Source organism: Medicago truncatula, chromosome 2, assembly GCF_003473485.1.
Source record: "Medicago truncatula cultivar Jemalong A17 chromosome 2, MtrunA17r5.0-ANR, whole genome shotgun sequence".
In the NCBI taxonomy this organism is placed as follows: Eukaryota; Viridiplantae; Streptophyta; class Magnoliopsida; order Fabales; family Fabaceae; genus Medicago; species Medicago truncatula.
This window is the reverse complement of record NC_053043.1, coordinates 38,482,782-38,554,713: the sequence shown is the minus strand read 5'-3', so window position 1 is coordinate 38,554,713 and position 71,932 is coordinate 38,482,782. Positions and strand designations below refer to the sequence as shown.

Genomic DNA, 71,932 nt, shown 5'->3' with positions numbered 1-71,932 from the left:
TCATTTACCGTTAATTCATTCAATAGAATAAACTTTAATAAATATATGTTTTTGTAAGAGTGCAAAAGAAAAAAAAAGAAATATTACAATTATAGTTTGGTTTATTTTTGGTGGTGAATTATAGTTTGATTTTTTTTGTCGGAGTTTGAACCCTGGACCTTGCATATATTATGCATTGTTCTTATCAACTGAGTTAAGAAGAGGACAATTATAGTTTGTTTTCTTATAAGAGCCAAAGTTTTGGGGAAAAAATAATTAAAGATACCAAATTAGAGACAAATGGATCATATACATTGCGTTTTCGTATTTTTTTTTTTATGGTGATCAGAGTTTGAACTCCGGACCATACATATATTGTGCATTGTTCATACCAACTGAGTTAAGTTCACGAGACGCGTTCTCGTATTCTATTAAAGCAAACCACATAACTATTCTCTTCTTTTTTTATATAAAAAGAAAACTCAACTATTCTTTGGAAGGGACGTATATATAACTAGTTTATCTCTAACATTTTAAATTTGTAATGTATAAATTAAACGTTTAGCTCCCATTACAACAAACTACAAAACTGCCTTGGACATTGCATGTGGGAAAGCATCTTTTGTTAATTAACATTTATCTGGATCCCATAAGTGCTACTCCACTTAAAGAAAATTTCACTGCAGTGCAGTTCTCTTAGCCATTTAAGGCAATGAGGCTTCTCCCGCATGCCCAAACTCTGAAATGATTACTGACTTTCTTAATTTTCATATGCCTTTATTTCACTCATGTTCATAAATATAAATTTGTTCTTGAAAATAATTAGTAAGTACTAGATTGTCAACTTAGTGGTAAGATTGTAATTTGAACGGACACATATTTTAAATCTCACTCAATATAGTTGCAAAATGATCCTTAGTTGTTGGATCATGAGGGGAGTTTAAGGGATCAACCATATTGGGCAAAGAGCAACAAACTAACCGTGAGTTGGATTTCACATTTTAATCCAAAACCTTAATTCATTGAATTTGAATGTATGGTTCACTCACTTGTATCTTTCTCAATTTTCACTTTTCTAAAGTATTGTGGAAGATCTAACTCGCATTTATCACATCATTAGTATCACCTTTATTAATAATAATTTATATTTTAAGTTAATTGAATGATTGATGTATCTGGATTTATAAGAAAAATTTGACTTTTTAGATTCATTAAGTAATTGATGTATCTTGTCTAGAATATAGACTAAATACATCATTTATGCAATGAATCAAAAAAGTCAAATATTTCTTATAAATAGGACCATAGTAAATCAGATACATCAATTATTCAATAAATCTAAAAAGTGTTTTTTTCTACTTCCTATAACAGTGACCCGATGAAGTAGTATAGTATTCTATAGGCATTATAAAAATAACTCAAAATATTACACTTAATATATGATTAATATTATATATAAAAACACACACACACAACATACTAGAGTTCAGACGTGTGCCCCGTTTATTCGCTATTTTTTTTATTGGACTAATACATATAAATTACAAAAAATAGTTTTTATGAAATTTTAATTTTGATTCAAATTATTTTGATTTTGTTTAAAATTATATATTTTTCACTTTCATATTGTAACAAATTATACTTATCTTTTATTTTTATTAACACAAATAATATAAAATAAACTTTTATCTTTTTAAACGACACCAACAATGTAACATTCGTATAGGCATATTTGTTTTAGAGGATATCCTCTCTCTCCATATCTATTTGTTTTGTGCATGGAGAAATTAGGGTTGAGCATTCAAAGCAAGGTCCAACAAGGGATATGGCATCCAATACATTTATCTCATAGAGGTCCGGGTTTGTCTCACCTTCTTTTTGCTAATGATGTTATTCTCTTTTGTGAGGCCACTCCATATCAAGCTAAAGTAGTGATGGACACTTTAGATGAGTTTTGTATTGCTTCTAGTATGAAAGTGAATTTCCTAAAGTCTAAGGCTATGTGTTCTAAGAGAGTGCATGAGAGTGTTAAACAAAGTATTAAAGAAATCTCTTCTATTCGCTTCGTGGCCAATTTGGGGCACTACTTGGGATTTCCTTTGATACAAGGTCGAGCTACTACAAATACATATGGTTATATTTTAGAGAAAATGTACAAAAGGCTCTCGACTTGGAAATGCAATCTCCTTAATAAAGCGGGGAGAGTTTTCCCAACCAAATTGGTTACGACAGCAATACTTATTTATACTATGCAGTTTCATTATTTACCTACAAATATATGTGATAAGATTGATAGAATCACCAAGAGCTTCATTTGGAATGACACGGGTCATAATAGGAAGTGGAATAGAGTTAATTGTCTATGGTTACTTCCCCTAAGAAATTTGGAGGTCTTGCTATTAGGGAAGCTAGACTATCTAATATTGCTTTTCTAGGTAAGTTAGTTTGGAATCTTCTTTATGATCCTCATAAATTATGGGTGAGGATTTTATCTCACAAGTACATTAAAGGTGGCGACATTTGGAACATCAAAGCTAAATGAAACATTTCTCAAATTTGGAGAAGTGTTTTAAAGGCATTGGAAGCTTTGAGACAAGGCTTTCAATTCCGCATCAGTGACGGATCCTCCTCATTCTGGTATGATAACTGGATGGGGCTAGGAACACTTTGTCCCTTGGTTGATTTTGTCAACATTTCGGATACTCAACTTCAACTTAAGAATGTTAGTTTTATTGGATCATGGGATTGGATCAATGGTTCCGAACGGTCTTAAAACGATAGTTGATCGGTCCCCCCCTCCTTTGGCCTTTGATGATAATAGGATATATGGATTTGGGAAGCTGCTCAAACAGGAAGGTATTCTTGCTCTACAACATATAGTTGGCTTTTATCTCGTTGTAAAGAGTGGAATGATAATGAAAGTTGGGATTAGATTTGAAAATTGTCAATACCAGCTAAGGTGCAACATTTCCTTTGGCTTTGCATGCACAATGTGATCCCAACTAACAAGCTTCGACATCACTGCCACTTGGTAACTTCTCCTATCTGCCAAAGATGTGGAACCCACAATGAAGATGTGCTTCATTGCCTTAGAGATTGTGCTCCATCAAATAAAGTTTGGCAGCAAATTTCTAGTGTTAATCATACATATTTCTTTAGCTTCACAAACATGAAAAAATGATTACAAACTATATGTAAAGGACCTTTTGGTAACATGTTTGCAATAACTAATTGGTGGATATTGCGCTTCAGAAATAACCACATGCATGGTGACAAGCAATGGAAAACCCGAAATGTCATTCATTTTATAAACATCATGTGTACTGACCTAACTTCTGTTAATATTCACTCCTCTGAGCACCACATTAATCGTAACATTGTTAAGTGAACCCCGCCTCAAGATGGAAGTGTTAAGTTGAATATTGATGGAAGTTGTGGTGCCTTAGGGACATTGGTTATGGCGGTTTACTTCGTGACAACAAGGGCGATTGAATAGCTGGTTTCTCTTCTAATTAGGGGCAGGATTATGCACATTTTGCTGAGCTCTTTGGTATTTATCATGGTTTGGTGTTGGTAGTAAGAAACTCTATTCAACATGTTATTTACAAGATAGATTCTCTACAAGTCCTCCGCCTTCTTCAACATCTGGACCACTCGCATATGCATGCATACACTTCTTTGTTGGTGAAAATCTTTGGTTTAAAGGAGCATATTCCTAACATTTCTCTTTATATATAGTTGTATTTAATTTTCTAAACTTGTATAATCAAGTATTAAAAAGGGTAGAAAATGTTGTTTTTAATGTAGGAAAATGTTGTATTAAAAAGAGTATAACTTACTTCTTTTTTTTTTGTTAATTTCTTTAACTAGTGTTTTGGGATACTAGTTAGCATGACCCAAAAAACCTATATTATATTGATCGTGACATAAGTTGTTGTCAACATTTATTTTTGTCTATGCTCACTTTATTTTGACTTTCACCAACGAATTTGATTGACACTAAAAGCCAATTTTCTTTTAGTGAATTAATATTCTTATGGTCATGTTAGCATCTAACTTTCTTTTATACATTTGATTTTGTGAGTGCTTCGTGGGGTATTAGAGGCTTATGATTTTCTTATCAACTAAACCTTGGGAGATAAAGAATAGGGTTGAAGTTGTTTATTTAGTAAATTAATTGTCCTTTTACATTGATCTCCTATATAATTGGTGATCCGGATCATATTTCTAGCCAACTTGTAAAAGTCATCATTAATTCTTTCGAAGGTCAACATGTTTTTATATTCATTCTTTTTAGATGGGGGGTTAATTGGGCTATAGAAAACTAGTATAGTATATCACATTGAGAAAGGCAAACTTTTTCTTAATCCTTAATTCCTTATCCTTGTTTATTTTGATATTCATCTTTGATGTGCCACAACCTTTTAGAATAACAAACTATATGGGAGGTTGATAAGTTTAGGCAAGGATAATATTGATGATCAGTTACTAATATGGGTGCTTTAAACTTTATAGTTAATGGTTGTTTAAAATTAAGAAATATTTAACTAATAGTCGACACTACGTACCTAAATACTTAAAAATATTTAGGGTTCAGTACTAAATATGTTTTTATATTTTTAATTAATGTGCTATTTTACTTTTGAAAAACAAAAAAGTGCTGTTTTACTATTGCTTCTTTTGTGTTTTTTATTTCTCAATTCATATTTTAAAGTCTTGATTTATTGATGACAATGTGAGCTACTATTAATTTTAAGAGTTCAGATTATTTTGTAAAAGGATAAGTGGCACGGTTGTGGGTCGGTTATAACAAAACTTTCTGTTATAATGATGACCACGTGAATGGCACTTTTATGTAAGATTTATTGAAGGAATAAAACTCCTATAAAGAGTGTTCCAAATGAACGTTGCTCGGAGTACTATACCTTATTATAGAATGATAATGGTAATGAATCCCTACGAATATTACTTAGTTGGTAAGAAACATGGATTGTTATGTATAGAGGTCAAAGTTTAAACTTCGAATTTTATTGTGCTTAATTATCGCCTTAAAATTATATATCTCTTTATATATAATACTGATAATTCATTAAATTGGTAAAAATAAACTTGTTCTATTAAAAAAAATAGAGTAAAGAGTCATTTTTATCCTTCACAATTTTCGTGAGAGCCATATAATCCCCGGTAAAAATAAAGAAACCATTTGTGTACCATTGAAATATCAATATTATATAACATTGACCAATGAAGATGTGACACATAAGAATGTGTAAAGAGAAAAGAGATAAAATATGCATGTGAAGTGCTATGTAACACGTCTTCATTGACTAATATTATATAACATTGATATTTCAATGGTACACAACTGGTGTCTAAAAATAAATTTAAATAGCCACTTGACGTTTTCATATTGAGCACAACTTAGTCTCTATCTGTTATACTTTTATTGAAGAGTATCTGTGTGACTTTTTCTTTTTAACGTTGTTAAAGAGTGCTTAGGTGACCATTTTGAAGTTGAAGTGGCAAATCCAAATCAAAAAATTACATTTTATTATCTATTTTATACCTATATATAAAACGGATAACATGATTTTGTGGTGGATCTTTCACTAATAATCTTCATGAACTTAGTTCAGTTGGTAAGTGTAACATCCCGTTTTTCCAACATAAAAATTTCATAAAAATAATCAAAGTATTCATATAAACGGAATGTCACATTCTTTTCTTAAAATCATAAACTGAATAAATAACTATTTATCCTTTAAAATTCAATAACAAAATCTTTAATACTTCGCAGCGGAGTTTATTCAATAACTAAAACAGTCTTTGGCACGAAGGTCTCTTCATAAATGTCTCATAAAAATCCAATCTAAAACATAGTCATAAATCTTCAAAAACAATACGTAAGGAATAGAAAAGCAATAACAAAGTTCTCATCCCGTTACGTATCAGAGCACCTAAGACACACGAGAGAGAAAGCTCACACGACATCAACTATTCTTGGTTACCTGCAAGTTACTCATACGAAGAGCAACATTTCCAAGCAGAAGGGGTGAGATTTCACAAAACAATAATATTAAGCATATAACTCAACAATTATATTTAACAACCTAAAATCATCATAATATTCATCATAGACATTAATATATCATATATCACATCTTTAATAGTTCATATAAAGAATCACAGCTTCAACAACTTGGTAACTTAAGCATCTTTGACTCGACAAATGCGACTCCAACTTGACTATACAACTTAGACCTCTTGTATGCATGTGGTACCATTTAGGACATCAAGCCCCCATCGTATTGAGCGTAAATAGGCTCTCAGAGCATCAAACCCTCTACCATCGCATATTATGTATAAATATACATTACAGAGCATCAAGCTCTCTACCATCTCGTATTATGCGTATGCAATGGACTCAACTCCTTAACATTTTAGAACATCGACTTCTTAATACAAATCCAATAAATTGGAACATCATCATTTATCTTAGACCGACTCATGCAGCTTGGTTAAACATCAAACAGCAACATAGGCAGCATTCAAAAATAGCATGACATAACAATATCAATGCAAGCCAACAATCATCTCAATTATTCATTTAAACTTCAAGTAATGCGTATACATAATATCACATCATAAATCAACATTAACATCCCATAACAGCTTCACAAATTGTAATTAATATCATATTCAAGTCTTAATGCTACCCCAAGGTTCATCTCTCGACAACTCGTGCAACAAAGGTCGCAAAATCTAACAAGTCACTCTGTTTCTGGGTCACTCGCGAGGCGAGAGCCTCTGCTCGCCGTGGCGAGTTCAGGTCAGAATCCCACAAGTTTCATTCTACAATCTTTCCATGTTCAATCTCATCCTACATTCTCTCCTAATCATTATTAAACATGTTCAGGCACTCAAAAGCATCTAAGGATCAACTCAAAAGTCAAAATCACGAAATTTGGATAGCTCTCTGGTCATGCTCGCTATGGCGAGTTCATCTGCTTGCTATGGCGAGCTGCGACGTGCAACTCGCGAGGCGGGTAAGGTTGCTCGCGCGGCGAGTGATGAAGTTCATCATTCGCCGTGGCGAGGATCATAGCTCGGGAGGCGAGCGATGAATGTCGCTACGGGCAGAAGTGCAGTTTTTCACAAAAATCACTAATTCTCATGGTTTTAAGCCTAACCTTGATTCCAAAATTCATCATAATCATTATCTAAGGTCTAGGAACAATTTCTACATCAATCTAACAAGCTTCCACCGTTTAATCATTATTTCCTCAATTTTAACCTACTTTTTGATTTCTCTAAAACTCATCCTAATTCATGTTAAATGTAACCGTTGATTCACAGACTTAATAGAATTGCAAAGTTAGTCTCATCCTTACCTTAACAATGAAAATCGCAGCTCTCTAGGTGCTTCTCCATTCTCTTGGCTTTTTCTCCAAAATTGATCGTACGTTATGTTTTTTCTAAACTAGGTCTCTCCTATTTATAAAAATCCTTAACTTACTTATTTTTCTCTTATATCCAAATCTTAATATTCTATTCTAATATATATATATATATATATATATATATATATATATATAAAATTTCTATAACAAATAACAAATATATCTCTATAACATATATATATTTCCACACTAAATAACATATATTTCTACAACAAATCATATATATTTCTATAACAAATCATATATATTTCTACAACAAATCATATATATTTCTATAACAAATCATATATATTTCTACAACAAATAATATATATATTATACTAATAAATACCAATATATAACATAACAAAGTACCACTCTTCAAAATAAATCATATAATTGTCGAAAAAAAATAAATCATATAAATCATACAAATCATATAAGTATATTATAAACTTATTAAAATAATCAAATAATTAAAGAGGACGTTACAGTAAGGACAATATATAATATATGCAAGGTCAGGGGTTTGAATCTCATCCATTACAAAAAGACTCTTGAATAAGTTTGTTTATAAAAATGTTATATATATATATATATATATTGTTTTTCATTAAAAAAGATAAGAATTTATATTTCATTTGAAAATCATAAACATTTAAGCCTATATTTTTAATAAAAATTTCATAAAAAATATCATTCATAAATTAAACGCATTAGCACAATAAAAAAGTTCAGATAGATGAATACAATAAAAAAGTTCAATTGTTCTTAATATTTATCAATTTTTTATCTTCATCAAATTAAAAACTAGAAACTTCATTAGAAAACTATGAAAGAGATGACATGGATGAAAGAAGAAGATGAAACTCTAAAAATTGAAACCAAAAAATTTCGAAACTAGGAAATTGAAACCGATAAAATAAGTCCAAATATTTTTCCTTCTTAATAAAGTCAGAAATTGAGTCACTCTTAATCATAATATCATATTCCTCTTAACCACAATCTCACACCTCTGCTATTTCTTTAAATTCATGGCTAATCTTTAGTCTGTGGTAATAAAAAGGGTTAATAGATCTTTATCTTCTGTAATATAGGTCATTTCTGGTTTTTCTCCTGTAAATTCTTTTTTTTTATTTAGCCCCCGTCAAAAAAATTGTTTTGATTTACCCCCTAATAGGCCAAACAAAAACGAAAATTTCTTGAAAAATAAAATAAAATAAAATTTGTTTTTGTTTGAACTATTAAGGGGTAAATCAAAACATTTATTTTTTACAGGGGGTTAATTAAAAAAAATTACAGGGGAGAAAACCGGAAATGACCTATATTAAAGGGGGTAAAGACCTATTAACAAAATTTGATAAGAATGTTTAGAATATGATAAGAATTTCTTCCAATTTTTTTTTTTTTTGAATTGTTTAACAAAACATGAATTATATATGAATTTTTTTTTTTTGCGCTAAAAATTACATAAATTCTTGTTTTATTAAAAAAAAATTAGAAGGGGGTAAATAAAAAAAATATTTTACAGGGAAAAAACCAAAAATAACCTATATTACAGGAGATAAAGCACCATTAATCCTTGTTTTTTTCTATATTTCCCTCTTCCATCTTAATCCCAAACAAAGCCTTAAGGCATAGCCGAACAAAGAACATGTTAGTTGGAGTCATTTCTGGCGTGGCCATGTGATTTTCTTCTTTATTTACCAACTTAACTAAGTTGAGAAAAATATCATTAAACATGATGCAAGAAATACCCGACAAGATGGAAGTTAAACAAGATGGATAAGGATAGAATAATAACTGAATCAAAGAACATGTCAGTTTTCTTTTTAATTCACACGTCAAAAGATCCAAGAACAGGAATAATACAAGGAATAATCGTGTAACTGATTGTGATTGTTTTTGTTGAAAGCTGACGCATACCATTGTCCTCTTACTATCAAACTCAAGGCATCAATAGCCACGAACCAATAATAAGTAACATAAGATAAATAAATTATGGACTATGCTTTTATACATCAAATCATGCATTGATGTCTTAAATAAAGAAGACTATTTTATCCGTCTCAAAATCAGTTTATAAGTAAGCATTTGAAGTCGGCCTTAGTTTTTTTAGTGAGAGAAACTCTAACTTCTCTTTAAATTTTTCTTTTCTTTCACTCATCGAGGAGGGGTGGTTTTAGGTCATTATTTGACCTAAAATCACCCCTCTGCATCTTTTTCCCCTTTCTTTCGATCTAAATAAGTGATTTTCACCAATATCAAGCGTTTTATTTTGTGTTTTTTTGTGATTTCGTCGTCTAAGTGCGACCTTGTGTTGTTCGTCGTCTTGTGCGCCGTTGTTTGATTTGGCATCTTGTTGCGGTGTTCGTTGGTTCATATTGAAAGATCAGCTTCAGTCAATCACAGATTCAATCAATGATTTGGACGTCAACGTTGCAGATCCAGAAGCAAGAGTATTCTGGTGATTTAGATTATTATATCATATTATTTGTAGGCATTTTGCCGTTGTATGCTATTAACTTGGATGTTGTGAGTTTGTTCATAGATTCATCATTTATATTTTTAGTGATCTTGATTCTGATGTATTCTATCAATTTGAATGAATGAATATCATTTTGTTTTTGTCAAAAAAAAGTAAGCATTTGAAAAAATCACAGAATTGTGCATCTTTTAATGTATGATGATTTCTATTCATTTGTGCTGCTTAGTTTTAATTTATTTATTTTTTTACAATTTTTTCCTGCTTAGATGCTCTCACTTAAAAAAAAAAATAGTAATAATTTACTGACAAGCATGGAGAAATAAACGCTTTAGACAAAGGGTCAAACTATTTTTCTAGTAAATTTAGTTCATTTGGTAAAGACATTAAAAGTGAATTTATTGTCACTAAAAAGGGCAAACTATTAGGACTCCCATTTTTTAAAATATCTTCATAAAATTCATTCTCTTGATTGTTTCATTATGCTCTAATGTGTACTAATACAATGATGTTGTCTTAAGCTTCAAGTATTTTTAACTTGGACATCAAGTATCTTTGGCATCAAGTATATCTAACTTGTGCCTCAAATATCTCTAACTAATTAATATACAATATATTAATAATCTATACAATGAATATTTTATATTCTAATACTCCCCCGTAGTCGAAACGGGAGGTTGACGGATGTTGAGACTATCTCTGAAATCATCAAATAATTGCAGTGGAAGGCCCTTGGTGAAAATCTCAACTATTTGATAGCGAGATGAGACATGTAGAACACATACTTGACCTTTAGCAACCTTTTCGCGCACAAAATGGATATCCATTTCAATATGTTTTGTGTGTTGATGTTGGATAGGATTACCCGACAAGTAAACAACACTAACGTTATCACAGTAGACAAGAGTGGCTTTGATGATCAGACACTGGAGTTCTAATAATAAGTTTCGAAGCTAATAAGATTCAACAACAACATTAGCAACACCACGATACTCTGCTTCAGCACTAAAGCAGGACAACGTTGATTGTTGTTTTGCAGACCAAGAGATCAAATTATTTCCAAGGTAGACACAATATCCAGATGTAGATCTTCGTGTATCTAGGCACCCTCTTCAATCAGCATTTGTATAAGAGATGAGGGTATCAACTAGGGAAGGAGAGAGGTGTAGTCCATGGTGGAAGGTACCCTTAATGTACCTAATAATTCGCTTCAAGGCAGTCATATGTTGTGTGTGAGGATCATGCATAAATAGACACACTTATTGGACGACATATGCGATATCAGGTCGTGTGAAAGTTAAATATTGCAATTCACCTGCAAGAGTCTGATATTCGGATTGATTATGATAGGGGTTACCTGAGAGGCCACTGAGTTTTGCTTTAGTGTCTACGGGGGTAGAGATTGGTTTGCAAGATGACATGGAAGCTCTCTCAATTATTTCTTCGGCATATTTATGTTGAGAGAGAAAGAGACCACCTGAATGTCTAGTAACTGAGATACCCAGAAAATAACTGATAGGGCCTATGTGAGAGTGCTATGTCATTTCCATTGTGATAGATGAACAAATAATGGGCACATGTACTATGTAAGAAGCCATATGTCGCAACAAATTCAATGAACCGTTGGTACCATGCACGAGGGGCTTGTTTAAGGCCATATAGTTACTTCTTTAGTAGACAGACATAATCAGGATGGTGAGGATCACGAAAGCCGGGAGGTTGATGCATATAAACAGTTTCATTAATGTTACCATGTAAGAATGTATTTTTGACATCCATTTGATGTAAACACCATGATTTTGAAATAGCGATATTGAGGACTGTTCGTATAGTTGCTGGTTTTACCACCGGACTAAAAGTTTCTCCACAATCGACACCAGCTTGTTGATTAGAAGCATTCCCGACTAGGCGAACTTTGTATCTTTCAAAAGAACCATCTGATTTTTTTTCTTATGCCTGAAAATCCACAAACTACGAATGACATTAGCATTAGCTAGACGTGGTACTAAATCCCACGTCTTATTTTCAATAAGAGCATCATATTCGTCTTTCATAGCCATTTTCCAGTTATGATCTTGTAATGCATTGATAGGGTTAGTTGGCAAGGGAGAAATGATGGGTGAAGTAGAAGTGTGGAGATTAAAAAGTTGTCATGGTTTGAAAATGCCTTGTTGAGCTCGGGTGGTCGTTTGAGGAGACAATGAAGGATTGGCTAGAGACGAAGTAGATGTGGGGATAGTAGGAGGGGATGTGGTGTTAGAGATAGGGGTTGGTGGATGTTTTGTGTTTATGGTATTGTTTGGCGTTGAATATGATGGGGGTGAGGGAGGTAGGTGGAGGCCGAGGGGATGGGTGGTGGAGTAGTGTTGATTTGTAGTGTGTTAGGGGTAGGAATTGGTTGTATTGATTGATGGGTGGTCGAGGTAGGTAACATGTGATAAGAAAAATGAGCATTGCTTGTATCCAAAAATTCATAGCATGAGGAGGTGGGTGCATGTGAAGAAGAGAATGGAAAGACAGTTTCATCAAAATTAACATGTTTAGAAATGATTATTTTACGACTAGACAATTCAAGACACTTATATCCTCTATAATTTGAGGGGTAACCTAAGAAGACACATGGTTTTGAAAATGTATAAATTATTAATATATCTAATTTGTTTGAAAATGTATTTTTTTTTATGTTAACAGATTATCCATAAATGTAGCTGCAAATATTAATCTCTTTAATCAGGTAAGACTGAAATGGTTGAGTAAATTCTCCCTCAAACAATTTAACATTACTGTGTTTCTAAGACTTGAATTTGAATCCATTTTAAAAGTGTATTTCTAAACAAAAAATAATTTTTTTCAGAAAGTACTTTCAAAAAAATATTTTAATAAAATTTAGTTGTATGAGAAAAAAAAATGTATCAAAAAAGTTTCTCCCTAACAAATTATATAAGAACGATACTCTATTGTTCGTCGTCTTATACTGCGTTTTTTTAATTTCTGTTTGTTGTGGTATTTATTGATTCCTATTGAAAACCAATAATTCAATCAATGATTTAAGCGTCACAGTTGCAGATTCAGAGATATTGGTATTCATATCTCTTTAATTTTATCTTATTATTTGTAAGAGTTTTGCAGTTATATGTTATTAACTTGGATGTAGTGAGTTTGTTGGCATATTCATCATTTACGTTTTTAACAGTGTTAATGTACTCTACTTATTTGAATGAGTTAACATGTTTTGTAATAAATAAAATAATCTATAATAACGACATTTGGATTCCGGTAAGGAATATATAACCGAACAAACTGCACGTTAGTTGAAGCCAATTATAGTATGCCCATGTGAATTTCTTCTTTGTTTTCTTTTTGGAAATAGTTTTTTTTTTCCTTGACAAGATTGGAAATAGTTGCTGTCATGTGATTAGAACCCAAACACTTTCATCATGTTATGTAAATTGATGCAGATTTCAGATGGGGCTACTTTTTTTCTTTACTCTATCTGAATTCAAGGTCTATCGTGGAAAGGACAATTTCTGAATGGGTTTGGTCGGTATCAATTCATGTTTAATGAGAGCAAAAACCAACCAAAACTAGCTTATAATCCAATTATTTAAAACAATATGCATTTGTCATTTATACAAAACAAATTAAACACAATAGATAGAAAGAGGAATCCAAAACCAAAAGAGAGACAAGACATTAGACAACACTTGTCTGTATATATATAAAGAGGTTATCCTTGCTATTCTAAGCAACAAAGACACACAACATAGAGCATTTTAGTTATTTGTAATTTTCTAAGTTCATGGCCACTACAATGATGTCAAGAGCATTGATTCTTTTCTTAATTATTATTCCATTAGTTATGAGTTCTGAGGGTAGAACTTTTCCAAAATTCTCATCTATGAGTCCTAAAAAGGTTAGTAGTGAACTACTTTTACGTGACATGATCAAATCTATTGCAAGAAATAATAGTGAGCATATCCACAAGAGGTCAATGCTTGGTAACCAATTGGAGAGAGTGGCACCTTCTGGGCCAGATGCTCACCATCACTAGTGTTGTTAATCAGTATTGCTGGCTGACTGGAGGAAACTTTGATTGAAGTGATTGATCTTTACATTTTTTTTTTATCCTATATATTTTTGGGTTAAGATCCTCTCCATTTGACAAAATAAATAGAAGATACAATTTGGATGTATGATGATTATGGATCTAATTATTTTTTTACCTTTTTTAATATTTTATGTATCTTTATTTCAATGACAAAGTTTTGGCTATTGTATCTCGATATTTGCTTTAATATTTTTTTAAGGGTACAAACTCATGATGTTTCACTATAAATAAGGTCTTCAATATTCAGAAGGGATGAACTTAAATACGATGATTAGCATAAAATTTTGATTCCCATGTTAGATTGTGAGCAACAAACTTTGTTTGTCTCTTGATAAAACTAATCATACACAATAATTTTTTTCTCACATAATTAACAACGTAGTTTAATCCTAATTAAGATGTATGTCATCTGGTTCATATTCTATTTATAAATACATTAAGTAGCATATTGGCAAATCTTCTCTAAATAAAAAAAGGATTACTTATGATTTTAGTCCCTAATATTTAAGCTAACTTTAATTTTGGTTTACAACAACAACTAAGTCTTATCCCCACTAAGTGGAGTCGGCTACATGGATCAAATTATGCCATAATGTTTTGTTATAAACTATATTTGAATCAAACTCGTTAACCTCTTTTTCTAGATCTTCCACTACCTCTTTTAATCTGACTATCCTCCATCTTATCCACTCTTCGTACTACAACATCTACAAGTTTTCTCTCTACATTTTCAAACCACCAAAGCATATTTTCTATCATATTTCCTTTTATAGGTGCTACACTCTAACTCTCACTCTCTCTCTCTCCCTCTCCCTCTCCCTCTCCCTCTCCCTCCCCCTCCCTCCCTCACATGGTGTCATTTAAAATCCTATTATGTCTAGTACCATTTATCCAACACAACATCCCTAACTCTAATACGTTTACTTGATTCTCGTGTTGATTCTTAACCACCCAACACTCTGTACCATACAACATTGTGGTTTGACTGCTATACGATAGAATTTTTCTTTCAACATTAGATTATGTCCTTAACAACATAAATTCCTTTGATTTTAGTTCATTAGTAGTCCAGTCACATAAAAAGTGTTAATGTGAAATGAATCGTATCCCGTAGATTTTTTTAATGACATGACAAAAACAAATTTCACAATATTTTTTTACCAACATCAACCTGAGGGACTGGACTGAAATCAAAGTTCTATCAAGTATTGCGAATGAAAATCATAAACAACCCTATTTTAATTAATTTAATTTGCATTCTTCATGTTTTCAACTCAATGTTCATCCATCTTCATCACTTTAATTCAATATACATCCATCTTCAATTCTAAAATTAAAATAAATAAATAAATAAAGGGTTAAATATACATAAAAGAGATGGTGATTTCAATTAGTACCTTCAGTAGCAAGTCTCAAAAGTTATCGTGCTCTTGAACGTTGGGGGTAAGCTACCCTTTGTTGTAAATGTTTTGATATAACCTTCTAAGACTAAAACAATTCAAGCATAAATGGAAAGGTTATATATGTAATGCAAAGAAATAAAATTAAAAATAATAATGAAGATTAACAGCAATAAAAGAAAGAAATTGTTTTAGAAAGGAAATCTTAGCTTAACTTATTGAAAAGGGATATTGCAGAAAATAAATTTATGGGTTGCCTCCTATTCAACGCTTGTTTTTTTGTCTAAAAACTTGACAAAATGGGTTGTCTCTCATTCAGCACGTATTTACGTCACGAGCTTGACTGATCCTGTGGATTGCCTCCCATGCAGCCCTTGTTTTCAACGTTTGTTAGCTCGACGCCTCAACCCTATTAGGGTGGCTTGTATGAAAGAAAGAACACATCATCCTTCTCTTTCCTGTTGTTTGGAAGGATGTCCATGAATTTGGCATAGAGATATAAGTGTTCACATGCTCCCCTCAATAAGATTTCAAAATTAATGTCCTTCGTTCTTTTAGAACAATCACTTTTTCTGCCAATAAACCTTCTTTTGTGTCTGGTGTTGCGAAGGTCTTGTCTTCTTCCACCATTGCATCCTCCACTACTTCTAATGGATTTTAAATTGATATATTTGCGAGTGTTAGAGTGACATTTAATGGTTTTACCTGAACTTCTTCGATCTTCGTTATCCACAATGATGAGATAGATTTAATCCCTTCGCCAAGACCACACCGAACTTCCTCTATGGACAACTTCCCAATAGAATTGAAACTTCTTGGGTCATTACTATTATTTTGAGGTTGCCGTCCTTGAAATATTGCATTACGGTTCCCGGTTAGTGTAGTAGATTCTTCTCTCTTCAACTTATGGGGATATGATAAATTTACGTAGTAAGGGATCTCGCGAGGATTCTCACTTTCTTCAAGGATTTGTCATCTACTCATTCTCAAAATGGAATCTTCGTCAACAAGAGGCTTGAACATTGGGGCATTCAGCTTCTCTTTGAACTGGGTTTGAAGTTTTGGTTGTACACCTTGCGCCTCTTCCATCTTAAGATGGGTTTCTGATGAGTCAATAATTAGTTATTTTAATATAATATTTAAGTCCGTTTTATTTATATTTGAGTTTATTTTAATTAAGTTTATTTCCTTTTTAGAACTCTTTTACTACAATTGCAAGTTATTATATTTCAAGAACAAATATTCTAAAGATTGAGTCTTGGAGCAAAAGAAAGGAGAATTGGAGCTGATTCGTGCCAAAAATATAAAAGATCTTATAGAAAAATATCTGGTGCAAGGATTGAGGACAAGAATATAAATATCTCATACAAAAATATCTTGTGCAAAGAATTTGAAGATCTTGTACAAATATATACAAGAGGCGTGCCGCACTTTAGTCCTTTTGCTGCTATTAGTTTATTTCTACCTAAAAAGCACTTTAGTCTTTTTGCTGCTATTAGTCCTTTGTACCTATTAGTTTAGTTCTGACCTAAAAGCCCTTGGTTTTTTGTGGAACATTCTAGTGATGTATTGCTTAGGTTTTAAGTCGTTATAGACTATAAATAGAGTAGCTAGCTATCACAACAATTCATCTTTTGTTCTCGGAATAAAAGTTCACCTTTATTTTATTGTTATTTACTTTTACGTTCTTCTTCTTCTTCTCTTCTATATCTACAATGAACGTTACTGAGTAAATTCTTCTTGTCTTAGGATTGTCGGATAAGTCTAATGACATAATCATAATCAAACCAAGCTTTAACCTAATCTTATGTAACCCTAGTTTCTAATCTAAATTCATTGTTTTAACATGAATTAACCATTATCAAATTGTAGAAGCGAAAGTGGAGGGTTTGATAATTGTTAATTCTTCATCTCAAATATCAATTCATAAAACGAAAGTGGAGTTTTGATATTCGAACAAGTGAATTTAGACAAAGATTGCAAAGGCAGCGAAATAGTCTTTGCAATCCTTAAGACATATGATGTTTTAAACTTTAAAGCTTCTTCTAGTAATAAAATCAGCGAAATAGGTTTGATTGCCAGAAGAACACTCTCATTAGGACCGAAAGGAAAAGTGAGAGGCTAAAGAGAAATCGGTCTTTAGAAATTAGGTCTAACATAAGGTTCTAGGTTTAAGGTTTTGGTCTAACACAAGACTCTTTTATTATTATTATTTTCTTTTAATTAAAAATCCAAACTTTATAATATCAAACTCTCATCTAATCATTATTTAAAGTAATTGAATTCATAATTTACTATTGGAACGATACTCTATTTTTACTACTTCGATAGAACCAACACTTGCACTTTTATCCATCAATTTCTAACGGTTGGCCACAATGTTCTACTTTCTCGACTTCAGTGAGAACGTATTCCTCAACATCTTGCATTATAGTCTCAGGAGAGGATTTATTTGGGGTATTTTCCTCTTCGAACTCGAGCTGTTCTTCCTGGACCACAACTTGACAGGTTTCCTGTTGTGTTTCACGGTTGTTCCTAATTTTTTTAATGTTTGCTTGAACTTCAGTTAAGCATCCAAATACCCTCGCAAATTCATGGAAGTCATCCCTATAACTCTTTGGTTTCTTCCATCATATTTCGAATAGCTTCTTCAATATGAAATGGTGTGCTCTGTTCATACCCCAAAGCATATTGATTGGATTGGTGCCACTGGTTTGTTGCAAAATTACCTAAGTAGCACTGTTCTAGGAGTTGATGTAAATAATAATAATTATTGTTATAATAATTATTATTATTATTATCATACCATTTTTTTAAATAAAAAACGAAAAATAATTAAAAGAAAAATAATAAAGAAAATAAAAACAATTACGAATAAATAATTTAAATTGCGTAGTTGAAAATATCATCCATCCTCAGCAACAACGTCAAAAACTTGATGGTCGGATTCATGCAAGTGTACCAAATTGTTTACCAAGAAATAAAGTGTAAATAAAGTATCGTATCCACGAGGATTATCGTTTCAATTAGGCAATTTGTGTTACTTATTTGAGAACAAGAAAATAAATAAAAACGATAAAATAAAAGATAATAGTTTTTTTTTTTCAATTTAGTTTGTTTGCACCAGAGTTTCTACACGGTTCAATGTTTAGGGTTGTCAGTCATATAGGGAGATACACTTCAGCACGTAAAGGTACGTGTAAGTTCTTACTTCCTCGGAGATATTTGAAACAATGATGGGTATTAGGGTTCATAAATTTTATATGTCCTAAAGGTACCCTCGTCTATTGAATCTTCGAAGTTCATCAACATGCTCTCCCTCGTTGTAGTTCTACAAACAGACAGCCTTGTCTCATCTACCTTACTAAAGATTTTAGAAGAATAAAGTTAGTAAGCTTATTTAAATCTCGGTTTATAACATTTCGCTAGTTATTGTTTCTGTTATCTTAGTTACTTCATGATCCAGGCAAGCTTGTGTCAATATTAGGTATGTCACCTCCCTAAGTAGCGTTATCTCATGACGATTCACCAACATAAGCAAAGTCTTACGAATAGTGAAATTAAATAGGATTCCCATAATAAATGAATAAAAAAATTAAATAAAAAATATCCTACAAACAAAATAGAGGTTCATCTTAGAACCCTGGCCTAAAAAGATTTAGTTACTAATGGTAACTATTCCCTTGAAGCTCCTAGTTTTTGCCTTCCTCTTGAACTGTTTGTTCTAAATGAAAAATTATAAATGAGAGGAGAAGAGGTTCCACCTGATGTTGGACTTAAAAACCGGGCTTTTCCACATAAAAGTAGCGAAAAAAAGTTATGGCCCACTCTTCCCACACTTGGGGCTTGGGCGCCCAAGTGTATTTTTGCAACGCTTGGGGCGCCTGGCTCACAGTTGAGGCTCCTAAGTGTGTTTTTTTCTCACACTTTGGTCGCATGGTTCATGCTTGGGGTGCATGGGTCATGCTTGAGGCGCCCCAGTGTATTTTTCTGCGTGTAACGCCTGTTTCTTCGTCTTTTTTGGTGTTTGCTTTAGTATAAGATGTCTTAGGACTTGTGAACAGAATTCCTCCCTTTGTAATGTTTTTTGAGGCCTCTTGAATCTTCATTCATGGTCTTCTCAAAGTCTTCACATGTCTTCAAATATTTTGTTTTGTCGATTTACATGATTTCTTCGTGAATTACATTTAAACACCCTAGAATTGCTATGTTTCGGGAAAAGTAGAGTTACATGACTCAACATAGAAAACATTACAAAATATCCCGAAATTATAGACAATTGTTATAATACTCCTCTATTCTGGATGAAAAACTAACTTAAAATGAATGAAAAACATGTTTAAAAATAACGTAAGATAACATGTCATCAACTACAAATAAAAAAAAAATTATATTCTTTGAGAATACTCTTAAGCATTTTCCAAACTTAAATATAATTTTCCCTAACAAATTCTCCAAACTTAAAATGTAGTTTTCCCTAACAAATTCTATAAGAACGACAGTTGGATTCCGGTAGGGAATATATAGCCGAAAAAACAGCATGTTAGTTGGAGCCATTTATAGCATGACCATGTGATTTTCTTCTTTGTTTTCTTTTTGGAAATAGGTGTTGTCATGTGATTAGAACCCAAACACTTTCATCATGCTATGTAAATTGATGCAAATTTCAGGTGGGCTAGAGGATAATATGTCTTTACTTTTTTCTTTACTCTATCTAATATTAGGTCTATCGTGGAAAGGACAATTTATGAATGGGTTTGGTCGGTTTAAACATCTATTCATGTTTAATGAGAGCAAAAACAAACCAAAACTAGCTTAATCCAATTATATTAAAACAAGGGTCTTGTTAACGAGTGTTATTTAAGGTTTTCCAATTAAAAAATTATTATTTGAAAAGGTTTAACACTTCAATTTCCGATGCATTAAATGCACAATTTTCCATAAAAATTTACTATTTAAAGTCCTTAAAGAATGCATTAAGAGCACTCGTTAATATTTCCCTTAAAACAATATGCATTTGTCACTTATACAAAACAAATTATACACAACAGATATGAAGAGGAATCCAAAAGAGAGATAAGACATATAAAAGTATTTATTTTTTAATTATTTAGTTATCTCATTAGACAACCTTTAATGTATATATAAAGAGGTTACTCTTGCTATCTTCTAAGCTACTTCACAAACACACACACACACAACATATAGCATTTTAGGAATTTGTAATTTTATTGTCACTTGAGTTTGTAAGCTTATGGCTACTACAAAGATGTATAGGGCATTGATTTTCTTTTTAATTATTGTTCTTCCATTATTTATGAGTTCAGAGGCTAGAACTTTGCCTAAATTCTCATCTATGATGAGTACTAAAAAGGTTGGTAGTGAGCTACTTTTACGTGACATGATCAAAAATATTGTAAGAATTAATAGTGAGTATATTCACAAGAGGTCAATGCTTGGTGGGCAATTGGAGAGAGTTGCACCTGCTGGGCCAGATTCTCAGCATCACTAGTGTTAACCAGTATTGTTGGCTGAGTGGAGGAAACATTGGTTGAAGTTATTATTAATCTTTACATTTTTTTTTTCTTTATCTTGTATGTTTTTTCATGTAAAATAAACCTTGTGAGCACACAAAAGAAGTTACTTCAATGACAAGGTTTGGCTATTTTATCTCAATATTTACTTTAATCCAACTCATGTCGTCTCAAAATAAATATGGTCTTCAATTCAAGATGGGTGGAATTAAAGATATGGTTATTGGCATGAAATTTTGAAATTGTGGACAACAAAATATATTTGTCTCTTGATAAAACTAATCATATAATTCAATCCTGATTAAGATGTGTATCTTCTAGTTGATGTTCTATTTTTCGGTGGCGGTCGGGGTTTGAACTCCGGAGTTAATGTTCTATTTATAAATACATGAAAGTAGCACTTGACAGCGCTTTTAAAAAATATAATAAAATCATTCCTTCAAAAAAAAAAAAATTATAAAATCATGACATAAGCATTTTGGATCTCCATATATTAGTTATTTAAGTAAGATCGAATTATTCTGGAAAAAAAACAAAAAGAACATAACATATATATATATATATATATATATGATTAAATAACCAATATGTTGTTTTCAGATCAAAAGAGAATAAATTAATCAAGCATGTATCATTAGAGGACTAAAATGTACATTTACTCATGGCCTAAACTTTTCGCTGAAGGCCTTAGTAATTTGTAATATTTCAAAGATGGAGTTATGTAACTATGTATTAGTGTTAAAATGTATTTTAAATTCAAAGATTGAGTTATGTAAGTAGTGCATTGGTGTTAAATTGCTAAAGTAAGGCATCAGGTTTGGTGAGGTTTTTGAGTGAACAAATTAGAGGGCATCACATGCGTAATATATTAGGTCTTAAAATAAAGGTGAGACCTTAAAGTTAGTGCTATGAAGGGGGAATTGAGTTTGAGTGGGTGGACGGGGACCTATAGCAAGTATATGTATGGCCTTGCCATAGGTTGGTCATGGCCGCCTCCACACGCTTTTGCAACCGTAGTAGCAGCATCTCCACCTCCCATCCGTAGACAGCTGCCGAGATACAATCATCACCCTAACAACAGTCTTCAACCTTCATTCCTTGCAAATGTGTGCTCCTGTTGTGCAGAATCGCCACCACACAGCAAACCTACATGCCTTTTGCTTCATGCAAACCAGCTCACCATTCTAGTCTCCTTTGCTGCAAGCAACTACTTCCCCAACACAAGTGTGGCGCTACACAGTCTTGCCATTGCAACAACGACGTCCCTACCACACATTTGCCGGGAGATTATGTGCTCCCTCCAGCGAATGCCATCTCTAACGGACCCTTCATCAGCGGCCGATCATAAGCAAGACCCGTCCTGTTTCTTTTCACCCTCTACAGTGGTGTTTTGTTTAAGTTTAAGAATGAATGTCTGGGTCTCTTTCAACCTTAATCCTATGCCTCCCCCTCTATTTCATATCTCTACTTTATTTCCACTTCTCCAGAACCACTCTCAAGAAATCAGTTAATTCCAGTGCCCTTTACTCTATCTGCCTAACCTTTATCTCCAAAACCACTCTAAGTTATTGATAAGCTAAGAGCCACCAAATGCAGTGATGGCAGGCAACCGGACAGTGATTGCGCAATATGCTGGCGAGAGACACAAAATAACAACTTTGAGAAAGACAAGGAAAGAAAAAATGAAGTTAAAACCAAATTATATTGTTTTTTTTTCTTCTGATATTTCATCACTTTCATATGCGGGCGGGTCTATGCTACCCAAAGAGAGGAAACAAGAATATACAGACATGGTGGGAAGGTAAAGGATATAAAGATAAATATAAAAAATCAATTCTTAATATTAATCGAGTCCAACAAATGCTTTAGAATTCTATGAACATTATGATGACATCAAGGATCCTGGTTTGCGTAAAAGGAGGAAAACAAATTAACTTACAAATTTTGCTCAAAAAATAAATTTAACTTACAAATTCAGTTGTCAGTACAACAATGTTCTTCTATCAATAATATTCTACATAAAAGTCGAGAAAAGGATGCTAACAAGCAAGGAAACAAAAACAAAACTTCCTATGTAACCTGCAATACTCCTCTATAATTTCAAATATGCAGCTAATTCAAGCGATTATAAAATGAAAAATCTCCATCCCTTCACTTCTGAGTCTTCTGTATCCATTCCAAAATAGGATAACAATCTTCCCCGTTCACAAAATGCCTTCATATAGAAACAATTATTAATATTTGCATCAACACTGCATTAATATATACCAGATACTAAAAACAAAATACCTATTTCTGGTGCGGTAAGCCTTTAGTTTAGCAGCTATTCGAGGATTAGTAATATCTCTCGACATTCTAAGGTGTTCGGGCACAAAAAGATTTCCATTCTGATTGTGGTATGCATCATGAATAAAGTTCAGAACGGTTTCCTGGAATAAGTTGATCATCATAATCAGCATAAGCTTTAAAAATTTACGGATTGAGTAACAGAACAGCAAACATCTTCCTCCAATTACATGCACATTGACATATACAAATACATGCACAAGATAACCACGACTTAGGTTCCATAAAAGGACTTCCATAAAGTATGTTAAAGCTCGTTAAAATCATAGATACGATGACATCCACAATGCGAGTGTGGCAGTTGAGCAAAAATGCATTAAAATAGTTCTAAAAATTCTTAAAAGTAAAAAGGCAGGTAGAGTTGTTAGTATCTAGGGATATAATTTTACTGCCATTTCACTATTATTTCTAAAATTGGGTGAGACAGCGATAGTTCTTCGCATTATTATAGTAGTACCAGTATACATAAGAAATTAGATGAAGTCATATATGAAGATGTAGCAACACTAGTGGCAAAAGATTCAATCGTTATACCAGAGGTTTAGAAGCATCAAGCCAGTGGTATATTCGTTCATTACGAAACCAAGTCAACTGTCGTTTCGCGAAATTCCTGCAAAAACCAAATCAAGTAAGAGCATTGCCAAATAACCCAATCAGCTGAACCACTGTTCACTAGGGGTGTGCAAAAAAACTGGATTACTTTAACTGATTTAGAACCAAACTGGAATTGTTTCAAAAAAACCATATCCATTTGTTAAAAAACTAAACCAGCCCATTTTCAGAAAAAATAGTAAAACCCATACCCACTTATTAGAACTGGTTAAAGACTCTGTGCAGCAACCTCTCATCAACAAGCACACCACATCTATTATTACACTCCAAAGTTCTATCGAGATTGAAATCGGTCAGTTGTAAAATTGAATCTTGAATGTCCTTTTTCAGATCTCACAAAATTCCTCCTTCTCAGAATTTATTTACTAATATTCTTCCCACAAAATCAAATAATAAGAAGATAAGCATGAAGAGGGATTATGATTGGCCATGGTGGAGATGTGTTTATGTATGCAGACGGCCATCGTTGCTGTATTCACCTCTTACTTGTGTGATAGAATCTCTGTTTCTCTCGATTCCAAATTTCATCTACTTTGTTTTTTCATTTTAATTTTATCAAATTAATAAACTCTCATTATTTCTATGTTTGGCTTACGTTGGTTTTTTATCAGTTTAATAAAAAACTAGGTGTAGTACCAGTTTAATAAAAACGAGTTTTAAAACGAGTTCAAAAAACAGGATTTAGCAGCCATCTATTTGTAAACCGGTTTTTTAAATCCGAACCGGGTTGAACCGGTTTCGAACCGGATTGTAACCACTTTAGAAAAATGTTTTGGTTAGCAAACTAGAACCATTTAAATGGATTGGTTTTAATGATATGGTTCACATGCACACCCCTGCTGTTCACAGCCAGCAAAACATAAGAAGCATAAAACGTCCTGGTGCATAGTTAGGATAACATTTCAGACTCTCCAGCTTTTTCTTTAAAAAGAAAAGTTTAACATCCCAGCATGCATTTTCTAATTACAACAATGGTAAAAATCCAACTTAACTGAGTTGAGAAAGCAGCAGAACAACTAGACCAATGTCCTACAAGCAAGGTAGTGAAGCACAAGCTGCCATCCTTGACTTAACATATTAAGGTTGAGCATGAAAAGCTTTTTTAAGCAATAGCTCGTTCAGAATACACAGTATTTAAAATATGACATGCAAGTATAGATATTTATCTATATCCGTAACCAATCAACTTGCCCAACAAATGTTGTGAGAATACGAGGATAGTGTTTTTTTTAATGCTCATGGATCATAATTATCTTTTCTCACGTAGCATACTTTAAGTTGTACATGATTTAGCCAACGTCAAGGGTACCGTTATCTTATGTAAAACAAACAATTACCTTGAAGCTTTTTGAAATTCAGACAAGAATCTGTAAAATTCTCCAGCTGAACTCTGACCCCCTTGTTCTCTGCATCCTATTAAGTAATCCATGGCCTGAAATTGGTGAATCGCAAGAAAAATGTAAGTCAAACCATTCTCACTATTTATATAAAAAATGCAATTATCATATAGGTATTATGTAAAAATACAACATGTAGGCTAACAACAATATTAGATTGCTAACATTATTATCCGAATTACGATATTGATCCGAATTGCAACCATAATTTAAAGTTATACATGAACATGGGCTTATTTGTTTTGTAAAAAAAAATAAAAATCACTTTTGTTCAGACTTGTAATTGTTGAGAGTAGCTTATGAAAATAACGGTTATGATAATTACTTTTTAAAATTAAAGTGGTTTTATAATTCCACTAAATGGAAAAAATAAGTAAATAGCTTCTGCATTTCATAAAATATCTAAGATACATATCAGTGTTTTACACAATCTTAAAATCACATTTTCCAAAAGCTTAAATAAACAGGACCTAAGAATTGGGAGAATGTTAAACCAATGATATTTCTTAAAGCAAGTCTGGTTCTTGTCTGTATTTACTTTCAACCAAATCTATTTCCTTATTTGAGTTTTGCAGATAGTAATAACGAAATGTAAATATAAAACATATCAGTGAAAAACAATATACTTGTCTGTAACCAATTGCTTTTGTAGGAGAGTTGGAGTTTGGATGAAGACCGATATCAATAAGCCATTGAGCCTCGGACAAAAGGCCATCCCCTCCTGCAATCAAAGAGAACCAAGAGATTTATTGCTATTAGATATTCACGAGATGTAGACAAAAAGCATCGTATGCATTGTTATAACAGTAAACATACATGTACAGAAGAATATTGTATAAAATGTATACTGAATAAAATTGTGTTTCCAGTTAATTACCTAATATCATATCTTCACACCGATAATCAATTGATTTGTAGAGGTCAAGTCTGTCGCTAGAAAGGAAAAAACACATAAAATCATAGTCTAACTTTGCTGAATTGGTTTCTTTCATTGCATCATAATTAGTGTTCATATCAGATGAATCAGAACCATCAGCAACTCTATAATCACCCTGTTCCCTGAAAGAATCATATGGTACCCGAAAAGCAGAAGGAGGTGATCCACTAGACTGCCATTTCAAAAGATATAAATATATGGTGAATTGATGATATATTTCAGAAAATTCCATAGTCAAAGAAACCATACATTCCACATATACATACCAGAAAAATACAGGTATAAACACATAATTCACTAAGGAGTAAGCAGTCAGTTACAAATAAGCACGTTTGAAAGAGATAAGAGCACCACATTGAGTAAATAAATGCCTGGCCAATGTAATTGAGTGTGTTATCATATTTACACAATTGCACCCATGTGTTGCAAATGAAAAAGAGAAAGACATGCAAGAAAGGATATTAAAATGTAAACATTGAGAGTTTTATCCAATCTTTCGGTAAAGGTTAGTATCCAGCCAAGAACTTAGAGGTATTTAATATTTATGCATAACTTTATAAATTGCAAACTTGCCTTAATAATCTCTAGACTACGCCGTAATCGGTACCAATCATTCACTGCTATATGTTGGACCTTTGGATCACCTGCTTTTACCACCAACTGCACAGCAGCTTCCCAGTCGTCATTTCTCTGTAATTCAGCTAACTCCATACAAGCTTGAGATGTTATCTCTGCGGAGGCTTTAGGCACGTCTGGCTTTCCATATATGAACCTTGTATTTTAAAGATCAAAGAACAGAACTCATAGGTATATACTCCACATAAACTGGTCTATAAGTACCAACAGAAAAGAAACACAATAATGAAGTGAAATAAAAGAGTGATAATTCACTAAAACAGTGGATGTTCATACAGTAGCATTTAACTAAAGTTTGTTTACAGTGTACAGAAGACAAACCAACTGGACCTCTAGCTTCAGATCGTGTAATTAACTGAACATTAATTAAGACTAGTAAATTACCATAGTATACCTACAAAGTATATACACATCCTTCAATTACGCAAGTTATGCAAAACTCAGAAGCCAGAACCAAGTCTGCATTACTTTTTTCCTGATACTATACTATTGTATAATCATGCAACTATATAAATATGAGAGATTGATAATGAAATGAATGGCTTCATCAGTAACTTGCAGAAATAAGAAAAGTGGATTCCATTTACTCTTTATGCTCTCTTATTAGCATGTTACAAATACGTGACAAAGCCTCTATATGGCTTAGTATTTGTAGTTAACAAAGTAGGTGATTGAAAAAGGCATACCATCTTAAATACAGTCCAGTGCCCCCAACAACAATCGGAACACGGCCGTTGTCAAGAATAGATCTTGTCGCTTTCCTTGCATCCTCAAAAAACTGCCCAACAGAATAATCTGATAAATAATAATTAGTTTCAAATTTCAATTGGACAAAATAAAATACCTATGAAAATACGACGGCAGAGAAATGAATATGAGGATATTCGTATATGAATCCTTGCTTAAACAAATATAGCTTAGTATCAAAGAAAACAGACCTTCAGATGGATGAAGTATGTCAACCAGATGATGCGGCACTTCCTAACCAGAAAGCAAAACAAAACAAAATTGAAAGAACTTCAAACTAAAATTCAAAAACCAATTCGATGTTACGACTAAATAACAAATCGAAAAAGTTACGACAGGCAATCCAAGTCACAATGGCAAGGAACAAAATCTATACATTTCTAACAGAGATAAATGAATAGCAAATACATATCATTGCACAACTATACACACCTTTCTATCATTTAATGAAGGCTTTGCAGATCCAACATCAAGACCCTTGTATACCTGTAATAAAATCCAAGGAAGCCATCTTGAATTAAGAAAAAATCAAAACTAGTTCCATTGTAATGTATAACTTTTTTTCAGGTAACATTGTAATGAACAAGTCAAAGAGAAATATCATTTCCATATACATAGTAATTTAATTTCACAACAACAACAAAAAATAAACAACCACATTTCGTTCTTAACCAATTTCTCACTTAAAAATAAATAAACCTCCTAATCAAGGTAGTTAAAATCAGGTAGGGGAAGTAAAATAGTAAAACTAATCGTAAGATTATACAAAATTCAAAAACTCAAATATATATATATATATATATATATAGATAGATAGATGCGATAAAATAGCATTAGTAAGACAAAGAAAACCTTAAATCTCTTGAAATACTTGTGCAAATAAAAATTCACAAGCATAGCTCACAAGTAAGGTAATTAAAACCTTAAGTCACACTTGAAATAAGTATATAAATTTAAATTCATTCATAAGCATAATCGTAGAAATATTTCAAAGATCGTAAATTAAACGATTCAACAATTAACATGAGCGATTCCACCAAAATAGGATTATGTGTATACTCTTAATGGTTGATGGCAAGCATAATCGCAAAATCATGGGATTTTACAATTCAAATTGGAATTTTAACTACCATGGTTCTAATTAAAATAAAAAATCCCTCACCATGTAAACAAACATACTTCAGTATCTAGAACAATGTTCTCAATCGCAAATATGAAAAAACAAAAGTTTGTTCAAATTCCGGTACACTACACTACAGTGTTATAGGTGCTATTTGACAACCAATGTTGTCAACCGCAAATCGCAGAAAATAATGGTATGTTCAGATTATATTATGCTATAGTGCTATAGCGCCTCTATTTGACAATAATATGTACACTAAATACTGTATTGTTGAAAATAGCTGTTTGTTCAAATTCTGCTACGCTATAATAGCTATTTGACAACATTGTTGAAAACACTTTACATTCAAATCTCATATCGTAGAACAATAATTGTTTGTTCAAATTCCGTTTTTTTTTTCCCTGTGAATTTGTTAAAATTCTGCTATGTTATAGCATATTTGACAACACTTAACAAAATAATGTTAAACAAAAAAATTTGTCGGACTTTTTACCTGAACTTCGGATTACCACAGTCTCTTCCTCTTGAGAACCAGAGGATTAACACCAAAAAAAAAAAAAAAAAAAAAACTAAACTAAAACTCTAAGAATGTCGCTACAACCACATTAGCAATAATACATTCAAAAGAAAATCACTTCAAATAGTGCAAAAAAAATAAAGAGTATTCATTTTTGTTTGAATTTTTTATCGTAACTTGATACCTGAACAGAATCGGCACTAACGATTTCACCATTGATGCTTTTAGCAAGTTCCATTGCGAGACGGCTCTTACCGGAACCGGTGGGTCCAGAAATAACTATAACCTTCTCTTTCTTCTTCTCCGTTAATGATGCGGTGACGAAAAACCGGCGCCGGAAATTGTAAGAGAGCGGAGTTGCTCGGAAAATTGGATGTTCCGGGAGGCGGAGGCACGTGCGGAGACTGTGTACTCCGTTGTTTATCATCTTTGGCGTTTTGAGACTAAACTGAAGCAAGTGTTGCAAAATTCAAAGTTTCATGTATAAATATTAGAATTTTTCTTGTTACACCCCCGTGTAATTCTGGTTACACCCAAGTTAACTCCTTCCACTCTAAATTGATGGTAGTAGAAGAGAAAGAGAAACATGTAATCAGAATTTCTTTTTTTTCAAAAAAGAAATGTAATCTAAATTGGAAATTGGAAAACGCAGGAACATGCATACAACAATGGCATAAATTGAAATGAGGGAAAGAACCGAATCAAAACACAATTTTCTGACCTTGGTTGTCTCAAAATTGCTTCGAGAAGATAACAATGAAGGAAGGGTTTAGGAGAGAAAGATTGCAAAGATTTTGGGTGTAAGTGTGTAACCAGCTAGACTAGATAATAATGGGATAAAGGAGATATATATTTTGTATTTTTATGATTTGAAAAATAAATTAAACTTTTTTGATAATTGAATAAATATTTAATTTTAATTATATCTAATTTAAGAGTCATACAAAATGTTTTACATTGACAATGTATGAGAATTAATCCTGTAAAAAATCAAACTCATGAATTTCATTGTTATAATATACTCCCTCCATCCCAAGTTGTAAGAAAAAAATCAAATCATATTTATTAAAAAAACTAAAACATAAGAATTTGGAGTATAGTCCTTGGTGTTTTTTTTTATAATAAGTTTCATGGAAACATGTAAAAATAATTTTCATTGACTATTGATTACGGAGAAAATTGAATGTAATTTATATTTAATTTAACAAGAATAAACAAAAGTTTTTCTTGGAAAAGATGATTTTAAAAATAAAAAAACAAATTAATAGGATAAAAGTTTGTCTTTTTTTCTTCAAAAAAATAAGTTTGTCTTTTTTACTTACATTTTGAGACCAAAAAATGTGAGTTTTTTTTCTTGCATTCTAAGACGGAGGGAGTATATACATACTCAAACTGTTGGTGAAAGCAATGTTGCTGCTCACAGGATTCGGAAAGATAAGTGGATATCAGACTTGAACCGCTTAGAATACAACAGCCCAGGAACCTTTATACATGAAGATGCCATGGTGTCCGAGCTGATTGATGAAGACACTAAACAGTGGAAGAGGGATTTAATTTGTTCGACCTTTGTGAGGAGTGTTGCGAACAAAATCATTGTCCTTTAGGCTGCCATCAGATTCTTTGGTGTGGAACTGTGAGAAGATGGGGAATATTCAGTTAGATCAGCTTATCATCTCCTTTGTGACGAGAAGTCAAGAATGCAATCGGGTCCATCTAGGCCACAGAGAAGTAAGCTTTGGAAAGAAATATGGCGTGCACCAATCCCAAACAAGATCAAAATTTTCATGTGGCGTCTTACAAAGGACATTCTACCAACAAGGAAAAATCTCCAAAAGAAAGGTATTAATCTTGACCTCCTCTGCCCTCTCTGTCATATGGAGGAAGAATCCTCAAACCACTTGTTCATAAATTGTGAGCTGTTCAAGCTTTCGCTTTTTGCATCGCATTTGGGGTCCCATGTTCCAAGGCAGGTTGATTTACATGACTGGATTTTAGAGTGGCTCACATGTCAGGATCCTTTAGGTGCCTAGCTTTTTTGTACTCTTTTACGGAAATTCTGGACAGGGAGGAATGCTGCGGTTTTCAAAGGGATTTCGATGAATCCTTCTGTTTTGGCAGCTGATGCAATGTCTTATGTTCATGAGTTCAATGAGGCTAACCCCCGGAAAACTTTTAGAAGGACAGGAGTTACCCAACCGGATCAACCAAACTCATCTTTGTTCTCTATTTTTGTTGATGCTGGATGTGGTAATGACGGACCAACAGGATGGGGTATGGTGGTTTGTAACCAAGCAGGGGAGAATGTCCTAAGCCTGTGCAAAAGGGAAAATTCTGATATGGATCCACTCACGGCCGAAGCTTTGGGAGTTAGATGGGCTCTCCAAATCGCGATTGAACATGGCTTCAATTCTGTCTCCACTCACTCTGATGCGATAACGTTGTCAACTGTATAAACAGGCGGTCCAAGTTTGTAGCAATTCATCTTATAGCTCAAGACTGTAGAGAACTCATATCTAGTTTATTGACTGTTAGTGTCATGTTTGTTAGCAGGAATCAAAACTCTGATGCCCACAATTTGGCTTCTTTGGCAAAAGTCGTGGGCAATAGACTATGTATAGGTTCTGTTCCAAGTAGTTCTATGTTTTCTGTTAGTGCAGCTGTTACTTCTGCCCCTTGTTTCAATTCAAAAAAAAAAAAAAAAAAAAAAAACGTTGCTGCTCAAATACATTTATTAGATCATTAAAAAAAAACATCTGATTTCAATCATAATTATCTCAACAATCAAACATAGTATTAGTTATAATATATTGTTTATTGCATAAACAATTTTATAATAAATGTATCTTGAACTCTTCTCCTAAATAATGTATTTTTATAGAGAAATTGTCGTAGTTAACTTGTTAGTGTAAAAGAACCTGTGTTAATTGTCGGGATCAAACTTTGAATCTCTTTCATATTAATCAACGACCATGATCTGTACACATTTTTTTTGAAAATTTTGTTTACACTTTCAGTTAAGAAAATGGAATTAATCATGGTTGACAGTTAGACATTCCGTAAGACAAATCACAAAGATGATGATTATAAATTTCTCACGACTATTCAACTGAAGTGTATCAGATAAATATATTTTTTTACTAATAAACTATGATACTTAATGAAGTATATCAGACAATTCTGTTTTAATAAACTATGACACTTAACTTTCGAATAAACCATCAAAACAATGAACTTCACAAATGTGAACTTCAATACCCGAAACGCAAATTCATTAGGAAGAAGGGAAACTAGACACAAGATCACAATAAAATCTCATTACTTGGTAAACATAATATAAATCCTGCATGTCTCGGACGTAATTCAATATTTTATCTACATTGGCCAAAAGAATTTGTCTGGATCATAATTTCATGCAGCATGTGTTCCAATCAGGACGAGAGTCTACTGATTATTTGCCCATCCTGCATTTGGAGAAGCGTATCCGCCTTGATTTGCAGAGGCGTGTCCAGCTTGATTTGGAGGAACGTATCCGCCTTAATTTGGAGTAGCGTAAGCGTTGAAGGTGAGCATTGTTCCTAACCCACACCTCATGATACTTAGGATCATATGGAACTGCTTGCCCATTTATAAAGGGCTCACTAGTGAGAGGGAATCAAAGAAGTCCACCAAGCATCATGTTATGTACCTTCTACAACAAGAAATATTATATGCTATGGAAAGAATTCACATCATGTTATTCTCAGTACAGCGTTGAAGTTATTCACACCACTTACACTGACTGATTGTAATTAGAAGCTAGGTGATGGTACAAGAGAAATTACCTCCATAATCTTTCTCCTCCACATTCAAATAAGAATCAGGAAGAACCCACCGAACTTTGGGAAGTTCTGCAAATTTGAAAAACAGGAAATTAAAACCCTTTATGGTATAATATACTACAAAAGGCAAACAAAATTTAAAGAAATATTTTTGGAATCATGTATATACCTTTGAGTTTGTCGCGAAGCTCTTCAGAACAAAGAGCTCCAAAAGCAAAGTAGTGTCTAGTTGAAACAGAATATATTTAGAATCAAACACACTAAAAGATTAAACCCAAACACAACCAACCATCCATTCACAGACATTATTTAGAATCAATAGCACCAACATTTCTAATGGAACGCGTGTCAGTGTCCCATTGACTATATACACGGGAGGTAACCGAACAACTCAAATATATACACAGGAGATGCACCAAGAAAACCTAAACTTGATTTTATAAGAAAAAGGAAATTAATTTTTGTGTAGATGTGAGTTCTCTATAACAAGTATGTATGGTTTTTTCTACTATGAAAAATGAAGGACGTGAGTTTCTTTTATTGTGAGAAGACTGGTGGTTCCTTATAATTAGGAAGTAATTAACACATGGTCAAAGCAAAAAATAATTGTAAACATTGGGGGAGAAAAACTACAAATAAGGCTAATTTCAAGCACCAATACCACCAACTCACATTTACAACTTTGACTAAGTATATCAACATGCGGTCAAAATAATAGTTTAGTAAAATAAAACATATTTCTAATTAACTTTTAAAATAAAATAAAACTCTAAAATTACAACAATCCCCCACATATTTCAAAAGTTAAAATAACAGTTTAAAAGAGTTTTCAAAAAAGAATAAATCATTAGAAAATGTATAAAAATATATTATGGTTATTACTTTCCGATAACCTCCACGAATGTTTTGATATAACCATCGATAATTTCATCTCTGCTAGGATCACCATCAGGCTTCCACATAACCACGAGCCAGTGTTCAAAATTGCATCCATTAAGCACGACGGTATGCTTAGGTGGACGGTTATAGCAGTTAGGGTTTTGATCGTTGAGGGAAGATGTGGTAGGGCTTGTTGAGAGTGTGCGGAAGGAAGGGAGGAGAATGTGGCGGGAGGTTACGGCAGCGGCTGCGAGAGGACGGAGACCGCGAAGGAAGGAGATGGCGGAGAGGGAGCGAGAGAAGAAGGGAGTTAGGGTTTTAGGAATGACAAGAGTGATGATTTGGTTCGCCATGGTATGTGTATGTGAGTGGTGAGTGAAGGAACGAAATGAAAGAAGTTGAAATAGAGAATGAGTAGGGTTTAGGGTTTTAGTTTTTCGTTTTTTAATCAAAACAACATAAAGTGTGAAACATAGTAAAGGGCCTTGTTCATCACGAAATAGATTCTACGCAGTTATGTGTTAACGCATTAACCGATAAGGACCGTTCGATCAAAAATGAATGGTTAAAATTGAAATTATATGAAATTGTTAGTTCATTTTTCTGTGGCCGAGATCGCCTACTACGTAAAAATGCATAGAGCAGTTATAGCAGGCAAACTATTGTGAGGAACATTAAATCACCCTCCCATAGTATTCTTAATGAATAAATGTCACCACATTGCATCTATATAAGAGTTTCATAACCCTCATCCTTAAGTACAGGAATCTGTCATCGCCAAAATAGTTTCATCCGATAATAACAAAGACCAAAAGCCAATCAAATCAAACTCTTTCTTTCTGAGGTGATTAATGAGGAGCGAAGAGCATTGGTCAGAAGAAGACTTATTACCGATGACACACTTTTTGCAATGAAGTGCTGGATACATTACCCTTCACAAATTTGGTATATGTGAGATACTTAAATGATGGAAGTACTCATCTATACGGACATACATCTATTTTGTATTTTTGTTGATACTACAATGGATGAGTTTGTCCACCTTGTACTCTGTCTTGGTGGGAGAGGTTGTCTCGGTGGGAGAGGTTTTGGGTCTCTCATGCCTTGCAATGGATTAGCACCGTAGAGTTTGACAATGTTAATTTTGTGACTGATTTCAAAACAATGATGGATGTCTTCGATACGGCTCAAATTGATGTTACAGAATTTAGTCATGTCATCACAACTTGCATTTTTACTACTCTTTTTACTAACTGTCTCTTTTTACCAACGATCAGGTTGAGAAAAATCACATTTTCAGCTAGTCTCATTACTTATTTTGATGTATCCAATTGTATTAACACTATTAATAAAAAAGGCAACAAACATCACAACAAATGGCAACTTAACTCTAAACTTAATTAAGACCCTTTTATTAAGAAATGTATGTCAAATTCATTTTCCTATTAATGCTCATCACAACAAACAAATTCTGAGCCACCAAATTAAGCAAATTTCATCGGCATTTTACTCATTTGATTTCTATTTTAGTTTATGCTTTCGCAGTAGGGATGGCAATGGGTACCCAATGGATACGGTACTACAATGCCCGTCCCCATACCCGCATTTATAAAAAATATTCGTACCCGTGCCCGTACCCTCGTGGGCAACAACTTTAGTCCCCTTCCCCATACCCTATGGGTACTTAAGTACCCATACCCGCACCCATTACCCGCACTTTAACTATGGAAAAACAAAAAAAACATCACAAATGAAATAAAACTACGATCCCAATTTTTTAAAATTAACTCATAAAATAATATGAACCGTGGTATTTAGTCAAATAGAAAACATCCGAAATATTCCTAAAAAATTATACACCGGCATGATGGAGTTGTTATTGTATTAAGTAGTTGTTTGATTTAAGTTTAGGTTTAGGCTTAAATAGCTAAATAATTAATTAATTATACATAAAAAATAAATAAATAATTTATGATATTATATAAATATGTATATGCGGGTATGCGGGTCTGGGCAGTATAGTACCCTTACCCGTGCCCATACCCATTTAATTTTGTGGGTATTACCCGTACCCGTGCCCAGACCCATAAAAGCGGGGTATTACAAAAATGTGAATTACAGCTGAATGAAACCCTGGTCTGCCACTTGTTTGTGAGAGCTTTCAAATGATTATTCACTCTAAAAAATGTGCAGAGATTTCTTAATTAAAGTTAAAAAGATATCATTGACTTAATAGTAAAACTGATGCATGGGATGAGGAAGATATTGGGGCAACCAGACACCAACACTGCACAGTCAAAATTTAAGCTCACTAGAAAAGCTTCTTATATGCATACATTCTTAATCGAAGAATTTGAACTAGCAAAATACTTTCCAAGTACCACACACTTAAATAGAAAATAGCAAAAATGATCAAGTCAAGTCGCTTGTACAAAATGTCAAGGACCATTCATTACATATTTACATAAACTATTTTGGCTTCTTAGCTATTAATAATAATAGCTCACAGTATGGAGTGTTGGTCATTCTGCGAGAAGGTGCAAGAGGAGAAGCTGTCCGGAACACATATGATCTAGAGAAATTCTTGTGGCCAACGTAAATAATAATGAATCAAGTCCAAGACATCATAGCATTTATTTGGTGAGAGTCTACTGATTATTTGACCATCCAGCATTTGGAGGCATCCCTGCAATGTTCTGGTTTTGTTGCCCCAGGTAGTTATTTTGAGGAGCACCGTATCCACTGTTGGGAGGAGGAGGTCTGCTCATGTTAGGAGGAGGGGGTCCGCTCATGTTGGGGGGAGGGTATCCACCACCTGCATTTGGAGGAGCATATCCACCTTGATTTGGAGGGGCGTATCCGCCTTGATTTGGAGGGGCGTATCCAGCTTGATTTGGAGGGGAGTATCCAGATTGATTTGGAGGGGAGTATCCAGCTTGATTGTTAGGAGGGTATCCGCCAGCATTGTTGGGAGGGTATCCAGAAGAATTGTTGGGAGGGTATCCAGAAGAATTGTTGGGAGGTGGACCAGAATTCTGCACTGGAGGCCTACTCTGCATGTCTCTGTTCACCACATTTTCCCTTCTCCTTTCAAAATTTCTTGACCTGTCGTTATTACGAGGCCTATCATTGCGCCTGTTCCTTTCATTAGCACGAGCATTGTTCCTAACCCACTCCTCATGATACTTGGGATCATATGGAACTGCTTGCCCATTAATGAAGGGCTCACCTGGTGAGAGGGAAACAAAAAAAATATACATCAAACAACAAGTAATGGCGGCCATTCTACATCAAGAAATATGATATTCCAAGACTCAACATTACGCATATTACCCCACCTACTAATACAATAATTCATAGCAGTTAATCATAAAAAAAATAAAAAATAATCAATAGATTAATAAGCAAACCAAAGTATAGTAACAGATGACAATTGGTAAAATGACGAACCCCAGGTGAACTTCAACCCTTAGTATTACCACAAAGGTCACAAAACATCAGTATACTACAAAGGTTATCAAACATCCATTCACCCCCCTCTGTATAAGCAACAATTCAAGTGAACGTGTATGCTAGAATACCCACAGCAAGGTCTTGGATATCTAAATAGCATTTTTTAAATGGATTATATATTTCTACTTTTATTATACTTAATTGTAAGAGTCTTGAGCATGACATTCCTTATATATATATATATACACACACACACACACACACACACACACACACAGCAGACACAATTGAAGATATTCACAAACAATAGACAGAATGAATATAATTAGAGGCCAGGTGACAGGACAGCAGAGCTTACCTCCATAATCTTTCTCCCTCACATTCAAATAAGAATCAGGAAGAACCCATCGAACCTTGGGCAGTTCTGCAATTGGACAAACAGAAAATTTAAACTGTTATGATATAGAAAAAAACAAGAGTAACAAGAGTTTCGGATGTTAGAGAACCATGTATTATATACCTTTCAGTTTGTAGGAAAGCTCTTCAGAACAAAGAGCTCCAAAAGCAAAGTAGTGTCTAGTTGAAACAGAATATATGCTCTTCCTAGCCTCTTCTTCACTGTCAACATAACAAACCAACCGCATAAAATAATCAGAGTATCAGACCAAAAGACAACCATTCATTCAAACACAGCCTTCAGAATCAATACTCTCAATAGATAACTATCTTTTATTTTTCAATACAACAAAATAGATATGGGGCCTAAATGGAGTGACTAGTTAGAGCTTAACTACCAACATAGGTTTTGTGACTGTTGGGGGGAACATATCATGAAAACAGCTTATAACATTGGCCATAAGCTCATAAGTTTTCCAAGATAGCTTACAGCTTATAGTTTATCTTTGCTATATAAATAGCTAATACATAGGCGCTTATCATGATGATAACACTTGTGCTATAAGCTGTAAATAATCATGATGATAACACTTGAGCTATAAGCTGTAAGTAAGATGCTTATCCAAACAGGGAAGTGATTTTTTTATACAACAAAACACAAGTTATCAAAGATATTACTGACTCATTTTCCAGAATCGTTTTTTTCATAATCTACTACAAAGTTATCAAAGAACTCATCAAAGATATTACTGACCCATTTTCCATCCATACATTCTCACATAATAGTATAGTAACTCTTTAAAAAACGATTTTTCTACAAAACAAAACACAAGTTCTCAAAGATATTACTGACCCATTTTCCATATTAAATTTCTCACAATGCACAACAAACAGAACAGAAAACCTCAAAAACTAATTAGTTAAAAAATGACTTTTTGGAAAAATACTATAACAAACATGCGCTAAATTCTATCAGAACTCACAATATAAACCTAAAACCACATCAAATTGAATAAAAAGGAAGAAGAAGGTAGTATTTTTCCAATATCATCCATTCATATTCACATAATAGCATTTCATTAACAAAAAAACATTTTTCTGAACAACAAACAAGTTATCAAAAATTTTACTTCACACATTTTCCAAAATCATTTTTTTTATAACCTCCTACTAACCCAGCAGTAATCTATCACAATCCCAGCAGAAAACCGTAAAAATATAACCTTTTTCAACAAAAAAAAAATTACCATTGCAAATAACAATATAAACCTAAAAATACATTTTTTTTTTAGAGAAAAACCTAAAAATACATAAAATCGAATAAACACGGTAAAATTAATTTTGGAATGATATATAAAATTGGGATAAAGTACAGTGATTACTACCTTCCGATAACCTCAGCTAAGGTTTTGATGTAACTATCAATAATCTCATCTCTGGTAGGATCACCTTCAGGCTTCTCCATCACAACAAGCCAGTGTTCAAAATCGCATCCATCGAGCAAAATCGTTTCCTTTGGTGGACGATTAGACCAATTAGGGTTAGGATCGTTGAGGGAAGAGGTGGTAGGGCGTGTGGAGAAAGCGCGGAAGGAAGGGAGGAGGATGTGACGGGAGGTGATGGCGGTGGCGGAGAGAGGGCGGAGACGGCGGAGAAAGGAGAGAGCGGAGGAAGAGGGATTGGTGGTTGTGGTGGAGAAGGAGCGAGAGAGGAAGGTGGTTAGGGTTAGGGTTTTGGGGATGACGCGAGAGAAGATCTGGTTCGCCATCGCTGTGTGTGTGAAGAGAAGAGAGTGAGATTGGGAATGAAATGTAAAAAATTAGGGTTTAGGGGTTTTGAGGATTCTTATAAGGGGAGGCTTCTAGAATCAACACAACAATGTGTAAAATATCCACCAATATATCTTATATTTCTCCTTTTTATTTTATTTTTTTGGTAATATTTCTCCTTTTTATTTTTAGGCTTAATTATACTTTTGGTCCTATCATTTTGACCAATTCACGAAATTGATTCTACCTCTTTTAAATCGAACAAAATCGTCCTTAAACTATATATTTTTTGCAGTTTTAATCTTATCTCCCTATTTCCAACTCTAGAAACGCAGTTTTAGTCCAACCACCTATGTTCAACCATGAAATAAACAAAGAATAAAACATATGGGTATAAGGAATCTACTTTATTCAACACACTAACCTAATTTCCGAGACATGTTACATACCTGAAACATATCTTAGAAATTAGGGTTTTTCTTAGTTTGTGTGCTGAACAAAGTAGATTCCTTGTACTCACATGATTTATTCATTGTTTATTTCATGGTTGAGCATAGGTGGTTGGACTAAAAATGTCATTTCTGTGCGTTTCTGGAGTTGGAAATAAGGAGATATGACTAAAACTGCAAAAAATATATAGTTTAGGGACGATTTTGTTCGATTAAAGAGGTAGGACCAATTTCGTGAGTTGGTCAAAATGCAAGGACCATAAGTGTAATTAAGCCTTAATTTTACTATATTGTTTTGATGAATACTATCAAATCAAGCAACCCTTCTCAAAAATTTGTATTTTCGTAATTAAGCCTTATTTTTACTATATTGTTTTGATGAATACTATCGTTTCACAATCGAACGATAATTAATATTTTAGTATTTTCGTAGTATATGGGAGCAAAAATGAAAGTGAGAAGAGCAACTTTCCTATTACATTGGCTTGATCGTTATTTTTTTCTTTTATCATGTTGTTATTATTATACCATAAATGTCAACTAGTGCCTAATTGTTAAAAAGTTAAAATAAAAAAATTTATCTTAGAAATAGTAGTATATTTAATATATTAAAACTTTAAAAATGAACTTTTCTACACAAATTTAATAAATTATTTTTTCTTTTGAATTTTTTACAAGCACCCTTAAAATATTTGTTAACATGACTTTTTATTATATTATTATTACATGAAAATAGAATAAGAGAAAATGAAAATTTATGAGTTGATTTGAATTAGTCAATGTTAGGAACAAAAAGAGAGTTAGTCACTATTATAAGAAAATGTAACAAGATTTATTTTATTAGGAACATGTTTATATCATCTCAAGAATTTGTTAAAACAAGACATTTCATCAATATTTTGTAAACTATTTTGTAACCTTGTTTTGTCTCATTTGGCACTCCTTGTGCTAGGAAACAAAACTCTCTGTTAATATATCTCATTTTGGCTTGTTCAAAAAAATATTATAAAAAAAAGACGGTACATCAATATAAGTTTGGAAGCTAATTCAAAATATGGCTACTTTGATAAAGTGTGATCAACCTCATTTGTTTGCCTTTAAATAAATTTGACATGACAATTTGTGCAAAATAAATTACACAAATAAATACAAGCATACATAATGGCACCAAATTATGTGATTTTTTTTTTCTCCCTCAAAAAAAAAAATCGATACCTCCCACAAAATGACCAGCAACTTCACCTCTTTCTCTTTGATATTGATTCTTGTTTAATGTTTGAGTTGGCCTAAAATCATGTCCTTGATATAAAGCGTTTTCTATTCACAAAGCTAGGAACAAACTTGAAGGACTTTGTGCTTTCACCATGTCACCACCTATGACTAGCTCTGAGTAAGGAACCTTCCTTATTATCCTAAAGTTGTAGTTATCTTCCTAGTTATGATTCTTACTAAGCTACTCGTATTGGCCTATAAGACTTCACCTCGTGTTGTGTCGAATGGGAGATTAGGATTTTTGACTCTGTTTAAGGGCAAGTGTACCTTGTTTCTATTATCTTCCTTAGGTAAAGTTTGAACCTTTGACATTAGTACTTTTTGAACAGTGTTTTGTGTCTTAAAATCTCACCAATGCAATGTTTTGGAAGTCTAGAAGTTGGTTCACTCCTGCCCCCACGAGGCACCCAACATGGGCCTTGAGACGAGTGGCTCTTCGAGTTTTAAGCATTTTCGTCATGCATGAGACACGTATCTCAGGATCACGTCCATATTTAAACATTTTTGTCTTCCATTCGTTGTGTAATTTGAGAGACAAAAAAATGTGAATTTTTAGGAAAATATAAAGACCAGGTGTTAAGTGTTTTTGAGTGATCTGTTCAAAAAAAAAAAGTGTTTTTGAGTGATATTCTTGGGTTTGGAAACAAATTTGAAACACATTAGATAATAAGATCTCATTGGAGAGAAGATCTGATATTTCTCTCTTGATTTGATCTCTTGGGATCTTTTTGTGAGTTAAGAGACTTAAAAAGTGGTAGAAATTAAGGTTTGTATTTAGAGAGCTCTTGAAGCTAATTTATTGTAATTTATGTGTATCTCTTATAAAAACGTAATTATAGTTTTTTTGAGAGCTTCTTTCTCCCTTATATGCATGTCAATTTAGGTCAAAATGAATAAACAATATTTATATATTTTTTCTCTACTCTCTTATTTTTGTTCTTTGATTTGATTGTGGATTTTCAATACGCATAGGTTGCTAGTTGTTGCTTGGACTATTTGGTCATTATTTATCATTGTTATTTACCTCACATCTTTGTTCTTGTTGGTTTTGGCAAAGGTTCAAATTCACAACACCTAGAATTAATGAAGTTGTGTTGTACGTGTTTAGACTGTAAGATGTGAAGAGTGAAGTCGGTGTAAAGCAAGACAACCCAAAGTGTTAAGGTTTCTAAAACTCTCCAACTCTTCTAGTTGCATTTTGTTTATGTTCTTCCACTTTATTATTTCAATAAAATTTAAGTTTTCATTATTTTTTCTTTTGTTCAATGTTCTAATATTTGTTTTTATTATATCTACTATCATGAGCAAGTAAACTCCTTAGTCTTGGGGTTGTGGAAGAAATCCGATGATACATTGTCCATATAATCTCAATTATATCTTTTTGTTGTGGGATTCAAAACCTTTTAATTCAATCGTATTATTCTTCATGTGTGTAGTCATAGAAATATAGTTATCCAATCTTAGATATCGACCGATGTATTGAAAGGTGAACCTTGATATCCATAATTAGGATTGGATAATCATTTGACTATAGTTACATGATCGTAAATATCAACTGGTGAACTGAAATGTGAACGTTGATGTTGGACATATAAGATTGGACAAACGAATCAAAACATGAAAATAGTCTAGATTCTCTTGAGATCAGGGTCAATCCTAAGATTTTTGTGCCCCGGACGAATCAATAACGTTGATATCAAATGTCTTTTTTTCTGTATTTTTTGTTGCAAAAGATGCATTCATAATCGAGGTTCTCTAAAAATATATTCAATAAAATTAATCAAAATGAGTTAAAAAGAAATATATTTAAAATACAAACTTTGATGCCCCTAAAAAAATTATGCCCTCGGTGCCCATCCCCCCGCCATACTCAGGGCCACGCTTGAGATAATATATGATAATTGATCTGAATGAGTTTTGTCAACAATTCCACCATGAAAATGGGATGTTTTGTTGGTTTGAGAGGCACTTTTACATTTCTCAAAGTATATGTGTTTTTTAGTTACAACTAATTACTAACATCTCATTAAAAAAAAAATTGAAGTTTTTAGACAACTAATTGCATAAAAATAGAATATTATTATCCAGAAAAAAAAACGAACCATACCATTTTTTTTACTCATTGTATCTTCATGCAAAATTCCTCTTTCAACTATACACGTAGAAAATCTTATGTAAAAGACAGACGAATCGTTTCATAATCCGTAAAATATGAGTTTTTTTTTTTTTTTTTGGCTGGGGTTCGAACTCGGACCATGTATATATTATATATTGTTTCTATCAACCGACCTTGCATATAATCCGTAAATTCCGAGTGTTTGAAAAAATAGGCAACATTAACATATTATTATAATGATAATTTAAATACTCATTGTTTTATGTTTGTAATTTAAAAAACCTTAAGGATGCTTGGTAACAAATCAACTCTTAACCAGTAACTATGAGCATCCACAATGGAGATCCTCAAATTTGAGGTCTTAAACGGATCCCACATGGATACGTTACTTTTTATTTTTGTCATTGATGTTCATCATAACAATAAAAAAGATTGGTTCACTGATTAAACAAATTTCTTCAGTGGTTTACCCATTTATTTAATTTTGACTTTATATAGAAATATCAATCCGTTATATTAAGAAATGTACAATATTGTGAATCACATTTGAAAAAGGGTGATCCATGTTAACTTGTAAAACTCTATTTGATACTTTATATTTTTCCACCAACCAAACTTTGAGCTGTCTCTGCCTATATTATGTGGGGAAGATAGTGGGGCAACCAAACACCAACATTGCACAGTCAATATTCAGCTCACCAGAAAAGTTTCCTATCTAAACATTCTTGTGTTCTTTCTTTGATTTTCTTAAAGAATTTGAACTAGTTAAACACTTTTCAAGTACTACACTTCAATAGAAAATATAAAAGTAGATGAAGTCAAATATCATATACAAAATGTCAAGGTCCATTAATTAATTACATACTATTACGTAGTCTAAATTTGGTTTCTTAGCTTATAACTAGCTCACAGTTTGGTGTGTTAGCTCATCTTCCCTCTCTTGATTTATGTATGCTTCACATAACTTAGGCAATACATGCCTCTCTTCTCTCACTTTGCATGAAACAAACACAAGAATGGAATCATCATTCAATCCCATCTCATGCAACAGAAAACCCCTTTATAGGTTAGAAACCAAAAATGTATCATACAAATTGTGCAGCCAACTTGATGAACTTAGAACTCTTTGTTTCGGTTCGAATCCTAGGAGAGGTTCAAAGTTCATTTTGAAGGATGTAAATTGTGAGGCAAGGCCAGGGGAGGTTACTGCTATTGCTGGTCCTAGTGGAGCTGGAAAAACAACACTGCTTGAAATTCTTGCTGGGAGAATACCCTCTTGTAAGGTTTCTGGACAAGTAATTGTCAATCAGAAGCAGATGGATGTGAACAGATTCAGAAGAGACTCGGGGCACGTAACACAAGAAGATGCATTGTTTCCATCGCTTACGGTTAGAGAGACACTCATGTATAGTGCTTTGTTGAGGCTTCCCGGAGGGCGAAAAGTGGCTGCTATGAGAGTTGCAGAGTTGATGAAGGAGCTCGGGTTGGATTCTATTGCAGATTCAAGAATTGGCAATGGATCAGACCATGGTATATCAGGCGGGGAAAGGCGTAGAGTTTCCATTGGTGTTGACTTGGTTCATGACCCTGCAATTATTTTGATTGATGAACCAACTTCAGGTCTGGATTCAGCATCAGCTCTTAATGTAATCTCATTGCTAAGACTAATGGCATTTAATCAAGGTAAGACAGTTGTTTTAACTATCCACCAACCCGGTTTCCGAATCTTAGAGCAACTTGATAGCCTCATTTTGCTATCTGATGGATTTGTCATGCATAATGGTTCATTGAATCTTCTTGAGGCAAGGCTCACTTTATCTGGTCATCGCATTCCCAACCATGTCAATGTCTTAGAATTTGCTCTTGATGTCATGCAAAGCTTAGTTATACATACTTCAGAACCTGGGAACAATCAATTTCTTCTCAATGATGACAAAGGGCACCAAGATCACAAGATGATGATGCAGTGCTCTATGATTGTCAAAGAAAAGGCAATATTGTACTCAAATTCTCCAATGGAGGAAATTTTAATCCTAGGACAAAGATTTTGCAGCAACATATTCAGAACCAAGCAACTCTTTGTCACAAGGGTCATACAGGCCTTAGTAGCTGGATTTATATTGGGAACCATATTCTTGAATGTTGGGAACAAACAAAGTAAGGTAGCGTTACAAACACGAAGCGGCTTCTTTGCTTTCAGCCTTACCTTTTTGTTATCATCAACAACAGAAGGGCTGCCTATTTTCTTGGAGGAGAGAAGAACTTTTATGAGAGAGACCGCAAGAGGAGCTTATAGAGTTTCTTCCTATGTTTTAGCAAATACGCTTGTGTTTCTTCCTTTTCTTCTAATGGTTGGTCTTCTGTATACTACTCCAGTTTATTGGCTGGTAGGATTAAGGAAAGACATTGGCGGTTTCCTTTACTTCTCTTTAGTGGTTTGGTTGGTCCTATTAATGTCGAATTCTCTTGTGGCTTGTTTTAGCGCCCTAGTTCCAAATTTCATCCTTGGAAGCTCGGTGATTGCTGGTCTAATGGGGTCTTTCTTTCTATTCTCAGGGTATTTCATATCAAAGGAAAAAATACCTAGTTACTGGATTTTTATGCACTATATAAGCCTATTCAAGTATCCATTTGAGTGCCTTATGATAAATGAGTATGGAGGTGAGCAAGGGAAATCGAGATGCATAGAAGTTGATAACGGGGAATGCATTTTATATGGAGTTGAGTTTTTAAGACAACAGGGTCTCAAAGAGTCGCACAAATGGACAAATTTGGCTGTAATGTTAAGCTTTATAATAGGGTATAGAATGCTTAACTTTATAATTCTTTGGTCTAGATGTTATAAAAGCAGAAAATAAAACAGGTTTACTTACAACAGTATCAAATACTTTACAGTCTTTCTAGTTATTTTTGTTTATCTTTTCATCTTTGATGATGCACAATTCATGTTTACATGCAGAGAAAATAATATTGTTATTGATTCGTACAAAAAAGATATCGATATTGTTCTTATCGTTCCTCCTATCTGTAACTGTCACGGTCTCCTTTAACATGGCTTCATCCTATATAAGTACCAACATCTAATGTTTTCTACACCTTTTATTCCAAGAAAATTGTGTGAAGTGTAAACATCTATGATATATATCTAGTTTAGTATTAACTCGAGAACAATGATGGGAGAAACTGGAAAAGGAATATTCAATGATAAGTACCTTTCCCTCTTCAATTTGTGACATTCTTAATCTTCTGCAATGCACCAAGACATAAATACATGACAGAAAGTATTAACAATAATTTGGTAATGCATATTATGCCTGAGTAACATTTGGATTTAGAACAATTAAACTAGTGCTAAAAGAAAATATCAACTGAAGTTTTGATGAGATGGCCAACTTTCTATTGTTCCAGCTATCCATTCACACTCAACTCAAGTACATGGGAACTCAACAACAAACCAGGATACAAGAAACCAAAAATACATGAATCAATGACCTATGAGAATTCGAAATTTGTACAGATTTTGACAATACTTAAATTTTCAATTTTCAATAAGGATTGATGTGATCAGGATATTTGTAGAGACAAAAGATAGATTATTCCCATTTTATATGTCAACAAATATAAATAAATAAATAACTGAGAATTCCCTGCTATTGTTTAAATACTAAAGTTAAAATTGGAGAAACACGGTGTAGTTTTGGCATTTATTACCTTTAAACAGAATCAATTAACAATATGTCTGGGATGTGAGCAATGTTTGGCCAATCTTCTCCAACTTTAATTTGACATCTCTTACGTATAAGAGGACAGTGGATAATATGAAGAGTCTGCAAATTTGTAAGGCAACGCAAGCCTTCAGGCAGTGACTCTAAATCATCACAATGAAGAATCTTAATATGCCTAAGTGATTGGATGTCAAGAATTTGCTCCGGAAAGGCCTTCAAGTTGTCGCAGAATTCTACGGATATTTTCTGCAGAGATCTGAGGCCATGAGGGACTTGGCATTCAGAGTTAGCATTACCCTCATCTCTCCATAAATCAAGCTTGTCGACTTGACAAATTCTCAGTTCCTGAAGTCCAGCAGAAAGGTGTTGCAAGTGTCGTATCATAGGCTCAATAACAAGAAATCCCGAAAGAGAGAGACGCTCAAGAGATTTCAGATTTTTCATCCACTGCTCTGGCATTGCTTCTAGGTCTATTTCTGTGAGATACAAGTGCTTGAGGCCAAAAAGAGGGTTGAAGGAGGAAGACTGAAGCTGAACCGAACATGTTTCAATCATTGGCTTCACGTTACAAGAAATTAACTTCAACTCGGTGAGGTAAGGATATGTAGGCATGCAAGTCAGTTTCGGACAATCCCAAATTTCCAAATATGAAAGACAGGGAAAAGGGGGGAGTGGATGATGGTTTTCAACATTATTTCCCAACCTTTTCCATCCTTTCAGGTTTTTGCAGCCAAAGAGGATGAGTTTCTCCAAAGACGGGAAGAACACATGAGAGATATCATCGTAATGAATGTACTTTAGTTCATTCATTTCACTAATGTGAATCCTCTTCAGCCGTGGAAGTCCTTCCAATGGTTGGAGATGTTGACAATTGGAAAGACGGTAGAGGTTGATTTGAATAATATTAGTCAGGGAAGGAAGCCAACTTGAAAACCTCACTCCCGGATACCCACTCACTTGCAATTTTCTCAAATTCTGATTAGGACAAAGATTATCCAATAACTGCAAGTCGATCTCACTGTTTTTCCCTTCTTCTACCCAATCATATCGGCTTTTCCCCCAATTCAGCTCCAGGACTTGGATGTACTTCTTTATTTTCAGATTTACTTCTCGTGACTCCAATGCCACATCTTTTACTGAGCCCAGATTACTGATTCTCAAATGACCCTTTAGGCTATTTAGCTCCTTCAATTCATTTAATTTGCCACAGTTCCTTGTCTCATCATCCCCCACTACAAAACTTGATAAGGACTGCAATGAAGTCAACTGTCCTAATCCAAGAGGCATCATGTCTGCAAAGGCTTTACAACCTTCAATTTCAAGGTGTCTCAGATTAATTAACTTCGTGATAACTTCAGTACAAAATACAAGTTGCCGGCAACCACTCAATTTCAAAGATTGCAAACTAACAAGATTGCCAATTGACTTGGGCAAACTAATTAGTTCTTTGCAACTAGACAAGTCCAGATACCTTAAATGCCTGCATTTATCAATCGATTGTGGCAGCTCAGTTATCAGAGAGTGTGACAAATCAAAAGCTCGCAGATATTTCAAGTTCTTGGTGATAGATAATTTGGCATCCGAAACACTTCCTGCTTTGGTTTTGGCCCAAAGAACGGTACGCGGTTTACTTGCATCTAAAAGATCCAATGAACAAGTGGTACTAGATAAAAATGAGACGTGGATGGGTCTTCCAATAAATCTTTTCCCCTCGGCATGCAAGCAGCAATCATTTCCAGCTACCGACTTTGCAAGATCATGCATCAAATCATGCATTTTGAAGGAAATTATATCACTGTGTTTGCTCAATGATGCATCTTGAAAGAATGACCTCAACAACAAAATCCTTACATATTGATTTCCCACATCTTCAATGGATTGTGTTTCAATTGTACTTTCAAGGTAGCCTTGAGCCATCCATAATTGAATCAATTCATTCTTCTGAATTTCCCAATTTTTAGGGTATAAACAACAATAGGCAAAGCATTGTCTTAACCCCAACGGCAAGTTTTGATAACTCAGCTTTAGCACCGGCATAATACTCTGCCTTTCTTCACACAATCTCCAAACATCACCGTTTAAAACATTCAACCATTGATCTTCTTTTTCATTTACAGTTTGTAAAAACCCTCCTACAGTTCTGATCGCTAAGGGAACTCCGCCACATTTTTCTGCAATTCTATCACCAATGGATTCAAGATTTGGGCTCATGCCATTGGCAACTTCACCAAATGTCAACTTCTTTAACAAATTCCACGATTGCTCTTTGTTCAATCCTTTCAAAACATACGGCATGTTCACACCCATAATTTGCGAGACCAATCTACTACGAGTGGTCACTAATACCTTACTACCTTGACCTCCACACATCAGATAAGTTCTCAACTCATCCCACTTTAACTGATCCTCATTCCACAAATCATCAAGTACAAGCAAATACCTTTGCCCATTCAACTCTTCCCGAACCCTCCTTTGTAAAATATCCAACTCCAAATCACCAACTTCACCATTCTTCAACGATTTCAACATTTTACTCAAAATCGACTTAACATCAAACTCCTGAGAAACACAAACCCAAATCCGTTTCTCGAACATCTTCTCCACTTCATCATCATTATAAACCAATTGCGCAAGCGCCGTCTTTCCCAACCCGCCCATACCAACAACAGCAATAAAAGAAACACTATCTTTACTCCCTTTCCCTTTCAACAACTCAATAATCTCATTTTTGTTTCCTTCCCTACCAACTATCCCCGATTCCAAAACAAAAGAACTAGTTTCTCTCCAAGAACAAAAACCCTCATTTTCTTTCAAAATTACTACCATACTGGGATTCAGTTTCAACTTCAACATATCTTCTGCAACACTATCAAATTTCTTTCTAACATTATCAATTTCACGAACTAATTTAACACGAAAAGCAAGTGGATTTTTCTCCAATGAAAACAAGTTCTGTACCTTATTCAACACGTTTCCATGATTATTACTGGCTTTAAGCATTGAATCTCGAATTGTTAAGTAATCGAGGAAATCATCAGCATCATGAAGAACTTGTTTGAACCTTGTGATCCAATGATGAATAGTGGGATCATTGTGCTGTTTGTGTTCAGCATCTGAAAGCATGATTTTGATGGATTCTAAGGTTTTGTTGAGATTTTGGAGTTCATTTTTGACACCGTAAATTCGTGCGAATTCGTGGAAGGTTGAAGAAGTTAATTTGTTTATGATGCTTACGATAATACTGTATGGTATTTGTTCAGCCATTGCTTTAGTCGAATGGAAAGTTCAAGAAAACAAGTGAGTTAGAAAAGAAAAATGAAACTTGAGAAGGATACGACTTTGGTGTTTGGACAAACTAAGTTTCATAGATACATGAATGGAAAAATAGGATCTTAAATTTCAACGTTTTAGTCAACGTGTTACTATATATAAACATCCTTTGTTTTTATGAAAGGGAGGGCCTAAGCCCGGAAAAAGAAATTACATCTTAATCAAACGCGGAAAAGTAACCCCCGCTTGATCAGCAGCTAACAAATGGTTAATTTGAGTCGGACACAACTTATAAAACATCATCTCATTCCCCATGATACATCCAATATTAGCTAACGCATCAGCGCACTTATTTGTTTCACAATACGAGTGTTTAACCTTCACTTCCCATTCCATTTGAAGTTTTCTAATTTTTTGAACAAGACTCCTACCACTCGCATTGCTTGATAGGACAATACATAATATATGTAAGGTTTGAGGTTCAAACCTCAGCCACCACAAAATAAAAAATGACAAAAAAATTTAATATATTTGATCTTGTACTAACAAGTAAATCAACTTTTTCTTGTCAACAAAAATTAATATATTAGGAAAAAGATTGCCTTCCATGGAAAACTCTCATGTTTTTTCATGCAATTCACCTTAAATGTTGATTTTAATTATTTAAGTATCTTATTTTTTTATTTTTATTTATATTTGAGATCAGAAGGAGCGTTGGTTCATGGTGAGTATGTTTTCAAGGTTAATATTTATTTATATCTGAGATTAGAAGGAGTATGTTTCAAGGTTATTTTTTTGAGGGGGAGTATGTTTTCAAGATTAGTTAGACCATCTACAATAGATCACTCCATTTTGAGTGTTTAAGTTGGTCATGTATGTACAAATCATCTATTTTTTTAATTTTTAATGATATTACTCGATAAGCACTCGATCTCTTCAATCCAGCACCTCATAAAATAGATCTTATTAATAACTCAACTCAATGTCATTGTATTTCAACAAAGTTTATTGATTTGTGTACAATTTTATTATATATGGCCCACAAAAATAAAAGAGAGAGAGAGAGAGAGAGAGAGGGGGTGCTTATATAGCCACCCTTTCTCTATAAGCACCAAACATTTTCTTTCAACAACGAGGGTGCTTATTAATTCCGGTGCTAAATAGGTGAAGCACCCACCATTGTGGATGCTCTTAGTTGTGGTTTGGACCACCTTAATAAAGTGGTCAACCATGGACCAATACTTAAAAATTATCAGAAAATTTTAAAACGGTTGATGATGCTCCTCAAGAAAAATAGCTCATGACCCTCCTCTTTTGTATCAACACGATGGAAACCTAAGTGTCGATTCAATAGAGATATATATTTGTTTTTCGTTATTTTTATCGAATCAATTCCTTTTTTTTAGGTGTTATAGAATCAATATCTTTAAGTCGTTGGTGTTTTAAACATTTTTCAAGTATTGATTCATGGTGGATGTGGTCCATTTTTAAATTTGCTATGTTCGTAATACAAGTCAGAATGAGTCATAGCGATTTTACAAAAGTTATACTTCAAAATTTCAACAACATTATAATGCAACTGAAATTTCGACAAACCGATGAGGAAATGCGAAACAAAATTCACACTTCCTCCTATCCTTTTCATAACAAAAAGTTAACTGCAGTCACTATATGTAAGACTTCATATATTCCCTATTACAAAGGTTGTCCGCAAAACATAGCTCAATTAATAAGTGCTGAAATTGTTAAGTTTGACACCTTCATATGGATTCATAGCTCAACTAATAAGTGCTGAAATTGTTAAGTTTGACACCTTCATATGGATTCAAACTCAGGATTTTACAGGTGTGTGTGAGAGAAGAGTTTCAATAATGTTTGCCACTTCGTCTGCGAAAAGGAAAAAATTTGTTAATTAGTTAAAACATTTTTTCTTTGGTAAACAAAAGTTTAGACTTAAAACCATTTTTAGTTACAACTTTTTTTTACTAACACTTTAAACGTTATTTTAGTAGGAAATACTAGTTAAAACTGTGTATTTCCCCAATTTCATATGTTATCCCCTAGCTTTTATGATATCCTTATGTACATTGTATCTTTGATTGAAATTATCTAACTTTGGTTTGTCTAGAAAAATAGCCATTTGAGTGAGAGAGAAAAAAATGAAAGAATATAATTTTTTTTTTAAAATATTTCACTATTTCCTTTGTGAGTTTTACAAAACAAAAGGAAAAAACAATTTTTCTTATTATAATTATCAAATACTCTCTCCGTCCCTTCTTATAAGTCCTTTTGACTAATTTCACTTATTAAAAAAAGTTAGTAGTGTAGTTAATATATCTAGTTTGTATTGTACGTGTTTAATTTGACTTTTCTATTCCAACGCTAATTAGAGATATGTTTAAGACTTTTTCAAAGTTTTAAAGGGACTTATAATCATGGACAGAGGGAGTAGTTAAAATCAGAAGAAATAGTTTTTTTTTAGCTGTTGCAAACATATAGTTAGTGGAGTAAAATCCTATCGGCTGAAAACAAATTAAAAATAAGCCAAAATTTACCTTATCTTACAAGCACTATACTCGTGGCAAAATTCTGGAGGAGCTCTCTCGTTTTTTACAACTCATTCAAGTACAGTACTTGGTTATTCATACACAAATGTCTGATACATAGCACAAACCGTTACTCCTTTAAATACATTATGGACTTGCGAACACTGTTGCATTTGCAATTTCTAGAGCTAACTTGCGTCCAAACAGCTTCTCCACAATAACTAATGCAAACTCAATGGAGGTCCCTGGGCCTCTGCTGGTAATAAGGTTGCCATCAATAACAACCCTGTTTTCTACTTCACTCTGATCTGATAACTTGCTGCACATGGCAGGAAAACCTGTGGCCTTTTTACCCTGTATCGGAGAAAATATAACAGTGTCTCAAATCAACACGAAAACGTGAAATGAAGTTATGTACAATGATGCATTTTAAAGCAACATAAAAGAGTCCAAAGAGGATTTAGTGCTTGATAGCTACATAAAATCATTAGAACGAAGAGTTCAAAGAGGATTTAGCCTCCTAAGGAAGTGTTTGCAGTAAAAAGGAACTTAAACACTACTGCAAAACTTGACATGCATGTTTTTCTGAATTTTGTTTAATTGGAGAACCATGTAGGCTAGTTTTTTTTTTTTTTTTTTTACATTGACCATGTAGGCTAGTTGATAACAAAAAGAAAACCACATGGGTTTTAACATAGTTATGCAAAGAAATAAATATATATGCTTGCCATTTTACTGAAAGTTTGTTTTATACTGATGGTAGATTGATCCAGAAAACAGATACCTTCAGCAAGCCATGGGGCTCCAAAGCTAAAGCTGGGGATGCACAAATTGCTCCATAATATTTGTTTGATTCTCTTTGCTTTTTCAACAAATTCACCAAGGTTTCCGAGTTTGCAAAAGCTTGGGCACCACCAATTCCACCCTGTAGAAAATTGAAATATTTTACACCAACTAAGTATTATCACTGATAAATAACTACAAAGAAAGTAAAAAGTCCCCTTACTGGCAACACAATCAGGTCATATGATGTTTTAGCTGCTTCATCAAGGAGCACGTCTGCCTGCAGTTTAACTTTACGTGATGCCTCGATCTCTAGTTTGTCCTCAACAGAAGCAACCACGACATTTGCCTTTGCTCGTCGCAGAATATCGACGATAATCACAGCTTCCATTTCTTCCGTGCCATTTGCAATTGGTACAAGAATCTGAAAATAATTGTGATTATCAAAGAAATTTAAACTATTATTCACACAAGTCAATAAATCATAATATTCTGCCTCCTTTCTCAAATGTTTTTGTAAATAAAGAAAATTTACTGAGATATAGTTCAGGCCAAAATCCCACCTTGGGTGGATTGTCAAATGTCCATTGCACTGAGTTTAGCTCCAAAAACGTATATTCATCAGCATGATTAGAACGCATAACCTGAATATTGAATTACAACAAGAGAATCCAATGAGAAATGGAGAGTCATAAGTATCATAAAGGGAATCTGATATCGTCAATCATAAAAATATCTTCATATAACTTATGTCAAAAATGCCACATCAGAAAGCTCAATACATGAACATGCACCAGTCTGCATATGCACTACCAATAAGCTTCAATCACTCAATTGTAAGAAGTATAAATTAAAATAAATTCTCTTTTTTTTTTTCATTCGGTTCCAAAACAAAGGAAGAGAGCGGAGGGTTACACAATTAGTAAAGGTGTAAAGCAAAGATGGGCCCCCAGTAACTCCGTAAAAACAACTGATAACTCAATTATTAGACATCAACTATGAAGCATGAACACGTATTGCAAGAAACTTGAAGCTTTTTGAGCAGTGCCGATCATCCTAGTTCCCTTTCCCCCTTTTCTATGAGTACAAAAGTTCATGTTGAAATTGGTAGGACAAAGCAAAAAAACATCTAGCTTCATTAATGTATAAAGTTGATGTAACATAATGCCAGATTGCCAGTTGGATTGAGATTATTAATGAATAAATATATTTTTCCTCAAAAGTTCACTAACTAAGCTGTCAACCAAAAATGATTATTTCTCCAAAACAAGCTAATTAAAACACCCATATAATCCACATTTCATGGCTCCTAAAAAACAAGCAGAGTTTTCAAGAATGAATTTCCTACTCCTTACCAGTGGACCTGCAACTTCGTCAGCTTTTTCCTTTCCCAATAATTGCTCAACTAGAGCAACGCCAAACTCCATGGTGGTACCAGGTGCACGACTGGTCACAACTCTGCCATCCAGCTGCACCCTTGACTCAACAGAAGTGGTGTAAGACGACAATTTTTCCATGAATGAAGGATGACCAGTTGCCTGCCCAACAACCATAGATTCACACAACCATCACCACCAGCTACAAAAAAGTACATTGTGAAATGAAAATGAACACAGGAAGCTAACTATACCTTCAATCCTTTCAGCAAACCCCATGGCCCAAGTACCACTGCAGGTGCAGCACACACCGCAGCATAAAGCTTTCCATCCTCAACATGCTTCTTTACCAACCCTTCCAACACTGCAGAGTCTCTAAGATTGTCCACACCCGGAACCCCTCCCTACACACAATGTCCCCCAAAAATCCAACAAACAAAAAACTGTGAATTTATGATGCATCAACATTGAATACGACTAAAGCATAGACACCGGTAATAACTTAAGAAAATATAAATAATAAAATGTAGTTGCATGTGCCCATGTCATTTGAACACCAGACACATCTTGTACCAAAAGAGTCTTCTGTCATACATACTTGTGAATTCTATCTAGTAAAACAACAACAGCCAAGTCTTATCCCACTAAGCAGGATCGTCTACGTGGATCAAATGAAACCATAATGTTCTATCATATACCTTATTTCTATCCAACTCATTAATCTCTAGATCTTTTTCTACTATAGGTGTTATCCCAACTCTCTCGCTCTAACATTGACATTTCTATTCCTATAGCGTCTCACCTAGTTTTAGCACACGCAACATCCTCATCTCTACTACACTAAATTTATTTTTGTGTTGGTTCTTTACAGTGAATTCTATCTAGTAACTTCTTTTTTTTCTAATACAACAATCTAGTAACTAAGATTAGAACCGTAAATAGTGAAAAATATAAACCAAATAAAAAAATTGGAAAATGTTTTCTCAATGTGGTGAGTGAAACAATGACTTGTTTTTTTTAGAATTTAATTAGTATGCAATGTTACACATGCATCCAAATAATGTGTTGCACGTTAATTGATAATGGGTATGAAAACACATGACTAGCCATATTCAGAATCAGATATATGTGTTGCATGTGTAAAATAAATTTACACTGTCGGTGTATAGTAATTAAACTCTTTTTTATATAATTTATAAAAAAGGAAAATAAAAATTTCCCAGAACCTTAACCACTCAATCAAATTAAGATATTCCAAGGATAAGTGGTGATAACAAATCACTTAAATTAAAATTCTGAATATTAAAACTTGGTTAATTTGATAATTAACATAATAAACGCGATTAAAAGCAGAATTCATAAACAATTTCAAGTACAACGATGGAGAGAGGTATATATACAGGGAGAGCGACGAGGTCGAAAGCGGTGTTAACAACATCAGAAACAGAAGCATCAGCAATGATCTTAACACCGTGTAGAGCTTGAACGGAAAGACGGTTCGCGGCGGATGCAACGGTGACGTCAGCTCCGGATCGACGGAGAACGTCAATGGTGATGACTGCTTCCATAGGCTCAGTGCCGTCGGCGATCGGAACGAGGACTTTACGTGCGTTCGAAGCCATGGCAGTGATGGTTGAAGAAGAAGAAGAAGAAGAGCGTGAAGGAGAGAAGAAAAAACGGTTATGGTTGAGTTTGAGTTTTGGAGTGAAGTTTGTAGAAGGAAGTGTGTGAGGGAAGAATCTTATGTGAGACAATGCCATTTGTGCGTAGTGTTTTTTTTTTTTTTTTTTTTTTTTTTTTTTGATGAATTCTCCACACTGTGTTGGAATTGGAAATGTGTCCGTAAGTTGTGCATGTGTGTCTCACGTGACTGCACCACCACCTCTCATCTTATGCATTAAGATAAGGTAAATTTTATGGTACATCCAATATATTTGAGTGTATCAGTACATCCATTCTTTAAATTAATAATTAAATACTTAAATGAGTTGTTTTTTAAGAAAAATATTATTTTTTTTATCATTTATAATTATAATAACTAAGTCTTATTCATCAAAACTGTCAACGAAATAAAATTTTTATTTTTTTTTTATTTTTATCACTCATAATTGAGAACATTTATTATTTTTTACGATAATATGTAAAAAAAAGTTACTATGATTCTTATAAACAGTAAAATGATGTTTTTTCTTATGAATGTTGTTTTATAAAATATAAATATTGACAAATAGTTATTTACTACATAAAAAATGATCGTTGATTTATAAAATTAAGATGCAAGAGTACCGGTACACCTCATCTTGTGAGTGTACCGTAGAAGTTCCCTTAAGATAAATTTGTTAGGGTTAAATATGTTTTTAGTCCCTGTAAATATGTCAATTTTTTCGTTTTAGTCCCTCTAAAATTTTCCTTCAACTTTTAGTCCCTACAAAATTTTCAATTTTGACTTTTGGTCCCTCTTTTAAAGTAAACTCATATGTAGAATTCATATTTTTTAATAAAATTTTTCATAAAAATTCAAAATATTATAAGAATCACTACAAAAAATATTTAGAATTTTTTAACAAAACATGAATTTAATATGAATTTTTATATTTTTTACGGTTAAAAATTCATATTTAATTTGTACTTTGTTAAAAAATTCTAATTTTTTTTAGGAAATTTTTTTAGAATATTTTACACATTTCTGCACAATTTTATTAAAAGATACAAAAATTAAATTAAAAATAGGGACCAAAAGTAGTGATTGAAAATTTTATAGGGACTAAAAATTGATGAAAAATTTTAGAGGGACTAAAACGAAAAGCTGACATATTTATAGGGACCAAAAACATATTTAACCCAATTTATTAAGATATAAATATTTTGGGAAATGCTAAAAACAAACGCTCAAACACATTGAACACACGCCCATATGGGCTGCCACGTCCTCATTTTTTGTTAACCGGTGACTTGTTTACCGGCTTAATAAGTTCAGGATTTTTTTTATTTAGTTGTATGATTGTTGGTCCACAATTTTACATAATACAGTGTTCTAGAAACTTTAATCCTTGACCCTCTTTGTGTTTTTTTTTTTTTTTCTTCTAGGAATTTTCCTTTTCTTTCATTGTATGGTGACTTTGCCTTACACTACCGATTCAATGCTTTCCGCGACGGGGCGGTTGTGGTGAATGGTGATGGGTCGCTGGAAATGGTGGTGACAACACACACAAGAGGACGCTGATGGGTGCTGGGCCACAAGTTTTGATGGTGGTTCAGAAACTTCAATCACCATAAGTTTTGTGTAAACACAATCTTCACACTCACAAGTTGTGTTAAATCGAAATGCCAAAAAACTGAACAAGTAAAACTATAGCACAGATAAAACAACATGGGAGCACAAAAACAAAATTGAGTAAAAGAAACAAAAATTGAATGAAAGTTGGAAGTTGCAGTTTAAGGAGGGATGTGCGTTTGAGTTTCATAGATTGATGATGATAGTTTCTGGAAAATGGTAGATTGTGGAGCTCGGTGGTTGTGATTGGAAATTGTTGACGGTTTCTCGTGTTGGTGGTAGCTTGGTGCTGGTAAAAAATGACATGCATTAAAACCCAAAATAAACAAAAGTTAAACTTGAACAACCGGTGGCCAAATAAAATGTTATAAAAAGATGATGATGTGGCCCAATCAGAGAGAGTGTGACAAGGGAGTGTGTTTGAGAGTTTGACTATAGCATTTCTCAAATATTTTTTAGGAGTGTCAAAAATAATACTAATATCTTTTTTAACACCCTTTTTAAAATTCATTAGTTTATCCTAGAGAGTCTAATCATCCATTTTTAGAGTGTAGGATTCACATTAATTTCATACATTAAAATCTTTTATAGGGTGAATGTTAAAGAAAGTGTTTTTTTATGCAATCTTTAATATAGCTTGTTTGTGATGTTAAACCTCCACTTGTGGATTGTATCTCTTTCCCAACACATGGCAAGTCTGAATTTCATGCATTAGTTTCTCTTATTAAGTCTATTTTAATTTTACATCCCAACTTTGAGGTAAAGTTTGTTAGGCAACAAACAAACATGGCTGCTCACACTCTTACTTGGGCGGCATGTTATTGGGTTAATCACCGTATCTTTGAAATTTGTTCTCCTTGCAGTGGTGGATCTTGAATAAATTTATTGGGGGTGCCAAAAATATATGTATTATATATTAAACGGTTTCAAGTTAAAAAAAAAGAGCAGATAACACAGGTCAAGTGGTTGGTTGATTTTTCTGGATCGTATATGAATTAAGTTTGCTTTGGTAAAAAAAAATTAGCATATGGATTAACTACTGGATGATGCTATGAAAGTATAATGCTGAGGCCTGAGGCTATAGGCAGATTTACTTGCAGTTGATTCTCTTACTAACAAATTGTGTGCACAACTCATAGCCAAAGTATTCTAGGGAAAGTTTTTTTCGTCTTTGAATCAAATAAAATAAAAAATGTAAATATACAAAAGATGTTGATCTACTCCATAAGTGATGTGTCTGGTGTGAACATTGAACTTGATAGTATTACCCATGCGAGTTTAACTTGCATAAGCTTTGGTTTTTTTCACTTCAATTCATAAGAAATGAAATTTGATCTCCAATAATGCAACTCGACCTTCATACTCTATAGCATCAGGTCTTATATGCCAATCCACCTTCTCCCAATGGAAATGGACGGAAATGGAAATTGTATAACAGGTGTCTTCAATAAGACTTGGGACATTAATTTATTTGTCAAATCTTGTCCCTCGTATGAGTTCATGACATTACTTTAAGCTCATCAAAATGAGCATCTAGAGGACAACGTAATCACATACATTCATATAATGTATTTTTGATAACCTTAGTGGTTTGTTGTTAGAACCTAGTATTCTGTTCACTTTTAAAAGTAAGTTCAACTTCAATATAAGAAATATTACATCAAATTTTTTATGCGTGTGCAGATCGAAACAAGAACGAGCAACAAATGTAAATTATCTAACATGAAAGAAACAGAAACATCCTCCAATTTACCCATTTGGGTCCAAGGACAGGTCATCACAGTTGAAACAAAACAACAAACTTCGAATAACCACAAGTACAGTTGCAAAATGTGAAACAAATACTCAAATATTTCAAAGTACATAAACAACTCAAATTCAAACAGAAGCTCCCATAATTCATAAAGTGCATCCAAAATTGAACTAACTAAAGAAACATTAATAAATAATAATATAAAAGGCATAAGTGTATAACAAAAACTTCTCTGCAGCAAGCACCATGCATTTAACTCCAGGAGAACATAAATAATATGATAGAACAAAATTCTTGACACCCACAAAGCCATCATCATTGCCTGCAAAGAAAATAATTATTTTAGTGACACTGGTGGATTGTTACAATAAAGAATTGTCTTAAGAACACAACATATTATCTAATTTTAGACGAAACTCAAGACAGGAAAAATGGTGGATTGATTTACAATCACGGGTGACCACATCTACCGTATAATATTCATGGTTGAGACAGGAAAAATATAATAAATCAGGCAAGTACCACAAAACATAACAAAAATGTGTGTATTTCTAAGTTCAAGAAAACTAATGAAAATTTTGGAGTGTCCGGACTTGCTACATGATAAATAATCAAAGTTGCATAGACGAATTTTATTACCTATTTTAGCGCCTGTCTGTCTTTCCGTTGGAGCGCTTTCCAGCATACAAGTGCTTCGGTTTAAGGTTAACGATGACTCTATCAGCTTCTCCCCGCTTGGCATTCTTGTTTCTCTTCTTGGATGATCCCTTCGCAAGTTTGATTGCTTTGATCTTTTGAGCAGAATCCCTAAGGCCTTCTCCGGGAACGACTTCATGTGGTGGGCGGGAGACCGACCTGGAACGAGACAGTGATCTACTGAGACGCTGTTTCTTGCTAGGTGTGTCGTCATCAATATCCATCCCATCGTTTCTTCCTTCTGGTGATCTCTCCCTCTTCCGACCTTTCCTAGATGCAGATCTGCTGCGCATTCTGTTAATAGCCATAGAAGGATCAAGCCCAAGAGACGACAGCTGCCTTCCCATTCTTTCTGTTGTAAACTGCCTGTCCTTGTCGAATTTCCTTGAAACAGTTGGTCGGCTCTCAGCAGTGCTCTTTTTAATCCGATGTTGTTGGATTAGAATACTTTTCTTCCTCCTAATCTCAGCTAGAGCCTCTTGCTGTTCCAGTGTCAATTCAGTTCCATCTATCTCAAAATCGTCATCATCCGCTTCTGCCTGCCTCAACCCTTCCTCTCTTTCCAACTCTTCCACCCTATGTAGAATGTCAGGGTCAATGAAATCATACACATTGTGACCATCCAAAATTTCTGGCAGATTATCTTCTTTCCATTCATCATCAGCCAGAATATAATGCTTTCTCAAATTCATGGAGTATACACCAGCACCTCCATTTTCTTCCTCCAGATCCTTCTCAGTTTTTCTCTTCTCCTCGGCAGCTGCTTGCTTAGCTTTAGCTTCCAAAACTGCCGGGGGAATACACAGAGGCCTTTCCTTCTGGTCACGTGGTTTCGGAACTGCAACATGAAACCTGTTCAGACAGTCATTGATTTTCTTAGACTTCATCTTAATCTCAACCCTCTGGTTCAGCAATCTCTCACAGGCAGCATTTTTCACCGCAATCACACCTTCTTCAGTCAACGCACTCATGGTCAACAACACATCAGCATCTGTCCCCTCGCCTCCATGACCAATTGAAGTCTTCAACGCTTCAGCTTTCATTTCATTCACCAACTTCATATCCTCCTCAGATAATCCATCCAACGGCTGCAAATCAGTCTTGTTGCACACAACAATCAAAGGCTTGTTCAAGAACAGAGACTTAATACTCTGAAACAAAGCCGCCTGCTGAGCAATAGTATACCCACAAGATCCTGATATATCCAAGAAGAACAATATTGCCGCTCTCAAATGCGCAAGAGCAGTAATACTGCACATCTCAATAATATTCCGATCCTCAAACGGCCTATCCAAAATCCCAGGTGTATCAATGACTTGATACCTCAAATACTTGTAATCCGTATGACCCACAAACAGCGACTTCGTGGTAAACGCATACGGCTGAACTTCAACATCAGCCCTAGTAATCTTGTTGATAAAGGAACTCTTCCCCACATTAGGATACCCACAAATCAAAATAGTCCTGGTATTGGGATCAATTGAAGGAAGCCTAGCCATATGCTGCCTAACCTGTTCCAAATACGCCAAACTCGGCCCAATCCTCTTAAGCACAGTACACATCCTCCCAAGAGCAGCAACCTTCAAGCACTTACAACGATACAACGAATCACCATACTTGAGCAACTTAACATAATCTTTAGCAATCTTACCAATAAGATTCCTAGCAGTATTAATCTGACCAAGTGCAAGCTTGTAATGATCCTTGTTATAGAGCACATGAAGCAGATCACCATAAAAAGGATGAATGTCCCCAAGACGAGGAAACTCATCGATTATGGTTGAAAGCTTTTCGTGAAAATTTGTCTGGGTGTACTTGACTTTTCGCATATAGAATTGTCGAAGACGTGAAATTGCATACCCTTTGTGGACAACAGTTGGTGTTTGACGTTGTGTACGTGAGAGAATGATGTCAACAAAATCTTTCCCATTTGGTACCACAGTGATCTTCTTGAAATTGTATTGCACCATTTTTGCTTTATGTCAACCTATCAAACAATATAATTTCAGGTTAGAAATTAAACAAACAACAACAACAACCAAACTTTATCCAACTAAATGGGGTCGGCTACATGCATCAAACGACGATATAATGTTCTCTAGATTTTAAAACTAAGCATAAATCATAGTTGAAAACTAAGCATGTTAAATTAGCTTTTCATTGACAATATAGTTGAAAATTGACAGAAAAAAAAAAGAAAAAAAAAAAAAAAAAAAAACCTGAACGAACGTTTTTCACTGTGTTCCTTGATACGGCGATCCAATCGAGCTCAGTGCGACTGATAGCAACTTATACAAAAAGGGTAATGGGGCAGCGGCAAGGCTGCACTGGTTTTTTTGTGTTACGAAGATGAACAAGGTTTATGCATCAAGGATGAAATGCGGGTTGAAAAATTGACCCGGTACGGCCCAGTTATTAAACTAATTCTGTTAGATTGGAAAAGGGATTGCTATTTCTAACCTCCTCTTATTACTCATACATCATTACTTTTTTTTTGTAAAAATATATATGTTTTTCTTTTTTCTCTCTAGATATATTCAATGGTGCAATTTATTTTTAATTGCTTAGTGAGATTAAAGTTGTTAGATTGATTCAAGTCCAAAGAGGTAGATTATTGGTCTAATATTTTAGTATGAGTTGGAGAATAAAAAATTAAGTTTAGAAATAATTAGATTTTTTGACTAAAAAATTGGATAGGATTGGAGTGGCCTGGTATTAATATCTCCATGCACTACAACCTCTACCTTTCATCTTCTCCACTCTGCCTACCCTCATCTCCGTCTGCTTCTACATTTTTTCCTCTAATTTTTGTGGTCTTCTCTATCAAATTTTCACGCTTCATTACCCAAAACCAATTTGTTGTAGCCACCATAAATATTTAACCTTTCAATTCATTCATTATTTTTCCATCAAATTCACAAAGGTTCTGTTCGCTGGTGTTCGTCGTTTGGGGAATCGTCGGAGTTCGGCGGTGGCGCTTCTGCTAACGGTTAAAGTAACAATTATAGTAACAATTAGCAATTTTATTTTAATATCAAAATCGTTTTTCATGAAATTAGACCAAAAAGCTCAAATAACAGTCATCAATTAGCTTAGCTTTATGTTGATTTGGAGCTGACAGATATCGATTGAGATAGCCATAGCCATTGGGACATTAATCAGTGTTTTGTTGGATGAAAGCACAGAGAAGGAAGATTCTGGAGACCTTATTGCCAATTACCATTGAGATTTCAGAGAGAGCGAGGAAGGAGAAACGTTTGGGACGGAGGAGCGCGTGGAAAGAAAAAATAAAGTCACTTGCCATTTAAAGTATGCCTTTTAATGTGAGCCATTCATTTTAATCCAAGGGTCATTATATGTTCCTCTCATCCTCTCATTATAATGATGCACTTTCCATTCAAGGATCCCGCCAAAATAAAATAGAATTATCATCTCCTAACTCACGCACATAATTATCATATATCCAACTTCCTACAATTGTACCCACCCCATGCCCAATATTGACTAAATTGCTTCACCGCGCTAAAACCCACTCTCCCCGTCAGCATGTAAAAAACGGTCAACCTCCTCAAACCTAGCTGCCAACACTCTAAACCACAAGCTGCCACGCTCCTCCTTAAACCTCCACCACCATTTACCTAACAAAGCTATATTGAATTTCCTTAACTGCCTAACCCCCTTTATCCATATTAGAGTATACGGTATCCCAATTTATCCAAGAGATTTTTCTAACATCCTCACCTCCCTCTCAGAAGAAACAATTAAAAATAGATTTTCCTAATTAATTTGTTCACAAATAAAATTATTTTCATATACGATATTAAGTATAACTTACTAAAAAAAATTAATAACTTATTAAAGAGTATTTACTTGACTAGAAAAGGGTTTATGAGCTGGGCTCTTAAATTTTTTTGAAAAAAAGTAGTTCTTCTTTTTTAACAAAGAAAAAAAAAGTATCAAATATTTATTAAATTAATTCCTTACTGAATGTACATACATATTGTTTATCAAAGAAATTATTGTTGAATCAACATTAATGGGTCAAGGTAGTGGAGGAAGTAGTGATGAGTTTGCCGGAAGATGCATGCATTCATGTAGAAAGAACATCGGAGCCGCAACTAGTGACAGCGGCGAAAGTGGCCAAAGTTTCTGAAGAAGCTGGTATTGGAGTGTAGAATTTGAGTGGTGAATTTATGGTGGTTATACAAGAGATGGTAAAAAATGAAGTTGGGAGTTACATGGAAGAGCGAAATGGAATGTGTTTTTCATGGTGCGGATAGACTCATAAATGTTTCTTCTAAGCCAATTGGGATTAAAAGGGTTGATGGGTGATCATAATATTTCTTACTAAAGCTTGTCTGGTGATGAGTCATTTATTAACTATTTTTATATGCTTTTTAGTTTAGTTTTATTTAGATTTTATTTTATTATATATTAGTATTATTTCCTTTTTAGGATAGTTTACTACAAATTGCATTTTATTTTATTTCAGGAATGAATATTGGATGGATTGAGTCTTGGAGCAAAAGAAAGGGACTTGGAGCTGATTGGATGCAAAAATATGAAGATTGAGAGACAAAAATACGTCTTCCCAAAGTCAGAAGCTTGGCACGGCCCGTGCTAGCCTTGGCATGGCCGTGCCACCCTCCAGAGTGCCTTTTGCTGCTTTTTGCTTAGATTTTAAGCTACTCTATTTTTAGCCCAAATGTAATTGCTTAGATTTTAAGTCAAATGTATGCTATAAATAGAGTAGCCATCCATCACAAATATTCATCTTTACTTGGAATTCAATAAGTGACAATTGCTTTTCTAATTAAAGTTCTTTTCTTTTCCTTTATTTTCTTGTCAGTTACCTTTATGCTTTCTCTCTTCTCCCCCATGTCTACGATGAACATGAGTGAGTAGACTTCTCCTTGTCTTGGGATTGTTGGATAAGTCTAAATGACATAATCCTAATCAAAGCAAGCTCTAAGCCTTAATCTTATGTAACCCTAATTTCTTATCTAAATTCACCGTTTTAACATTCTGTAGAAACGAAAGTGGAGGGTTTGATAATTGTTTATCCATTATTTCAAATATCAATTCATAAAACGAAAGTGGAGCTTTGATATTCGAACAAGTGAATTTAGACAAGGATTGCAAAGTCAGCGAAATAGGCTTTGCAATCTTTGAGACATATAGTTTCGATCTTCAAGGGAACTAATAACAATCAAGTCAGCGAAATAGGCTTGGTTGTTAGAGGAACCAAAATCTAATAATAAACAAGTCAGCGAAATAGGCTTGGCTGCTAGAGGAACATAAGAGAAACTGTCTCGAGAAATTAGGTCTAACATAACATTATAAGCTTATAGTTTTGGTTTGAGAAAGACTTGTTATTTAGATGAAACCAACGATCCCAAGGCTCTTTTTATTATATTAATTTTCAACCGTTTGAAAACCCCAACTTACAATTCTTTTCTCCTCTAATCATTTCCAAAGGTTAATTAAATTAAACTACTCCTTGTCGGAACGATACTCTTTTCATACTACTTCGGTAAGACCGTGCACTTGCGGTTTTATCCCATCAAGTTTTTTGCGCCGCTGCCGGGGAGTAAACTAATTTAATTAACTTTTTTCTTTTTGATTAGAACTCCTTTTTCTCTTCCTCTTCTCTTCTATTTCTTTCTTTGTATTACCAATTAACTTCTTGGGTTCTCGATTTCTTATGCGAAGAAGTAAAAGTCTCGGAGAATTTATTCCTGAGATCGAAAGATATTTGCATAAGAAAAAGAGAGAGGCACAAAATAATACTGCTATGGCTGAACGCACTCTTAAAGAGTATGCTACTCCTTCAACGGAAGAGCCACAAGCTATTATCGTGTACCCAACGGTTGAGGGTAATAACTTCGAGATCAAGCCTGCACTACTCAATTTGGTGCAGCAAAATCAGTTTTCTGGATCACCCACTGAGGATCCAAATCTCCATATTTCTTCCTTCCTTAGACTCAGTGGCACCATAAAAGAGAACCAAGAAGCCGTAAGACTTCATCTCTTTCCCTTTTCCTTAAGGGATAGAGCTAGCGCTTGGTTCCATTCCCTAGAAGTCGGTTCCATCACTTCATGGGACGATATGAGGCGAGCATTCCTTGCCCGATTTTTCCCCCCATCTAAAACCGCTAAACTAAGAGATCAAATCACGCGGTTCAATCAAAAAGATGGGGAGTCTCTCTATGAAGCGTGGGAGCGTTTCAAGGAAATGCTTAGACTTTGTCCCCACCATGACTTGGAAAAGTGGCTTATAGTCCACACGTTTTATAATGGCTTGTCATATACCACTAACATGTCTGTTGATGCAGCTGCAGGTGGAGCTCTAATGAACAAAAATTATACGGAGGCTTATGCCTTGATTGAAGACATGGCTCAGAATCACTACCAATGGACCAACGAGAGAGCCGTCACCGCTCCTACTCCCTCTAAGAAAGAGGCAGGTATATACGAAGTCTCTGAATATAATCACCTTGCTGCTAAGGTTGAGGCATTAACCCAAAAATTTGAAAAACTTAATGTTAATGTTGTCACACCTTCTTCTGCATCCCCTCCTTGTGAAATCTGTGGTATATCCGGTCATATCGGTGTTGATTGTCAGTTAGGTAGTACTGCCAATATTGAGCAACTGAATTACGCTCAATATAACCAAGGAACGAGGCCAAATCAAAATTTTTACAAAAATCCTCAGGGTTCTTATGGACAAGCAGCACCACCTGGCTATACAAACAACCAGAGAGTGGCTCAGAAATCAAGTTTAGAGATTTTGTTGGAAAATTTCATAGCTAATCAAAATAAAAATCTTCAAGAACTGAAAAACCAAACAGGATTTCTGAACGACTCTCTCTCCAAACTCACTACCAAGGTTGATTCTATCGCCACACACACCAAAATGCTTGAGACCCAAATCTCCCAAGTGGCCACCTCTTCTCAAACACCAGGAGTCTTTCCTGGTCAACCTGAAACAAACCCCAAGGCTCATGTCAATGCTATTTCTCTTGGGGCAGTAAGTTAGAAGAGACCGTTACTAAAGCCAAAAGTGTCAAGGGAGAGAGTGTTAAGCTTCTAGGTGAGAAGGATGCGATAAAGAAACCACTTGACGAGAACAAAGCCCTTTCCCCATTAAGGCTCGTTAAGCTTAACTCAGAGTCTCGATTTAATAAATTCTTAAACATACTTAAAAGGATTTGCATTCAGATTCCATTTGCTGAAGCTTTGTCTCGTATGCCTCTATATGCCAAGTTTTTAAATTTTAAATTTTTCAATTTTAAAATTTTAAAAACAGATCTGGTGATTTTCAATTTTAAATTTTTTTTTCTTGATTTTGATTTGTATTCCAACTGATTATGGTGCACGTCCTCTTGATACAATTTATAGCAATATCATTGATGCACTTCCTTTGGTGATATTTTAAGTTTTCCATTGGATATGTGTATGGACTACAGCAAAATCGTGGGTGTGTGATGAACACGGCTTCTGCAATATATGATAGTACATGCAAGTATTATTGAGGCAATTTGAGGATTAGATTCTATTTCTATTTGATGCATCAAATGTAGTTTCTTTTTGAATAAACTAATGAAAATTTTATTGAAAAATAAGGAGTAAATTAGAATGTGAAGTGTGTTACACATGTTGAATAGTGAAAATGCAAAATTGAAGAGTAAAATGAGATTTGTTGAAATTGATTTTATGATATGTCACAACTTACCATATTGTGCTCTTTCAGCCCAATAATCTTTGATTAAACTACATATATGTCAGTTTAATTTTACTTTTAGTTAATGTAACACCCCATTTTCCCAACATAAAAATTTAATTTAATAATCAAAGTTATTCACGTAAACGGAATGCTACACTTCTTTTCATAAAATCATAAACTGAATAAATAACTATTTATCCTTTAAAATTCAATAACAAAATCTTTAATACTTCGCAGCGGAATTTATTCAATAACTAAAACCAGTCTTTGACACTAAGGCCTCTTTACAATTATGTCATAAAAATCCATTCTAAAAACATAGTCATAATTCTTCAAAAACAATACGTAAGGAATAGAAAGCAATAACAAAGTTCTCATCCCGTTACGTATCAGAGCACCTAGAGACACTTGAGCCACCACTCCTACTAATCATTAATACCTGCAAGTTACTCATACGAAGAGCAACATTTTCAAGCAGAAGGGGTGAGATTTCACAAAACAATAATATCAAGCATATAATTCAATAATTATATTTAACAACATAAATAACTTCATCTATTAGTAATAATAATTCTTCATAATAATTCTTAATAGTTCAACCAACTTCTAATTATCATTTACTTCATATTCATCACATTATAAACATCATCATATAACCCATAATAACCAAATCATAACAACATAGATCATCATCTTATAACGACATGAACAACACATATTAATCATCTTAATTATATAATAACAACATATACATCATCTCATCATAATATAATAATATAACAACAACAACATATTCATCATCTTATAATAATATAACAACAACAACATATTCATCATCTTATCAAAATGTAATCAACACATACTAACACCATAATCAACATCATAAATCTTCAACATAAACATCTTAAACATAATCATCTTAAACAATATCATCTTAAACATCATAGCATCTTTGATAAACAATTACCAAGTAATCACAACATTCGATCATCATCAATAACATAACATAATATTCACTTAATAATATTAATCATATATAAAACAATATATTCATCACTTAATAATAACACTTATATACATCACAACATATAGCATCATAATAATATCATATAATCAACATCGTAAACAACATCATAACATTATAATCAGTATCATATACAACATCATAACAACATAACAATATAACAATATCATAATCAATATCTTAAACAACATAGCAACATCTTAGTCAACATCATATAATTCACATCATAAACATCGTATAATCTTCATAGGTACTTCTTTAACAACACATGGGTAGAAGACAACTCGACAACTCATAGATGATAATTCATCGACAACTTAACAACTCATGGATGATAATTCATCAACAACGACTTTGACTCGACAAATGCGACAATGCAACTTAGACACTTATATGCATGTGGTACCAATCGTCATCATAAGTATTAATATACTTTAATCGTGCGGAGGACAAAGCTCCTAAACGTGCGGAGGACAAAGCTCCTAATCGTGGTGAGGACAAAGCTCAATGAATGCTAATGCATGGACTCTATCAACAGGACACCTTAATCAACTTATCACTTATACATCCAATAATTTGGAGTTCATCATCAACTTATTCATACTAATAATCGTGCGGAGGACAAAGCTCCTAATATAATTCAATAATATTTCGAGTAATGCATTTAATCATTTAATCACATTACAAACAACTTAGCAGTTCATAACAGCAACAGAAACAACACAAGCAATTCACAACATAACAATATTAATATGAAGTATCAACAACTTAAACATCATACATCTTCCACATAAGTCATATAAATATTTCCCATAACCAACAACAGCAACATAGGCGACACGTAAACATCTCAAGATATAACAATATCAAATGATAATCAACAACAACTCATGCAACTTAGTTTAACAACAATTGCAGCATAATCAATTCATATCAAGCTTAATAACAATTCATTTCAACATCTTGATCATTCAATAATATTTCAAGTAATGCATTTAATCATTAATTCACAATATATAATATTCTCTCATTAATCATATCATCAAAGTAAATCATATTCATCACAACTACAAAATAGTATCAATCAATAATGATAATCATCATATAAAACAATTACAAATGCACGTCATCAACATCTCAATCATAAAACATAATTCATGCAATATATATCTAATTATATAACATTATAAATATCATCAAATCATCTTAATCATTATCTAAGGTCTAAGGACAGTTTCTACATCTTTTTAACAAGTTTCTACCGTTTATTCATTAATTCTTCAATTTTAACCTACTTTTCAATTCCTCAAAAACTCATCCTACATCATGTTAAACCTAACCATTGATTCACATACTTAATAGAATTGCAAAGTTAGTCTCACCCTTACCTTTGGATTGATCGACGAAGGACTCTACCGCTTTCTCTTATCTAAAAGGATATTAAACCGAAGAGGGATTATAGTCTTAAGAACACTTTTAGTTCCGAAGGGACAGAAAGGAGTAGAAAAAGAAGAAAGACTCGTCAACACAAGTCAAAAGAGGGAGAAGAGAAGAAAAGCACAGGAAGTATCAACTGTGAATTTCGGTGTGTAGAATGCACTGTGTGAGTTCTCTATTTATAGAGATAATTTACAACTAATAAGTGAGAAACTTTGGAAACAAGTAATGCACCTATTAGATCTAGTAATTAAATATATCAATTGAGTACCAAAATATATTATATTAAGTACAAAAATATATTAGATTGCCTACCAAAATCTCAATATTCTATTCTAATATATATATATAATATTTATACAACAAATAACAATTATATCTCTATAACAAATATATTTCTATAACATATATATATATATTTCTACACCAAATAAGAAATATATTTCTACACCAGATAACATATATTTCTACACAAAATAACATATATCTCTACACAAATTAACATATATTTCTACAACAAATAACGTTTATTTCTATAACAAATCACATTTATTTATGCAACAAATCATATGTATTTTTATAACAAATAACATTTATATTTCTAAACCAAACAACATATATATATATATATATATATATATATATATATATATATATATATATATATATATATTTCTAAATGAAATAACATATATATATTTCTAAATCAAATAACATATATATTTCTAAATCAAATAACATTTATATTTCCTAACCAAATAACATATATATATTTCTAATAAATACCAACATATATCATAACAAAATATCACTCATCAAAATAAATCATATAAATCATACAAATCATATAAGTGTATTTTAAACTCATTAAAAATATTCAAATAATTAGAGAGGGTGTTACAACTCTCCC

At 33.6% G+C, this 71,932-nt stretch overlaps 7 protein-coding genes and 1 non-coding gene across 12 annotated transcripts; 1 reads left to right on the top strand and 7 right to left on the bottom strand.

Annotated features, from left to right (window-relative positions):
• Window positions 1-22,867: 22,867 nt before the first annotated feature.
• Window positions 22,868-30,081, bottom strand: LOC25487257 (tRNA dimethylallyltransferase 9). 4 transcript variants are annotated; one of them, XM_013609145.3, is made up of 12 exons: window positions 29,982-30,081; window positions 29,445-29,813; window positions 28,053-28,106; window positions 27,812-27,854; window positions 27,560-27,668; window positions 26,811-27,009; window positions 26,178-26,409; window positions 25,927-26,021; window positions 25,241-25,335; window positions 23,826-23,901; window positions 23,235-23,374; window positions 22,868-23,160 (listed from the first exon to the last, which is right to left on the bottom strand). In XM_013609145.3, the coding sequence occupies exons 2-12, from the start codon at window positions 29,685-29,687 to the stop codon at window positions 23,097-23,099; spliced, it is 1,350 nt and encodes a 449-aa protein (XP_013464599.1). In that variant the 5' UTR covers window positions 29,688-29,813; window positions 29,982-30,081; the 3' UTR covers window positions 22,868-23,096. The 4 variants fall into 4 exon arrangements, with proteins under 4 accessions (XP_013464599.1, XP_024631458.1, XP_024631457.1 ...); XM_024775690.2 differs by having other exon boundaries at window positions 29,445-29,708; XM_024775689.2 differs by lacking the exon at window positions 29,982-30,081 and having other exon boundaries at window positions 29,445-29,845.
• Window positions 30,082-33,055: 2,974 nt separating this feature from the next.
• LOC25487256 (multiple organellar RNA editing factor 8, chloroplastic/mitochondrial) lies at window positions 33,056-34,310 on the bottom strand. Its single transcript, XM_013609144.3, has 3 exons — window positions 33,961-34,310; window positions 33,248-33,303; window positions 33,056-33,147 (listed from the first exon to the last, which is right to left on the bottom strand). The coding sequence occupies exons 1-3, from the start codon at window positions 34,308-34,310 to the stop codon at window positions 33,056-33,058; spliced, it is 498 nt and encodes a 165-aa protein (XP_013464598.3).
• Window positions 34,311-36,245: 1,935 nt separating this feature from the next.
• LOC25487255 (multiple organellar RNA editing factor 8, chloroplastic/mitochondrial) lies at window positions 36,246-39,658 on the bottom strand. The gene is made up of 4 exons (XM_013609143.3): window positions 39,192-39,658; window positions 37,931-38,028; window positions 37,769-37,834; window positions 36,246-37,186 (listed from the first exon to the last, which is right to left on the bottom strand). The coding sequence occupies exons 1-4, from the start codon at window positions 39,572-39,574 to the stop codon at window positions 36,606-36,608; spliced, it is 1,128 nt and encodes a 375-aa protein (XP_013464597.1). The 5' UTR covers window positions 39,575-39,658; the 3' UTR covers window positions 36,246-36,605.
• Window positions 39,659-44,176: 4,518 nt separating this feature from the next.
• LOC25487254 (ABC transporter G family member 10) lies at window positions 44,177-46,319 on the top strand. The gene has a single exon (XM_013609142.3). It carries the CDS (start codon window positions 44,360-44,362, stop codon window positions 46,268-46,270), a length of 1,911 nt encoding a protein of 636 aa, XP_013464596.2. The 5' UTR covers window positions 44,177-44,359; the 3' UTR covers window positions 46,271-46,319.
• Window positions 46,320-46,373: 54 nt separating this feature from the next.
• LOC25487253 (putative disease resistance protein RGA1) lies at window positions 46,374-50,506 on the bottom strand. Its single transcript, XM_039830702.1, has 2 exons — window positions 47,124-50,506; window positions 46,374-46,658 (listed from the first exon to the last, which is right to left on the bottom strand). Exon 1 carries the CDS (start codon window positions 50,399-50,401, stop codon window positions 47,126-47,128), a length of 3,276 nt encoding a protein of 1,091 aa, XP_039686636.1. The 5' UTR covers window positions 50,402-50,506; the 3' UTR covers window positions 46,374-46,658; window positions 47,124-47,125.
• A 2,424-nt stretch (window positions 50,507-52,930) lies between these two features.
• Window positions 52,931-56,893, bottom strand: LOC25487252 (protein DJ-1 homolog B). Its single transcript, XM_013609140.3, has 7 exons — window positions 56,513-56,893; window positions 55,367-55,516; window positions 55,092-55,274; window positions 54,300-54,380; window positions 53,960-54,160; window positions 53,738-53,878; window positions 52,931-53,307 (listed from the first exon to the last, which is right to left on the bottom strand). The coding sequence occupies exons 1-7, from the start codon at window positions 56,870-56,872 to the stop codon at window positions 53,101-53,103; spliced, it is 1,323 nt and encodes a 440-aa protein (XP_013464594.1). The 5' UTR covers window positions 56,873-56,893; the 3' UTR covers window positions 52,931-53,100.
• Window positions 56,894-60,109: 3,216 nt separating this feature from the next.
• On the bottom strand, window positions 60,110-63,227 carry LOC25487251 (nucleolar GTP-binding protein 1). 2 transcript variants are annotated; one of them, XM_039830701.1, is made up of 3 exons: window positions 63,065-63,227; window positions 60,779-62,822; window positions 60,110-60,461 (listed from the first exon to the last, which is right to left on the bottom strand). In XM_039830701.1, exon 2 carries the CDS (start codon window positions 62,803-62,805, stop codon window positions 60,784-60,786), a length of 2,022 nt encoding a protein of 673 aa, XP_039686635.1. In that variant the 5' UTR covers window positions 62,806-62,822; window positions 63,065-63,227; the 3' UTR covers window positions 60,110-60,461; window positions 60,779-60,783. The 2 variants fall into 2 exon arrangements, with proteins under 2 accessions (XP_039686635.1, XP_039686634.1); XM_039830700.1 differs by having other exon boundaries at window positions 63,055-63,216.
• Window positions 63,228-66,992: 3,765 nt separating this feature from the next.
• Window positions 66,993-67,099, bottom strand: LOC120578773 (small nucleolar RNA R71). The gene has a single exon (XR_005644584.1). It is a non-coding gene; the product is annotated as a small nucleolar RNA R71 (small nucleolar RNA).
• Window positions 67,100-71,932: the final 4,833 nt, after the last annotated feature.

Bases quoted from the DNA above. Each gene is read 5' to 3' on its own strand.
- LOC25487257 (XM_013609145.3), bottom strand. From the start codon at position 29,687: ATGATAAACAACGGAGTACACAGTCTCCGCACGTGCCTCCGCCTCCCG. The intron at 27,010-27,559 runs GTATGCCTTTTT...TTAAAATACAAG, and splicing joins ACTGGACTGTATTTAAGATG to GTTCATATATGGAAAGCCAG. The intron at 23,902-25,240 runs GTAATTGTTTGT...TGGTTTTTGCAG, and splicing joins GAATTTCAAAAAGCTTCAAG to GAATTTCGCGAAACGACAGT.
- LOC25487256 (XM_013609144.3), bottom strand. From the start codon at position 34,310: ATGGCGAACCAAATCATCACTCTTGTCATTCCTAAAACCCTAACTCCC. The intron at 33,304-33,960 runs GTAATAACCATA...TGTTTCAACTAG, and splicing joins TTCGTGGAGGTTATCGGAAA to ACACTACTTTGCTTTTGGAG. The intron at 33,148-33,247 runs GTATATACATGA...TCAAATTTGCAG, and splicing joins GCTTCGCGACAAACTCAAAG to AACTTCCCAAAGTTCGGTGG.
- LOC25487255 (XM_013609143.3), bottom strand. From the start codon at position 39,574: ATGGCGAACCAGATCTTCTCTCGCGTCATCCCCAAAACCCTAACCCTA. The intron at 37,835-37,930 runs GTATATAATACA...GTCCAATTGCAG, and splicing joins GCTTTCCTACAAACTGAAAG to AACTGCCCAAGGTTCGATGG. The intron at 37,187-37,768 runs GTAAGCTCTGCT...CCCTCTCACCAG, and splicing joins GAGGGAGAAAGATTATGGAG to GTGAGCCCTTCATTAATGGG.
- LOC25487254 (XM_013609142.3), top strand. From the start codon at position 44,360: ATGTATGCTTCACATAACTTAGGCAATACATGCCTCTCTTCTCTCACT.
- LOC25487253 (XM_039830702.1), bottom strand. From the start codon at position 50,401: ATGGCTGAACAAATACCATACAGTATTATCGTAAGCATCATAAACAAA.
- LOC25487252 (XM_013609140.3), bottom strand. From the start codon at position 56,872: ATGGCATTGTCTCACATAAGATTCTTCCCTCACACACTTCCTTCTACA. The intron at 55,517-56,512 runs GTATATATACCT...CATTGTGTGTAG, and splicing joins TCGACCTCGTCGCTCTCCCT to GGAGGGGTTCCGGGTGTGGA. The intron at 54,381-55,091 runs GTAAGGAGTAGG...TTCAATATTCAG, and splicing joins ACGAAGTTGCAGGTCCACTG to GTTATGCGTTCTAATCATGC.
- LOC25487251 (XM_039830701.1), bottom strand. From the start codon at position 62,805: ATGGTGCAATACAATTTCAAGAAGATCACTGTGGTACCAAATGGGAAA.